This window comes from Brassica oleracea, chromosome C3, assembly GCF_000695525.1.
Source record: "Brassica oleracea var. oleracea cultivar TO1000 chromosome C3, BOL, whole genome shotgun sequence".
Classification (NCBI taxonomy): domain Eukaryota; kingdom Viridiplantae; phylum Streptophyta; class Magnoliopsida; order Brassicales; family Brassicaceae; genus Brassica; species Brassica oleracea.
In genome coordinates this window covers 57,812,586-57,875,648 of record NC_027750.1, presented here as the reverse complement: position 1 = coordinate 57,875,648, position 63,063 = coordinate 57,812,586, and the positions used below count along the sequence as shown (strand labels likewise).

General features: G+C 38.1%; 9 protein-coding genes across 15 annotated transcripts; 7 read left to right on the top strand and 2 right to left on the bottom strand.

The window, feature by feature from the left end:
• Positions 1-1,959: 1,959 nt before the first annotated feature.
• Positions 1,960-5,591, top strand: LOC106335954 (calcium permeable stress-gated cation channel 1-like). 3 transcript variants are annotated; one of them, XM_013774649.1, is made up of 9 exons: positions 1,960-2,026; positions 2,471-2,826; positions 2,926-3,084; positions 3,156-3,291; positions 3,377-3,478; positions 3,560-3,679; positions 3,753-4,174; positions 4,235-4,805; positions 4,887-5,591. In XM_013774649.1, the coding sequence occupies exons 2-9, from the start codon at positions 2,513-2,515 to the stop codon at positions 5,391-5,393; spliced, it is 2,331 nt and encodes a 776-aa protein (XP_013630103.1). In that variant the 5' UTR covers positions 1,960-2,026; positions 2,471-2,512; the 3' UTR covers positions 5,394-5,591. The 3 variants fall into 3 exon arrangements, with proteins under 3 accessions (XP_013630103.1, XP_013630105.1, XP_013630104.1); XM_013774651.1 differs by lacking the exon at positions 1,960-2,026 and adding an exon at positions 2,051-2,294; XM_013774650.1 differs by lacking the exon at positions 1,960-2,026 and adding an exon at positions 2,051-2,299.
• Positions 5,592-13,997: 8,406 nt separating this feature from the next.
• On the bottom strand, positions 13,998-14,902 carry LOC106331051. Its single transcript, XM_013769406.1, has 2 exons — positions 14,331-14,902; positions 13,998-14,277 (listed from the first exon to the last, which is right to left on the bottom strand). The coding sequence occupies exons 1-2, from the start codon at positions 14,900-14,902 to the stop codon at positions 13,998-14,000; spliced, it is 852 nt and encodes a 283-aa protein (XP_013624860.1).
• A 4,791-nt stretch (positions 14,903-19,693) lies between these two features.
• LOC106336132 (beta-glucosidase 3-like) lies at positions 19,694-20,827 on the top strand. Its single transcript, XM_013774868.1, has 4 exons — positions 19,694-20,196; positions 20,282-20,353; positions 20,455-20,542; positions 20,634-20,827. The coding sequence occupies exons 1-4, from the start codon at positions 20,136-20,138 to the stop codon at positions 20,638-20,640; spliced, it is 228 nt and encodes a 75-aa protein (XP_013630322.1). The 5' UTR covers positions 19,694-20,135; the 3' UTR covers positions 20,641-20,827.
• Positions 20,828-21,687: 860 nt separating this feature from the next.
• LOC106331050 lies at positions 21,688-22,960 on the top strand. The gene is made up of 4 exons (XM_013769405.1): positions 21,688-21,711; positions 22,018-22,357; positions 22,439-22,522; positions 22,737-22,960. Exons 1-4 carry the CDS (start codon positions 21,688-21,690, stop codon positions 22,958-22,960), a joined length of 672 nt encoding a protein of 223 aa, XP_013624859.1.
• A 10,340-nt stretch (positions 22,961-33,300) lies between these two features.
• On the top strand, positions 33,301-34,463 carry LOC106336131 (beta-glucosidase 3-like). Of its 5 annotated transcripts, XM_013774867.1 has the most exons (6): positions 33,301-33,458; positions 33,544-33,585; positions 33,715-33,740; positions 33,868-33,955; positions 34,059-34,140; positions 34,214-34,463. In XM_013774867.1, the coding sequence occupies exons 2-6, from the start codon at positions 33,567-33,569 to the stop codon at positions 34,452-34,454; spliced, it is 456 nt and encodes a 151-aa protein (XP_013630321.1). In that variant the 5' UTR covers positions 33,301-33,458; positions 33,544-33,566; the 3' UTR covers positions 34,455-34,463. The 5 variants fall into 5 exon arrangements, with proteins under 5 accessions (XP_013630321.1, XP_013630320.1, XP_013630318.1 ...); XM_013774866.1 differs by having other exon boundaries at positions 33,544-33,740; XM_013774864.1 differs by having other exon boundaries at positions 33,301-33,585.
• Positions 34,464-35,567: 1,104 nt separating this feature from the next.
• On the top strand, positions 35,568-37,512 carry LOC106333129 (probable pectate lyase 16). Its single transcript, XM_013771607.1, has 4 exons — positions 35,568-36,313; positions 36,403-36,506; positions 36,607-36,745; positions 37,143-37,512. The coding sequence occupies exons 1-4, from the start codon at positions 35,594-35,596 to the stop codon at positions 37,362-37,364; spliced, it is 1,185 nt and encodes a 394-aa protein (XP_013627061.1). The 5' UTR covers positions 35,568-35,593; the 3' UTR covers positions 37,365-37,512.
• Positions 37,513-43,578: 6,066 nt separating this feature from the next.
• Positions 43,579-44,837, bottom strand: LOC106333907 (probable F-box protein At4g22060). Its single transcript, XM_013772293.1, has one exon. The coding sequence runs from the start codon at positions 44,761-44,763 to the stop codon at positions 43,579-43,581; it is 1,185 nt and encodes a 394-aa protein (XP_013627747.1). The 5' UTR covers positions 44,764-44,837.
• Positions 44,838-50,913: 6,076 nt separating this feature from the next.
• Positions 50,914-52,720, top strand: LOC106333596 (procardosin-B-like). The gene is made up of 6 exons (XM_013772025.1): positions 50,914-51,119; positions 51,195-51,440; positions 51,537-52,030; positions 52,106-52,225; positions 52,303-52,376; positions 52,467-52,720. Exons 1-6 carry the CDS (start codon positions 51,056-51,058, stop codon positions 52,558-52,560), a joined length of 1,092 nt encoding a protein of 363 aa, XP_013627479.1. The 5' UTR covers positions 50,914-51,055; the 3' UTR covers positions 52,561-52,720.
• Positions 52,721-56,073: 3,353 nt separating this feature from the next.
• LOC106331049 (probable disease resistance protein RPP1) lies at positions 56,074-57,367 on the top strand. The gene is made up of 2 exons (XM_013769403.1): positions 56,074-57,007; positions 57,225-57,367. The coding sequence occupies exons 1-2, from the start codon at positions 56,074-56,076 to the stop codon at positions 57,365-57,367; spliced, it is 1,077 nt and encodes a 358-aa protein (XP_013624857.1).
• Positions 57,368-63,063: the final 5,696 nt, after the last annotated feature.

The following is a 63,063-nucleotide window of genomic DNA, read 5'->3' as shown; positions in this document are numbered from 1 at the left end:
CAAAACAAATCAATTTTATCATATCTTAATTTATATCACTTAAAACTGTTTATAATTACTTGATTTTTATTTTTCACGCATCAAAATATTTTTTTACAATATTTATAAATTATTTTAAAATAAACCGGTACCAGACGGCTTACACTTCAGTCGTCCAGACGACTTCCAACATCTCAGACGACTCAGACGATTTACTAGGGCTATATTCGTAAAAATGGCTTCTGTTTTTTTGTTTGGTCACAAGGGACTGAGCTGTAATTTCACTAGGCTTTTAGGTTAGTTTTGCGTTTGATTCAAGTTTGGGTATAGGTTTGGGGTTAAAATCAAGTTGTGGATTAGTTTTGGCAAAAACTCCAATATTTAAGTTTATTTTGGTCATTTTTATTTTTAAGGTCTATATTTGTGACAAAAACTTTTTTAGGTCTATTCTAGGGAATTTCTCTTTTAATTATGAATTAAAAATATTTATTTATGTATCTATTATAATAAAAACGTTATTAATTATAACCACAATTCAATAATAAATCAATCAATATAATGCAAAGGATTATAAAATTTAATAGCTTTTTACCCAATTTTTTTTTATAGTTTTACATTAGAAGTCGAAATCACCATCAATTTTAGAGTATTTAATGATTAATGAGCAAAGTACACTACCCGTAAAATAGCATTATTGAAAGAGTGAGCTACACAATGCATGGCACAAACTGTAGAAGAAGCAAACCATAGAATGAATATCAATGGATTCTTTAATATAGACAAAGAGAACCACTTTCCACAATTAGCAGCCCGACTCAGAAATAAACAAATACGAAGAAAAAGTTTTCGGTTTGCTGTCAACATCACAACTGATTTAAAGCTTAATCACAAAGGAAGAAGATTCAGAATTACTAAACTGATTCTTTTCAAATGTAAATCTATACAAAGAAAAAATCGTCAGGTTAAAAAAGTTAGAGAGAGAAAGTTAGAGAGAAACTTTGGGGATCCGGCGGTCGGTCGGCGCGTGAGCGTCCGTGCCGCCGCCGGAGTCCTTTCTTCCTTCAGATTAAATCATCAGTCGTTGTATCTTCCTCTCTTCTCCGGTTTCCGTCTGTCGGAGCTCTAGTCAGCCATCAACCGCCGTGGTTATGGTTCTGGAGTCACGACGCGTTTGCGGGAAGGATGGGGCGGTTAAGTTGTGCGTTTTCGGTTTCCGGGAGATGGAGGCTCTCACAGATCCGTCGCCGCCGGTCTTTGCATCCGTGGCGGGGAAGCTTCCTTAGTTCCGCCGTCGTCGGCTCTAGTCCCCGGGGGGTGAAGACTATCACAGCTTCGCGTCGCCGGATCTCGTCCCCTAGTCCTTTAGGGTTTGGTCCTTTTAGTTTAATTTTATCTCATCGCTTTAATTTTAGGTGAAGCTCTCCGGTGGAAACGGTTATGTTGCATGCGATATTTTCTTTGGGTGGTTGCGGTGAACGGTGGTGGAGGAGATCTCGCCATGGCGATCGATTCTCTCCAGTTTTAGAGACCCAAAGATGTTTGCGGTGAGGTTTGGTGGAGCTGCGGAGCTCCTTTTTGGTCGAGAGATCTGAAGGCTGGATCTCTGGCGAGGATGAGATGTGGTGGAGATGAGACGCCCGGGTGACACGTGCCCCTCGTCGTCGAGGATGGCAACACGTGTCCTCGCATCGAAAAAGCTGGGCATTCGAGGCGGCTGCTCTCTATCCGGTTTTGAGATTAGGGTTTCTCAAATTGGGCCGGAGGGTTATGAGGCCAATTGGTTATCGAGTTTGGATTTTTATTCTAGGTTTTTATTGTAATTTTCCTGGGCTTGGTCCGTATCTTTTAATATTAAAAACATATTGACAGAAAAAAAAAAAACCAACGTAAAGTAGCCTTTCACAGCGGCACTAAAGAATTAAAAAGAAAAAATAATATAATAAATAAATATAAATTGATAAACTTTTAGCAAAGCCAGTGAGCGTCACCAAGCAAAACTCTGCCGTATTCTCTCCCTCCCATCTTCGTCTTCTTCTTCCTCGCAACTGTATGATCTCTTTCATCACCCACTCCCTTAATAACTGCTTCTCTTATCAGTTCCCTCACCAACATTATCTCAAAGCATCATCATCATCACAAAATTTAATAAAAAAATATTCTGAAAAAAGTAACTTTTTTTTTTATATTTTGGTTAGATTTTTGAGGCTTAGGTTGTGTGTTTGCTTGTAACAAAGCCGCTGAAGAGGTTAAAGAGCAAGAAAGTTCTTTGCTTTTTAGATGAATCTAGAACTGATGGCTTGTTACATTCCTCATCTGTAGGGTTTCTCTCTGTTTCCTTCTTCCGTGTGAAAGTTGTAAACTTTTTCTCCTTTTTGTGGAAATTCAAGTCTCTGGGTCTCATCAAAAAGCAAGCTTTGACAATCTTCTTGTAGCTTCTTGAGGTTGTTTCATATCATTAAAGCTTTTGCTGCTTCTTTGTAAATTTTTACAGGTTGACTTCTTTTGGTTGAAGAAGCAAGGATATAATAAATAGATGGCTACACTTCTGGACATTGGTGTATCAGCTGGGATAAACATCCTGAGTGCCTTCATTTTCTTCGTAATCTTTGCAATTTTGAGGCTCCAGCCCTTCAACGACAGAGTTTACTTCTCCAAATGGTACCTCAAGGGTTTAAGAAGCAGTCCTACCCGTGGTGGCGCCTTTGTGCAGCGCTTTGTCAACCTTGACTTCAGGGCTTACTTGAAGTTCTTGAACTGGATGCCTCAGGCTCTCAAGATGCCTGAGCCTGAGCTTATCGATCATGCCGGTTTGGATTCTGTTGTGTATCTCCGGATTTACTGGCTGGGGTAATGTTTCCAACTGGAAATCAAGAAGCATAAGAGTTACTATTATGTTATATGATTCTTTCAACACAAAAATCTCTTATGTGTTCTTTATATGTGCAGGCTTAAGATCTTTGCTCCGATAGCAGTGCTTGCCTGGGCAGTTCTTGTGCCGGTGAACTGGACAAACGACACATTGGAGTTGGCTAACCAGCTGAGGAATGTAACTTCAAGCGATATCGATAAACTATCTGTCTCAAATATCCCAGAGTATTCAATGAGGTGCGTTAGACCTTACCACCATCTTGGGTCTTTTGTAAAGTTTTGAGGTACAACGTTTTGACTTTTTCCAGGTTTTGGACGCATATAGTGATGGCGTATGCCTTTACAATCTGGACTTGTTATGTGCTGATGAAAGAATATGAGACAATTGCTAACATGAGGCTCCAGTTTCTTGCAACAGAAGCTCGCCGACCTGACCAGTTCACTGTAAATACTCTTTTTCGTTTATTTTCCTTGGTTTAATCTTTACAATTCGTGTACAGCGATCTAATATCTTTGGGATTTGTAATAGGTTCTTGTCAGGAATGTACCTCCGGACGCAGATGAAACTGTTAGTGAACTGGTGGAGCATTTTTTTTTGGTCAATCACCCTGATCATTACTTAACACATCAGGTTAGTTCCTTTAGAAGTGTTTGAAATACAGTTATTAGATGCTTCCTCGTTTCTTACTTTTGTCTGCAAAACAATATGTAGGTTGTATGCAATGCAAACAAGCTCGCTGATTTGGTGGAAAAGAAGAAGAAGCTGCAGAACTGGCTTGATTATTACCAGCTCAAATACTCTAGAAACAACACTGGGAGAATCATGGTGAAGGTACTTGATATCAAATCTCAGTCTTGATATAGTTTTATTTTGTTCTGTTATCTTAATTATCTTGATCAACCAGCTTGGCTTCCTTGGGCTATGGGGACAAAGAGTGGATGCAATCGAACACTACACTGCTGAAATAGACAAAACATCAAAAGAGATTGCTAAAGAAAGAGAAGAAGTGGTGAATGATCCCAAGTCCATAATGCCAGCAGCTTTTGTCTCCTTCAAAACTCGTTGGGCTGCTGCCGTCTGCGCTCAAACCCAACAGACCCGGAACCCCACCCAATGGCTAACCGAATGGGCTCCAGAGCCTCGCGATGTCTACTGGCCCAATCTCGCTATTCCATACGTCGCTCTCACCGTGAGAAGGCTGTTGATGCACGTCGCTTTCTTCTTCCTTACCTTCTTCTTCATCATACCAATAGCTTTCGTTCAGTCTCTTGCTACCATCGAAGGGATTGTGAAAGTTGCACCCTTCTTGAAAGTCATCGTCGAGGAGTAAGTCTCTTCACATTCTCTGTTCTTGAATCTTGACTGATACATTACTATTGGATGCAGTGAGTTCATGAAGTCAGTGATACAAGGTTTCCTACCTGGTATAGCACTGAAGCTGTTCCTCATCTTTCTACCGTCCATCCTCATGATCATGGCCAAGTTCGAAGGCTTCACATCGATCTCATCCTTAGAGAGACGCTCGGCGTTTCGCTACTACATCTTCAACTTCGTGAACGTCTTTCTCGCCAGCGTCATCACCGGAGCTGCCTTCGAACAGCTCAGCGCTTTCCTCAACCAGTCCCCAAACCAAATCCCCAAGACCATAGGTGTTGCCATACCGATGAAAGCGACGTTCTTCATCACTTACATAATGGTCGACGGCTGGGCAGGAGTAGCCGGAGAGATTCTGATGCTGAAGCCTCTGATCATGTTCCATCTCAAGAACACGTTCTTGGTCAAGACTGAGAAGGACAGAGAGGAGGCGATGGATCCAGGAAGCATTGGTTTTAATACCGGTGAGCCGAGGATACAGCTTTACTTCCTTCTTGGCCTTGTCTACGCTCCTGTCACACCGATGCTTCTTCCTTTCATCTTGATCTTCTTTGCCCTTGCTTACATTGTGTATCGTCATCAAGTAAAGTTTCTTCTCTTGCTACTTACATACTTACCTTTCTTCAGTTTTTGGTTTTTGAAGGTGGTTCTTGTTTCTTGTCAGATCATAAACGTATACAATCAAGAATACGAGAGCGCTGCAGCGTTTTGGCCAGACGTTCACGGACGTGTCATAGCGGCGTTGATGATATCTCAGGTGCTTCTCATGGGTCTATTGGGGACTAAGCACGCCGCGTTAGCTGCACCGTTTCTCATCGCTTTGCCTGTGCTTACCATTGGGTTCCACCGCTTCTGCAAAGGCCGTTACGAGCCGGCGTTCGTCAGGTACCCTTTGCAGGAAGCTAAGATGAAAGATACGCTGGAGAGCGCGAGGGAGCCGAACCTGAACCTGAAAGGGTACTTGCAGAGTGCTTACGTTCATCCGGTTTTCAAAGGAGGTGAAGATGATGATGATGATGATGACGACTATGGTGATGATAAGCTGGGGAAGTTTGAGGACGAAGCTATAATTGTTCCCACCAAGCGTCAGTCCCGGAGGAACACTCCTGCTCCTAGCAAGATCAGTGGAGAGTCTTCACCGTCTTTGCCCTTTAGTGGTAAAGAAGTCTAGAGAGGCGTTTTTCGAAAAGAGATGGTTTTACAAGTATATATATACATATGGTACTTTCTATATGTACATAGAGAGAGAGATAAGAGGATACGTGAGCTCAGTGTTTGCCTATGCTTGGTTCATAAAAGACCTTAAGGGTTCTTTTGTGTTGCGTGCAACTTCAAATCTTTGTAGTCTTTGGACAAACCCATTTTTTTTTACCATCAGATGAATGTGTCTGTGAAAGCAGTTTATGATCGTTACTAACGAAACTGGCAGAGCTGTTGGGCTATTTTCTTGACAAAAGAGTGATAAATAAGACAAAAACAGAACAATAACGTACATATTGACAACTAAACTATTAACAAAGATAATGTGTTCAGTGCTCATGTGATGAAATTTTAAATAAAACAACTATCATAAAGTTGAAATCCAAAACAACCTTAAAAGGGAATAAGGGAATGTCACAAGAGTTGAAATTTAAAACAAAAAATAAAATATATATATATATATTGAAAACATTTAGAGCATGTTTATTGTATGTCTCTTAAGTTGGGTCTCTGCGTAATATAAGATACAGCCTCTTAGCTTTTAACTAAAAAAATTAAGAGACGTCTCTTAAATAAGAGATATAAGAGACGTCTCTTAGCTTTTTTAATTAAAAGCTAAGATACCGTATCTTATATTACGTTAAAAAACTCAACCTAAGAGATCCGCAATAAACATGCTTTTAGAACCTACAATAGTTACTCAAATTCTCCGCATAGTCGACAGAGGTGCGACAGAAACTAGGATGCTTAAAATATAATACTTTAGTTTTAGTTTGAATTAATTGTCTTAAAAATCTTATTTTTATCTACTAACGGATTTAATTTAAAGTAATATATATCTTGGTCTGCAAGTTCATAACTTTTTGAGAATAATATAATGAAGAATCTGTGTTGGAAATCTCACATTATTAAATTTCTGATCATGTACTCCACATAATCGAAATATAACATATTTAAATATAATTAATGTTGTTAGTTAGGTCTGGACATAAAATCCGGAACTCGAAATCCGAACCGAATCCAAACCGAAAAATTCGACCCGTTATCCGATCCGAAACATAAAAATATCCGAACGGATCTTGTAAAGTGGTACAAAAAATATCTGAACCGAAATGTTATTAACCGAACCCGAACGGATAACCCGAAAAATCCAAAATTAATAGTCAATATAAATATTTTGAAATATATATAAGTATTCCAATTATTAAATTCAATATTTGTGGTAATATTATATATAATAATAAATATTAAAATTCTAATAAATGCTTTTAGTACACAATTAGTTATAAATAAGTATTTTATAATTTGTTTAACATTTTATTGTTATTTTATCAATTTTATATGTGATAGATTAATTTTTATTTAATTTAAATGTTTTTCTTTATGTTTTACTTCAAAAATTTTGTTTTTTACTTTGGTTATATCCGAATCGAACTGATATAACCCGAATCCGTACGATATATGATTACTATATGGGTTTTATGATGCAATACAATTTTGAACCGAACCCGAAGTGTTATTATCTGAACCCGACCCGTACTAATAAAATTTTAGTATGGGACCTAGAAGTGTAAATCCGAAAATCCAAAAACCTAAAAAACCTGATCCGAATGCCAACGGGTACCCGAACGCCCAGGCCCATTGTTAGTCATAAATATATGAATGACTAGTTTAACCAGATGACACATACATAACCAAGACACCAAGTAGTGCTTAAATGTTTTATTTTTCGAGATACTCATTAATTATCTCTCTTATCAAATCCATCACAAAAGGTAAGAATGTTATAAAATCCTTATTTTTAGCCAACATACTGTTATACCCCAGGGTCTCTGTGTGAAATTATCTTCCCGACTATATATATTTCCTACCAAATAAATCTGTTGAATATTTAGTTTTGTTAAAGAACCATGAAATCTATTTTTTTTTTTTTTATTTATAATCCAGGGTTCTCCACTTACGTGGGTCATTTCCTGGGCCCGGTTAAGCAGCGGTCCACTTCACCCGAGAGGGCTTAAACCTGGGCTAGGGACAAGGCCCAACACCCAGTACCGCATTTGATGACAGGATGGGCAGTTCCCCTCCGCCTGGCGTCGAACCCGGGAGCATGACAATTGGCCCCCAAAATCTTTACCAAACGAGCTACCACTTCCCGTCAAATCTACTTTGTTTTTGGTTTCTTGTGTTTTCATGTTCCTCTTTCTAAGTCACATCCAAGGTAATAAGCCAGTTTTTTGCTTTCATCAAATTATTTGTCTAATAAAAAAATCAGTATTCAGTGTTAACATGTTTAAAAACTATGTATGTTTTTTAGGCCATTAGTTTTAGAGTAATGAAGTATTAATTAATTAATTTAAAATAATAGTTTCACTATTTACAATACATATTTTCACGTGTATATGACAGAAGTGGAGGGGGTGAGGCCGATGGCCCAGTTCCCAAGGAAACAGATATTCGGCGGTGGAGGTTGCGGGAGCGATGGAAACAAAACGTGCATAAAAAGTTTTGCTAAACAAGGAGGTGATAAGCCTATTAGTTGCGAGTGTGACGATATTGTCGACGAACATTTGTGTAGATGTATTTTTAATTGCTAATGTTTTTTTAAATCACTACAACTAATTAATATTTGAAATAAATTATATCAAATGTTCTAAACATTTCTGATGTGGATCCGAATGAGAAAGATGATAAGATTATGATGTCCTAAATCTTGAATTATTCTATAGTAAATTGTACTATGTGAGTTTTAGAGATTCTCATCGCATCTTTCAAAACTCTCTGTTTATGGAATTTTTACAAGGGCAAAACCACTTTTCTTGGTTCCAAAGGCATCAAGCAATTGCAAGAACAGGTTATCTTCTGTAATGAATAAAATGGTAATCTCATCTTTTACCGGAGACCATCACGTTTTTCTGTTCTACTGAATTTAGACTACACGGCGGTTTTAGAGTTACTTAAGGTTGAAACACTTGTCACGTGCTTTTTCTCTTCTTAGTCCACGCTGGCTTACAGACGACAAGTGTTTTAGTTCTTGTCACACAAAAACAGAGTCATGAGCGAACAGAGAGATAGAGAAAGAGAGAAGTAATGAAATGAAAGGGGTTTTGTCACTGATTAGCATTTTTCTGGTTCTCGTTTTGTCTGGGAGATGCAGTGATGCATACAGCAGGAATGATTTCCCCAAGGGTTTCTCTTTCGGCTCCGCCACTTCTGCTTATCAGGTTCCGGTTTCGATCCCCAGCTTCTTCCATTTCTTCTCCAATATTTTATTATTCTCTGAAAATGAAATGTTTGTTGGTTTCTGAAAGTGGGAAGGAGCTGCTGGTGAAGATGGCAAAAAGCCTAGCGTCTGGGATACTTTCCTTCACTCTCGTAAGCTTTGTCATTTTAATTTTTTTTTTTTTTGGTGTTTGGATCCTCAAGAAAATAATTCTAATTGGCAGGTAACTTAGATAATGGAGACATAGCATGTGATGGGTATCACAAGTACAAGGTTCTTTCTCTTTTTTTTTTTGAACACAATATCATTATCATAAAAGGAAGAGTTAGTTGGGAGTTATAAAAACTCCATCAACCACCAAGTTTTCGTCTGCTTTTAATGCAGTTTTTGCTAACAAATCGGCAAAGCCATTTCTCTCTAGGAATCCAAACAAAAGCTACAAATTTGAAAATAGAAACAAAAGAAAGGATGTTTTCTAGGACTCCGTAGAGTTCCGGGATGATAGTTCCAGAGTTGATAGCGTTTATCAGTTGTAAGGAGTCTGCTTCAAAGCAGACAGTCTTCAGGTTCTCTCGAGCTCCAGTTTTCACCGCTTCCAGCAAGGCTAATCCTTCAGCCACTAGTGCCGATGCCACATGGGTTGAGAGGCCTTTAAATTCACGGACGGCTGACCCTGAATGGACAACCCATCCCAATCCTGCTGCAGGTCCTTGGGGGTTCCATGCTCCATCGGATCTAATCATTATAGTCCCGGGGGTAGCTGGAGCTGAGGCCTCACCCGACGCGACAGAGGGGGGTCCTTTGTCTTAGCTAAACTCCATTCTCTTGCCAGAGAAATTGCCACAGAGAGAGAGTCCTTAGGCGTTATCAAAACTCCTTCGAAAACGAACTTATTCCACGCCTTCCAAATGTTCCAAAGAATCCGGAGGGTGAGGGAACCTGAGGTAACGCCAGCTGGGGGAAGGCACAGCCTATTTGTTATCGAGGTCCAGTTTGCTACTAAATATACCATTCTGCTGCTATCCATTTCACATAGGAAGGGGGCTAGTCTCCACACCTTTTGTGCATAATGGCAGTGGAAAAACAGATGAGTAATAGATTCAGAGCCTCCAAATATTTTGCAGAGTGGATTCACCTGAACATGTCGATCATTGAGCCGTTCACCCACCGGGATGGCTCCCTTTATCAACTTCCACGAGAAGAGTTTTATTTTTGGGGCGACATCGAGATCCCAAATATGCTTCTTCCAGCTAAAATCAGCTCCAACATGCGGCACAAGCCCATCTCCCATAGGCTCGATTGCTGTATAGTAACCCGACTTGGTTGAAAACTCCCCGGATTTTGTTCCTAGCCAAATAAGTTTATCCGGAGACCCGGTTTGATTTGGCTTTAAGCACTGAATCTTCTCTTCATACGCAGGGAGCTTAACCAAGGATCCTGCCAGACGTTAATAGACTGTCCATTCCCGACAAGCCAACCTAAGTTTTTGAGTAAGAGGTCTCTGCCTAAAAGTATACTCTGCCAACCGTGCGACATACCCGAAGCTTCAGAGGCAATCAGAATATTATTACCGGGGCTGTACTTTCCAAACAGTACACGTCCAAGCAGGCTGTTAGGTTTGGCCATGGAGTCCCAAGATACCCAGGCCATCTTGCGTGCGCTGTTGTTGTTATTCCACCAGTACCTCGTTACCGCCGATTGAATTCTTTTGCAGCGCGAGACCGGCATTTCAAAGCATGTCATAGAATATGATGGAACAGCTGTTAGGATACTTTGCATCATGACCAGTTTCCCGGCTGAAGAGAGGAAATTATTGGTCCAGCTTCGAGCTTTTTGCTTTATCCGATCAACTACTGAGGAGAAGAGGTCTCGCTTCCTTCTACCGAAGTGCTCTGGCAAGCCCAAGTATTTGCCGGTACCCCCTTCCTTATAAATTAGGAGATCGTCTTTTATCAAGACTTTCAACTCCGGTGGTGTTTTCCGAGAAAAAGTAATGGCCGATTTCTCCTTGTTAATCACCTGTCCGGAGGCTGCTTCGTACTTGCTTAGGATGGTGATAAGAGCGGCACATCTTCCATGGCTTGCTTCGAGGAAGAACATGGTATCATCTGCAAAGAGTAAGTGGTTTATCCGAGGGCTCGCCCTAGCCACTTGCAGCCCCTTAAGGGAGCCATCCTCTTGCGCTCTATTACATAGTCCCGAGAGGACCTCGCTACACATGATAAAGATGTAGGGAGAAAGAGGGTCTCCTTGACGGATTCCTCTACTCGGTACTACCTTCCCTCTAGGTAATGAGGAAGGAGTATGTAACAGAAGAGATACACTGCACGATACAGTTTACAAAACTCCGGTGGAATCCCAACCGAAGCATCACCAGTGAGATGAACTCCCATTCGAGGCGGTCGTATGCTTTGCTCATGTCCGTCTTGACTGCCATAGCACATCTTTGCTCCGCCTTCGAGGTCTTTAGATAGTGAAGGACCTCGTTGGTGATTAGAACATTGTCTCCAATTGCCCAGCCAGGAAACGAACGCCGATTGGTTCTCAGAAATGAGTTTATCCAACATCGTCTGAATTCGGCGGGTGAGAATCTTGGAGTAAATCTTATAATAGACATTACACAAGGCAATGGGGCGGTAGTCCGAGACTCTTTGCGGGTTTGTGATCTTAGGGATGAGGCGGATGTGCGTGTCGTTTATGTTCTCCGGCAGCTCCGCACCCGCAAAGAACTCCTGCACCTCTTTTACAATATTTGGCCCCACCCTGTCCGAGTGAGTGTGGAAAAAGCCTGCAGAAAAACCGTCTGGACCTGGAGCCTTTTCAGCGTTAATGGAGAAAGCTGCTTCCCTAATCTCCGCCGCCGTAGGGATAGCAATAATCTTGGCGTTATCGGCCTCAGACACTACCGGCCGCAGAGCATGTCTCACTGTCTCCTCTCCATCTCCCGGTATTGACAAAAACAGCTTTTGAAAATAGGAGCCAATCACCTCAACTATTTCTTCTTCCTTGTGGACCATTTGTCCATCCTCCTTTTCGATCACAGAAAAGGCATTCACTCTCTTTCTAGATTTTGTGATAGCATGGAAGAACCCGGTATTACGGTCCCCAAGCTTAAGCCATAAGAGCCTGCTGCGCTGCTTCCAGAACTCTTCCTCTGCGAGGTAAGCAGCATTTAATTTCGCAGAGATGCCCTGAATGAGAGTGGTGTCATTGTTTGGGCTAGCCAGGGCCGTATCAAGTTCGCGTTTGCTTTGGTTGATCAATACCTAACTATTCCTCTGTTGCGCCCTGTTCCACGCTGATATAGCACTTTTCGTGGATGATAGTTTAGCACTAACCGACGCATTCCCCTGCCATGACTGAGCAATCACTCTTCGTGCCTCATCGTTTTTACACAGCCGGCGATCATATCGAAAGAGTCCTCTCCGTCGTTTGGCTCCAGAATCAAAGAAAGATAGGAGGGGTTTATGATCAGAGGTAAGATCAGCCTCAAGGTATTGGCATCTAGCCGTCGGGAAGCATTCGGCCGATAAAGTGTTCGAGACTGCTCGGTCAAGCCGGCAACGGACCAAATGGTCTCCCCGCTTGCCCCTCAAAGAGAGAGGATCCCCAGAACGCTGTAAGTCAAACAAGTCAGCTTCAGAAAAGAAGGTACGAAGATCCGTAAAAGAGCCTTCAGGTTGGGCAGGTCCTCCTTCCTTTTAGTCATTGCTTAGGAGGTCGTTGAAATCTCCCGTGACGAACCACGGTTCCTCTCTGATAAGCGTCTTGGTCACTAGCTGATCCCATAATAATAGTCTCTGGCCCCTATCAATACTTTCATAGACAAAGGATGCATAAAACTTTTTGCCCTCACATTCCACCAAAGTGTCGATTACATTTGCATTGGATTCAATAACATGAAGGTTAAGACCCTGTTTCCAAAAGTGTCCAAGCCCACCAGCCCCATGACCCATTGGGGAGACCAGATGGTGGTTGTCAAAGCGCAAATGCTCCCGCTTCTTGAGCACTACCTCGTCGGGATTTTTTGATTCAAAAATGAAGATGATATCCGGGTCAAACTTCTTTGATATCTCTCCTAGGCGGCGAACTGTCCGGGGATTCCCCAACCCCTGACAGTTCCAGCTTGCTATAGCTAAGGAGCTGGAGCGGACGGGATTCGAAAATCCGTCCTCTTCCTAGACGATCTCGGAACCATCTTGCTAAGTGGGATATTGTCCGAGGACTGTGAGTTTCCCGCTGAGCCTGCAGGTCTAGATGCTTCTCCTCGTGATAACCCTGTGCTCTGTTTTAAGGCCCCTCTGGTTTCTTCATTATTAATCTTTCGACGACCGACAGGGGGTTTCGCACTCTGAGTCTTTCTTTTCTTTGCGTTAGACCCCTTAATTAGCGGGGGAGGGATCATTCTTGCTAGCGGAATGTTATCCGATGAAGATGGTGTGCTTGCATGAGTAGCTCGCGTCTTGCCAGCTTTTGTTACTTTTGTCGGTCTCTCTCCTTCTACTAGAGGTCTTCTACGGGCCACTGGAGGCTTTGCTGCGACTTTCCTCTTGCGAGAGCATGACCCTGGGGCGGGGCTTGGGCTTGGGTTAGTCATTTTGCGACTCGGAGGTCTCCCAGGTTCCCTCTTCTGAGTCATTTGAGCCTCTCGTTCAGAGGTTGTAGTTCTCGCAAGTTCATTCGTGGGAGCAGGGCCCACTCTAGCTGTCACAAGAATACACAGTGCTGGATCCACCTCATTGATGGGAACTGGCGAATTTTGAGGTATAGGTTCTATATTCAAAGGTCTCAGTCTCTCTGCAACTGGAATTCGCTCATGTGCCTCAGCCTCTGGATCTGCAGGGGTTAATTTCACCGCTTCAGTAGCTTCGCGGGCAAGAGAGGCTTTAACCATTTTTACCGCTGATTCTTCAATTTGGCCTTGTGCCTCAGCTTGTCTCAATCTTTCTTTGCGGGCTGCGCTTTCCGCTGGATCACTACAGTTCGCATATTGGTTCATATAGCCACGGATTTCACCCATTGCATCCTGTACTGCCTCGAAAGGAACAGCAGTGTCAGACAACAGAAGGGGAGCCCCCCTCTCTGCGGGTTGGGGTCTTTTTCCAGATGTAGAAATGTTCTCTTGTGGGGGAGTTTTAAAAGCGGTTGAGGAGAGTCTTCCCTCTTCTCTCTCTCTGTGATCTAATTGGAGATTTGCTTGTGGTAAGCGTGCATTGTGGAAATCCCCACGAAAATATCCTGAGTTTCTCCGGGGATTAGAATCACTAAGGTGATTGCACAAATCTTGTTGTTGGTCCTCCCTAGTGAGAACCTCTTTAGGGTGCCAAACTCTTCTATGTCTCTCTCTTCTTTCTATCACCAGGCGATCATGACGCCTGCTTCTAGTAGGGAGCCTCCATAGAGAAATATAAGGGATGAAGTACGGTTTGAGTTCCTATTTTGGGAAGATCGCTGGTATGGCTCACGTCGCTGATGGTGATGAAGAGTAGTGTTGGCTTTAAGGAGAGCCATCTCATGAGCTCTTCTCGGTGGCTCGGGAGGATCCTTACTTCTTGCTTTGCTGCCCTGTGCCACTAGTAGGGCTTTCCTTTGCGCCTTGGCCTCTAGACAGTCTCCAAGTTCATGATCTAACTTCCTGCACTGAGAACAGTGTTTTTCCAGCCTTTCATAGACAAAGGTAACAGGGACCTCATCTCCATTTGGATACTCAAGCACTGAGTTTTTATGAGAGGGAGTCTTCCATTTACATGAACTCTCATTCTGATGGAAGTAGAGGTGATCTCAGCAGTTTCATACGTTCCAATGTCTTCTCCAAGACTACGTATGGTTGGTTCGGTCCAAAGGTGTATCGGAATCCCGAAGATTTTTATCCAAAAAGGGATCATCGAGGGGAAGTAAGGTGAGATCGTGGACTCCCACCTCTGAAGGATAATCATCCAGCGAGCGAAATGGTACGGCTGCTTTTCCAACACCGTGAGAAGATCCGACTCAAGCTCAAATTGGAACTTGAACATACCCAGCCCAAGGTCGGATCCCACCGAGGGAATGTCCGCCTTCCAGTGGTCGGTGAAGAAAGAAATAAGAGATCCCACCTTTTGGACAGATGGTTTGGTGACTCTTCCAATAAGGGTGAGAGAGTGCTTTTCTTTCAGCCCTGATAAATCTGGTTCCGAAACTCGAACCCTCGCCTTCTGTGGCGCAGGGAGATGCTCCAAATCTACTGCTTTCCCCTTCTCAGAGGAAGAAAGCCTACGGTGCATCGGAGTGTGAATCAAGCTCTGGGTGTGAATTGTACGGTGAGGTGGCTCCAAACTAGTTTGCGGTCGCCTAAGAGAGAAGTTGTCTATTGATTATGATTGTGCGGTAGAAGGAGCAAAAGAAACGGTGAAGCTTCCGGTAAAGTTACTGATCTACAATCCAGTAACCACTAGTTAACAGAAGAGGGCCTCAGTAGAGAGAGTTATTGCTTTCAAATGAACATCCGCTATCAGGAAGGTCAGAGGAGCTTGGGTGAGGCCATTAAGGAGCTTCAGCCTATTATTCCGGCGGTGTTGAGCGGTGGAAAACGGTCCCTCCGACCCGGGGCGGGGGAAGAACCCGGTGGGTTTTTCCGCAGTGTATGGGATTGTCCAGCAGATACTTCCCACTCAAGGAATAATTTGAAAATCGTCAAAGCTTACAGTTGCAGCAGTTTCCGAAACCGGAAATACCCACTGGATAAAGGGGTGAAGCGGGCCCTAGTCAGAAAGGCAAAGACCTTTCTCGCACACAGTGCCTGAGAGCATTCTAGAATCTAATTGGCATTTTTTAGGTTCTTTCTCTTTATGTTGATATTATACATACCAAAATTAATCAAACTCTTAGATAACCAATTTTTTTGCTAGTCTTAGTTTGGTTTTGTTATCACATCATAAGATTTTACTTTTGCCTTTTTTTTGTCACAAACTTCCATTCATTAATTAAACTAGTTCGGTGGAGGCATTAAATCATCCTCACCCACCTCTTGTTCATACAGACACAAAGCATTTTTTGCTTGTTTATATGCTTCAACATTTCTCACACGAGAAATCCACACAAAAGCTACGACATCAGTCTTTTGCCATTAATAAAATATCCTCCACAATCCCATAAATCTCCAGAGGAGGGTCTCTGTTGTTGATAGCCTTAATTAGCTGGGCGGAGTCAGATTCAATTCTTACTTCTTTGATTCCTGACCTTCTACACGCACTCACCGCTTCTCTGAGCGCCATTTCTTTTGCGATTAGGGCCGATGCCACAAAACAGACACCTCTCTGCCCTTTTGAACTCTGTTCTCCCTCCAGCACCCACCAGCCCAGTCCCGCAGTCTTCTTAGTCTTCGACCAGGAAGCATCCGATCTAGCCACTGAAACAACCTGAACAGTAGGGGCCAAGCTTCCTATCAAAGGTTTCTTTTCTTCTTTCTTCTGTGCTTTACTCCATTCTCGCGCTGCTACAATTGCCTGCGTTACCGTTTCCGCTGGATTCCGAACCCATTTCTCAAAGACCAGCTTGTTGCGGGCTTTCCATAAGGACCACATGATCCAAGGTAATGGGAGTATAACTAATCCCAGTTGGGGGAAGACATTTCTGTGAATGCATTACGTTTCAATCTGCTCTTAAATCTGTCAATCTACTTACTTCAAAGCTGTTGTCCATAGACGAGAGACTCCACACCTCTCGCGCAAATATGCAATGAAACAAAAGGTGATTGATAGATTCAGAGCCTCCACACCTCTTACACTTTGGGTCCACGTTTATATGCCGTTCAAGTAATCTTTCTCCCACCGGTAGTATTCCTTTCAAGCTTTTCCAGGTGAACATCTTTACTTTCAGAGCTAAGTTGAGGCTCCATACAGTCTTCTTCCAATCAAACTCAGCGGTAGCTTCTTCCTCAAGTATTTCTTTCTGCGCTTCAGCCCTGGCTACATGATACCCTGATTTAACAGAGTATACCCTGGTTTTAGTTCCTAGCCATCTGATCTGGTTTCTATCCCATTCTCCAGTGTCGTTCCTTATCAGGTCCTTCACGCAGAGGGAGGCCGTTTCGCGTGTAGCAGGTCCCATGGGTCTACTGGATGTCTCCAGATTCAGCCATGGCTTATCCCAAAGTTTTATATCCGTTCTATCTCCCACAGTCCACCCCAAGTTTTTAAGCAGAAGGTCCCTTCCCTCTAAAATGCTTTGCCAGCCATGAGAGGACGAGCTCGGGGGCTTACAATTTAGGAGGTCCCCATTCGGGCAATATTTGCTTAGTAACGTTTTGCCAAATAGTCATTCTGGGTTCTCCAATAATCTCCAACTAATCTTGGCCAGAAACGCTACGTTAAAAGCTTGAATGTCCCTTACCCCAAGTCCTCCATCGCTTTTTGGCAGTGTCAGTTTCTCCCAAGATATCCATGCCATTTTCCTCTTACCGTCGTTGTCATCCCACCAAAAACGCGTGAGCGCAGATTGGATGCGTTTACACAGCGAGATTGGCAGCTTGAAACACGACATGGAGTAAGATGGGATTGGTGTCAATACACTCTGCAGCATCACAAGTTTCCGGCTGGTAACAGATACCTGTTGGACCAGCTATGAGCTTTTTTCTTGATTCTTTCCACTATTGACGCAAACAAGTCCCTTTTCCTTCTTCCAAAGATCTCTGGGAGTCCGAGGTATTTTCCAGCCCCACCTTCTTTCAGTATTTGAAGTTCGTTATGGACTACCCGTTTCAGTTCTGCTGGCGCCTTTCTTGAGAATGTGATGGACGATTTCTCTCTACTTATTGACTGTCCCGATGCTTTCTCGTATCTGTTCAGTATCTCCTTAAGGGCAGCCGACGATCTCTTATCGGCTTTGAGGAAAAACATCGTATCGTTGGCGAACAAAAGGTGGTTTATCCGGGGACACCCCCGTGCCACTTGAATCCCTTGAATACTCCCATCCCCTTGTGCTTTGTTACAAAGACCCGAGAGCACTTCACTACATAGAATGAATATGTAGGGTGAGAAGGGGTCGCCTTGGCGGATCCCTCGGCTCGGTGAGACCTTTCCTCTAGGCGAACCGTTAATGAGGAAGGAATATGTAACAGTTGAGATGCACTGCATGATCAAACCAATCCAAAGATGGTGAAATCCGAGTCTCTCAAGCACGGAGGAGATGAAGTTCCATTCAAGTCTATCGTAAGCTTTGCTCATGTCCATCTTCACCGCCATCGATACTCCCTGTTCTGCTTTTGACGTCTTTAGAGTATGGAGAACTTCATGGGTAATGAGCACATTATCCCCTATTGCTCGTCCAGGGACCAACGCCAATTGATTTTCCGAGATGATCTTGCCCAGTAGCGGTTGCAGTCTGCGTTGTAGTATCTTGGAGTAGACTTTGTAGTAGACATTGCATAAAGTAATTGGTCTATAGTCCGATACTCTCTGAGGGCTTTTGATCTTTGGTATAAGACAAACTTGTGTGGCATTGATTCCACAGGGGAGGATCCCTGTCCTAAAGACGCTTTCTACTTCCTCCAAAAGGTCCGGGCCTATCTCGTTCCAGTGGGTATGGTAGAAGCTTGAGGAGAATCCATCCAGACCAGGCGATTTCTCTGCATTCACCGCAAACATTGCCTCCTTTACTTCTAAGGCCGAGGGGATAGCAATTAGCAGCTCGTTATCCTCCGGGGTGATGATCGGAGTCAGCGCGGATCTAACAGTCTCATCACTGTCTCCTTGCGCCGAGGTGAACAGTGTAGGAGAATAACCCACCACCGTCTTCGCGATTTCTGCGTTCTTATAGACCACTTTGCCACCTTCATCTTCCAGCACTGTGAAAGCATTCGCTCTCTTTCTATTTTTGGTGGCGGCGTGAAAAAAACCTAAGTTTCTATCGCCTAACTTGAGCCATAACAACTGGCTTCTCTGTTTCCAAAATGCTTCCTCCGCCAGGTACGCTTCATTTAGCTTTGAGTTTATTTCCTGAATTAGTGCTGTATCATTCACCGGGCTGGTGAGAGCTTCTTCGAGTTCTCTCTGCTTTTGTTTAATTAGCTCCCTGCTGTTATGGTGTTTGAGTCTATTCCATTCTGCTAAGGCTTGCCTCGCTGAGTTTAACCTCTCCGAGATTTGCTTCGTCTGAGAGCTTGACCAGGATTCCCTGATAACATGTTTTGCTTCCTCATTCGAGTTGAGCCGACAATCATATCTGAACATCCGTCTGCACTTCATGATGGATGGGTCTATGAAGGTCATAAGTGGCTTATGGTCGGAGCCCTCGTATTCCAAATAATGGCATCGTGCCGTCGGGTAGTTTTCCGCCCAAGAGCTATTTGCCACCGCCCGGTCTAGCCTGCATCAGACAAGATGTGTGCCTCTTTGTCCCTGTCATGACAATGGATCGCCTGAGTGGTGGAGGTCGAAGAGGTCTCCTTCCGAGAAAAAAATTCTAAGATCAGAGAAGGAGCCCTCTGATCTATCCGGCCCTCCAACCTTTTCATCGCTCTTAAGTAGATCGTTCAAGTTACCAGTTAAGAACCATGGGGCATCCCTGGCTTCTGCTGCATCTAGCAGCTGGTTCTACAATATATTATGTTGAACTCTGTCCGTAGATCCATACACAAAACTAGTGTAGTTTTTTTCCTTCATGCTCAATCATTGTTTCAAGTACATTTGCATCTGAGTAAATCACAGTGAGTTTCACTTCTTGTTTCCATAAGAGGGCAAAACCTCCAGCCCCATGCCCTGTCGGTGCCACCAGATTATGTTCTTCATATCCCAGTTGAGCCACTTTTTGGAGCACGAAATCGTTGGCGCTTTTAGTCTCGATAAGGAAGAAAATATCTGGTCGGTATTTCTTTGAGACGTCGAACTGTCCGGGGATTCCCCAAACCCTGACAGTTCCAGCTCGCTATTGCTAAGGAACTGGAGCAGACGGGATTCGAAAATCCGTCCTCTTCCTAGCCGACCTCGGGATCATCTTACTGAATGGGATATTATCCGATGACTGTGAGTTTCCCCCAGAGCCTGCAGGCATAGATGCTTCCCCTCGTGTTAACTCCTTGGTCTGTTTTGTGCCCATTCGGGCCTCTTCATTATTGAGCTTCCTGCGAAAAACGGGAGGTTTCGTACTCTGTATCTTCGTTCTTTTAGCACTTGACCCCCTAACCAGAGGGCTCATCTGTTTTGTCTTTCTACCTGGGGGGGGGGGGCCCCCAGGTTTTTTTTTCACTAACATAGGGACCTCTCCTGCCTTAGACGGTTCTGCGTCCATGACTGGACCTAGTCTTTGAGACGCTGGGATCCTCGCTTGACTTGTAGGGGAATTTGAGTGATCGCCTAGGCGAAGAGCTATAGGAACCCTTTCCTGGGGGCTTACCCTTGTCTCTGCTCTCCTTATTTCAGAGTTCACGAGTTGTTGTTGCTCCATTTGTCCCCGTCTGTTAGAATCTGAGATTCTGTCAGTGTGAGCAGGTCTCTTTTTGGGTCTCAAGATGGGCAGCTGATGGTGGAAACTGGCTTAGACGCCTTCAGATTCTCAATCTCTTGGTCTAGGCTTATACCGAGTAAGTCTTCATAACCATGCATTGTGTTTATGCCCTTTTTTCACTTGAAGGATGAATGAAGTTGATGAGCTCTTATCTCATTTAGATGGAAGAGGCCCTGTTAACCCAAAGGGTCTTCAGTTCTACAAGAACTTCATCAAAGAACTTGTAGCCTATGGTGAGAAAGATAGAGAGAGACCTGTCTTCAAATCCAATAACCATTTTTTTTGGCTTGGAGTTGAGTTTGGTTTTAGTTCCTACTAACTAAGCTTGCTACAGGAATTGAACCACATGTTACATTGTTCCACTACGATCATCCTCAGTATCTTGAGGATGAATATGGAGGATGGATCAACAGCAGAATCATGTACGTAGGCTAACAAAAAACTGGCCTTTGCTTAGTTTCTTTACATATTTTTAGTGGATAACAAGAAGTTGATGTTGTCTCGTCAATGCAGCGAATAACTTTACTGCTTATGCAGATGTTTGCTTTAGAGAGTTTGGGAATCACGTCAAATTCTGGACCACTATAAACGAGGCTAATATATTCACTACTGGAGGCTACAATGATGTTGTTACACCGCCTGGTCGTTGTTCCTCATCACCGGGAAGAAACTGCTCATCAGGGAACTCTTCCACTGAACCATATATCGTAGGTGTTGCTGATACGTATGCGATTCCTTGCTCTCTCTCTCTGATTTCACGATATCTCTCTCTCTCTCTCTCACTCTCGTGTTTGATTCACTCGTTTGTTTGCGATAAAGAAAACAAGATGAACACACAAGATTATAGAGTTCCCTGAATCACCCTGGGTACTTCTCTCTTCAGGATTCTCCTCCTGGAATTCACTATGAGCTTATTGGATCTGATCGTTTCTGTTACAAGAGATAAGTCCCTCTCAACAACCTGAGATTGACCTAATATTAGCTCGCGTCACTCAGCTGTTCAGCTCGCAAGCGTTCCGCTTAATGGGCTTCATCCATTATTACACCGGCCCATTATGCATAAGTCTATATCGATCCGTATTTCGTCCCAGCCCAAAGGACTGCTCCCGCCTTTGCTCTTCTTGAGACTCAAGCAACGAACCACATTATCCCACAAACTCCACCTTGGTTCATGCTTACTCTCAACACTGTGTATCAACTCCTGATATACATGTAGTGAATTCTGAATCCTGGCATTCACAAGTTCTCTTTCTTGAACTTGTTTAATCCCACAGCTTTCTTGATTACAAGCCCCTGCTGCACTCGGGTAACTTGATCAACTCTATCACCTTGATCACTCCTGCATCGTCTCATGTTCAATCCCCCGAGACGATACTTCAGCTCGATGTTCTCAAGCTTTCAAGACCTTTAGGGTCTTGATATGTTCTCTGAACTTTTCTCATGGAAGCTATTTCGTCAACACATCTGCAACATTCTTAGACGTGTGAACCTTCAACACTCTGACTTGGCCATCAGCCACTACTTCGCGTATGAAATTATACTTCAACTTCATATGTTTAGTTCGTTCATGGAACATGTGATTCTTCGACAGGTAAATTGGACTCTGTGAGTCACAATGTATTTCCGCAGCTTCCTAATCAAACCCCAAATCTTCACAGATGCCTTTCATCCAAACTGCTTCTCTGCTTGCCTCAGAAAGTGAAATGTATTCTGCTTCTGTAGTCGACAATGCCACTACCCTCTGAAGACAGGACCTCCAGCTAACTGTGTTACCGCCTACAGTGAAGACAAACCCTGAAATTGACCTGCTCTTTGTGAGAGACAAGGTTTCACTTCTTAGATTTAGGTTAGGTCAAGAGTGGTTTTCAAGGTAACTTCTCTCTCTTTATTTTGGAAGAAAGAAGTCGCCGAAGAAAGAAGCAAGGAAGCTGAAGTCAAGCTGGCTGTCAGGGAAGGGAAGAAAGAAGTCGCCGAAGCTTACGGCAAGATCCTGGTCTGTGTTAAGGAGAAGTTTGCTAGGAAGAAAGATGAGGTCGACGCTTTGGTGTACGCTCAGGAGCTCCAAGCTAATGCCGACCTCTTGAAGGATATGCTGAACAACAAGATCCAAAGCGTTGAAGAGGAGTACAACCAATTGGTGGCCTTATTACCAGAAGCGACAACTGCGTATGAGAAGGCTCAAGTCTCTGACTTCTCGGTCAGCAAGCTTCCTCTTCCCCAGATCTCGGAGAGTTCAGGTACTTTCGAGATTAACATGTTTAATCCATCCTTTTCTGGGGAGTATGGCTCTAATTTGGGTTTGATGGCTCCTGACTTAGCTCCAGTCGAGGCAGCGAGCGGTGCGGCTTCTTGTTTGGACTTTATAGACAAGTGGCTCCGAGGTCTGGATGGTGCCCCCGGAGGTACTCGTAGAGTTAGGCTCTAGGGAGTCTGAACTTCGGTGAGTACCTTCACTTTTGTCGTTGTTTTCCGGGTTCTGGGTTGCTTTCCTGGAGGTGCGCTTTCTAAAGCTGCGTGTTCTAGTTTTCGGGAACCAGAATGTCGTGAAAACTTGGGTAGCTACCGTCGGGAGGCTGTTATCCTCTATTTTTTCCTTTGGTTTGCTATCCATCTCAGCCTTGGTAGCTATGTCGATACTTGGCTTCTCGATTCCTTCCACGGGTATAATTCGTTTTACGAGAGGGTCGGATGTGGAAGCTAATGCGGCGAGCGCGTCTGCTGAGGAGTTCTCCCCTCGTGGGATCCTCGTTAGCTCGAACTTGTCAAACTGCTTTGTGAGGTTTAGGACGACCTCGAGGTATGCCCCCATTCTTTCGTCCCTTGTTTCGTATTCCCCGTGAAACTGGCTAGCTACCAGCTGCGAGTCGCTGTAGGCGTTTAGCTCCCGAATTCCGAGGCTCAGGGCGAGCTTTAATCCAGCGATTAGTGCTTCGTACTCGGCCTGTTGTTGGAAGCGTTAAATCCAAGTCTATAGGATTGTTCGATGGTTTCTCCGGCTGAGGAGGTTAGTCTTAAACCGACACCGGAGCCTTGCCTTGACGAGGCTCCGTCCACGTATAGGCTCCATTTCGGAACCTCTGTTTCCTGGTCTAGATGTTCGGATGCTAGCTCAATAACGAAATCGGCGAGGACCTGAGCTTTTGCTGCTGCTCGGGGTCTGTACTCGATGTCGTACTCGCTGAGCTCTATAGCCCATTTGGCTAATCGTGCGGATTGGCTAGGGCTATGCAGAATCGTCCGTAATGGTTGTGAGGTCATTACGATGATCGAGTGCGATTGGAAATAAGGTCGCAGCTTCCTGGCAGCTGTCACGATTGCTAGGGCTAGTTTTTCCATGGTGGGATATCTCGTCTCGGCGTCTATTAAGCTTTTGCTAGTATAATAGACAGGTCTCTGTTCGTTTTGTTCCTCTCGTACTAGCACTCCGCTGACTGCAGCTGCCGACACGGCGAGGTACAGGTACAGTGGTTCTCCTACTACAGGTTTGGATAGTATCGGAGGTTCCGAGAGGTAAGCCTTCAGCTGTTTGAAGGCTTCTTCGCACTTTTCATCCCATAAGAACTTCTTATTATTTTTCAGAAGTTTATAGAATGGAAGGCATTTATCGGTGGACCTGGAGATGAATCGATTTAGTGCTGCGATCCGTCCGGTCAATCTTTGTACCTCTCTGGTCGTTTTAGGTGATGGCATTTCCAGGAATGTCGCTATTTGTTTCGGGTTGGCTTCGATGCCTCTTTCGGTTACGAGGTAACCTAGGAATTCGCCGGAAGGTACTCCGAAGGTACACTTAGCTGGGTTTAGCTTCATGTCGTATTTGTTGAGGATTTCGAAACATTCTCTTAGATGGGAGATGTGGTCCTCCCCCTTTGAGGATTTGACTAACATGTCGTCGATGTAGACTTCCATGGTTTTTCCGAGTTGTCCAGCGAACATTTTATTTACTAACCTTTGATAGGTAGCTCCTGCGTTTTTCAAACCAAACGGCATGACCTTGTAACAATAGGTTCCTCGTTCAGTTATGAATGCGGTTTTCTCTTGATCCTCAGGATCCATCATAATCTGGTTATATCCTGAAAAGGCATCCATAAAGGACAAGAGCTGGTGTCCAGCCGTTGCTTCGACCAAACGATCGATATGAGGTAACGGGAAGCTGTCCTTAGGACAGGCTTTGTTTAAATCGGTGAAGTCTACACAGATTCTCCATTTCCCATTCTTCTTTTTTACTACCACTGGGTTAGCTAGCCAATCGGGGTATTGTACCTCTCGGATGGACCCGGCCTTTGTTAGTCGATCGACCTCGTCGTTGACAGCTTGGGCTTTTTCTAGACCTAGCTTACGACGTTTCTGTTTGATCGGTTTAAAAGTAGGGTCTACATTGAGCTTATGAGTGGTGACATTTGCATCTATGCCTTTCATGTCGCTGGTGGTCCATGCAAAGGTTTTGATATTCTGTTTTAGGAATTCGACGAGCTCCTTTTTGGTTTCGAGAGGTAGCTCGGATCCGATGCTCACATGTTTCTCAGGATTTGAGTCGTCGATGCTAACTTTTTCGGTGAGGTTCTTAGGGGGACCTCGGATATTTCGTTGCATTTCGCGACTCTCCTGGATCTGTAATTGCTATTGGGGGGATTCTTTTATGATCTCGAATCCTCCCAGGTAACAGATCCTTGAAATCTTTTGGCTACCGTGTATGGTAGCTATTCCGTTGGTTGTTGGAAATTTCACGCATTGGTGATAAGTTGAAGCTACTGCTTTCATCTTATGAATCCAAGGCCTTCCGAGGATTGCGTGGAAAGGGGATGGTTTGTCGACAACTATGAAGTTGGTCATTTTCATGACTCCGCCAGCTATAATTGGGAGCTTAATTGTTCCCAATGAGGTGGCTGTTTCACCTGAGAAACCTACGAGGTTGGATTTCTGGTCGACAATTTCGTAGTCGTCTATTTCCATTCCCTTTAGTGCGTTGTAGAAAATAAGATCGACGGAGCTTCCGGTGTCGATCATGAGCTTAGGTACCTCGTACCCTGCTATATTTAATGTTATGACAAGGGCATCGTCATGAGGTCTATCGAGGTCTAATGTCTCACTCTCCCAGAAAGAGATCTTAGTGTTAGACTCAGGCTTGGTCGGTTTGTACTGAGTGTTTGACACAGCTTTCCGTACGTGACTTTTAATAGAGTTAACGGAGTCTTGACACACATCCCTCCAAGGATGTAATCGATCCTTGAGCCAGGGCTCGATTGGGGAGGTGGTTTACTCAAGAGGGCCTCGATTTGTAGGCTTTTTCCTTGTGGAAACTTTCCAAGGATCATATCGACTCTCTTTTTGGGAGCTGGGGGTGGTGAGTCTGTTTCTTTTTCAGGTGACCTCTCGCGTTTTGGAGAGCTATCTCTGGGACCTCTCTTCTGATAAGGTTGTGGCTTTTTGAGGTCCACATCTTTTATTTCTCCGGCTGCGAATTTAGCAGCCAGTTGTCGTTGGAGGTCCCAACATTCTTCGGTTGAATGTCCCTTTCGATCGTGGTAAGAGCAATGTTTGCTCTCGTCATAACCTTTGGACCAGGGGGCTTTAGCTGTCGCGGCGACAGGTTTTTCTTCCTTGTCTTCCTCGACTACGTAAGAATGTTCTCCCTGGGTCTGATTATTTCGGGAGCTACCTCTTTTGTGAGGTCCCTTTCCATCGGAGGCTTCGCCTTTCGGGTGACTCTGGGGTTTTCTGTGGAGCTTATCTAATGCTGCCATTTCCTCCTCCAAGGTAATGTATCTAGAGGCCTTATGGAGGGCGTCATCGATAGTTGGAGGGGGATTTAGCGTTAGCTCCGAGAAGAAACCTGATTTATACCAGAGACCTCTCCTAAGAGCCTCAATGGCTACCTGATCGTTGGGATTCGAGAGTTTAGTTCTTACTGCTCTGAACTTTTCGATGTAGACTCGCAGTGAGTCTTCCAGTCCTTGTCTGATCTTCCAGAGGTCAGCCTCAGACGCTTGTTTCAGGATGTGAGTTGAATATTGCTTCATAAAGGCGTTAGCCAATTGATCGAAACTGTCTATAGAGTTCGGCTCGAGGCTGGAGAACCATTCGAGAGCTGTTCCGATCAGGTTTTCGGCAAATGTTCTGCAATATCCTGCATCACACTCTTCCTTTGTGAAGTGAGCTTTAACGATAGCTAATCGGAAGGCTCTTAAATAGGCCTTTGGGTCTGCGTTCCCATCGTATTCAGGAATCTTAATTTTTCGAGTATCTCTTATGTAAGAGTTGGCAATTCTATCGGTGAACGGAGTTCCACGAGTCTCCTCAATTAAGCTCTCGATTTCGGGAGCTGAGCTCGTTACCTTGTGAACTTGAGCTCCCAATTTCTGGAGAGCTGCGTGGGTTCGCTCCATGTACCTGCGAATTGCGTCAGGTCCCTCGAAGGGAAGGACATTTGGGTCATTATCAGATACTCGGCGAGCAGGTTCCTGGTGAGACCGAGCTCGGTCGTCTTCCCAGCTAGCTGGCGAAATAGGTCGCTCATTGGTCCTTAGGCTCCGAGCGAGGTTAGTACGGAGAGCTGCAGGATCAGCATCCGTTCTTTGGTATTCGTCTGTGCTTGGGGTTGAAACCCTAGCTTGGGCTGTTCCGATCAGGTTTTCGGCAAATGTTCTGCAATATTCTGCATCACACTCTTCCTTTGTGAAGTGAGCTTTAACGATAGCTAATCGGAAGGCTCTTAAATAGGCCTTTGGGTCTGCGTTCCCATCGTATTCAGGAATCTTAATTTTTCGAGTATCTCTTATGTAAGAGTTGGCAATTCTATCGGTGAACGGAGTTCCACGAGTCTCCTCAATTAAGCTCTCGATTTCGGGAGCTGAGCTCGTTACCTTGTGAACTTGAGCTCCCAATTTCTGGAGAGCTGCGTGGGTTCGCTCCATGTACCTGCGAATTGCGTCAGGTCCCTCGAAGGGAAGGACATTTGGGTCATTATCAGATACTCGGCGAGCAGGTTCCTGGTGAGACCGAGCTCGGTCGTCTTCCCAGCTAGCTGGCGAAATAGGTCGCTCATTGGTCCTTAGGCTCCGAGCGAGGTTAGTGCGGAGAGCTGCAGGATCAGCATCCGTTCTTTTGTATTCGTCTGTGCTTGGGGTTGAAACCCTAGCTTGAAATACTGAAGCTGATGTTCTGGCCCCGGACGGTATGTTGGTTCCTGCTCCAGACCCGGAAGGAGGTGGCGGTGGAGGCAAACGGGTGCTCCCACCGGTGTTTCGATCAGGCATGGAGCTAGTTGTAGCTACATTGCTCCCCATGGTGCTGGTGATAGGAGGGGTAAACGCAGGAGCTGTCCTAGCGCGAGGCGTTTGGAAAGCAGGTTCCTGCCCTTCTGCACCTGGGCTATCAGGGGAGAAGTTCAGGCGCTCTCTAGGGAAGGAAGGGTCAGCTAACCGTTCATGGAAAGTGACTCCTCTTCCCTGGTGGACGGACGGTTGGGTCGTTGCGGATTGAGATCTGGTTATCTCTTCGAACTGTTGCTGCCGTTCGGCTAACTGTTGCACCGTTCGCTCGGTCTCTTGAGCTTTGTCCACTAACTGGAGCATCATCCGACGGATCTCAGAAAGCTGATCTTCCGTTTGGTTCGGAGCGGATTGATGCGATGGGTTATTGAGGGCTGAGGACCCAGAGTTGGTCCCTCCGGAGGCTCTCGGGTTATTTGCCCCCGGAGCAGTGCGGTTCGGTGAGCTATTGCTCTGGTTCGATTGATCGGGGTTAGATGGATTCGTTCCGTCTAATGGATTCATCCTTTAAGCTTTAGAGAAAGGGATTCGATTATTTGTCCCCACAGACGGCGCCAATTGTGAGAGACAAGGTTTTACTTCTTAGATTTAGGTTAGGTCAAGAGAGATGAATGAGAATCGTGGGCTGAATCCCGTAAATAAACTTGAAGAATGAATATGATTTTATTGATGAGTTGAAAGATGATGAATACAAAGGAATGTATCTTGTGATGATCAAAGAATACGTAATGCTTTTAATCTAGTACAAAAGTTGATATATGGAAAAGAGATGGCTTGTCTTTTATCTTCTCCGTCTTTATATAGTCTAGGTTTCGTTGGCAACCCTTCAACTGTTCTCCTAGATATTTGGCTTCAATTACGGAGCTCGCTTTAGGCTCCTCTTGACCGAGTCTCTTAAGGTGTTAGCTCACTTTCTGTCGTGACCTCTGCTATGATGTCTCCCAGGTCCAGTCGTCAGCTCGGCTTTCAGCTCCCTTTGTTATGATGGGCTTATCGCAACCCACATGCTAGCTCACGCTTATCGGTACCTCACCTGAGGGTCATATTCGGGTCCAACACTCTTGTCCTGATCTGCTGCATAATCTTAGTCACAAAATCTTCGAACCAAGAAATCTGAACCCTTTGTAAACGTAAGACCGTACCCTGCTGCTCCTCTGATATACCTCATAATCCATTTTACTGCTGACCAGTGTTCCTTTATAGGCCTACCCATATACCTGCTGACCAATCCAACTGCATACGCCAAATCTTGTCTCGACCCTACCATCGCATACATGATGCTACCAACAGCACTCGCATACGGAACATCCTCCATTTCTGAGTGTTGCTCCTCTGTTTCCTTCTTTGTTAAGGCCTTGAGTCTAAACTGTGATCCAATAGGAGTTTGAACTTCCCTAGACTCCTCCATGTTGAAGGTCTTCAGAATCTTTACAAGATATCGTTCCTGTGATAGAACTAGACTTCCTGCCTCACGGTCCCTGAAGATATCCATTCCCAATATACGTCTGGCAGATCCCAAATCCTTCATATCAAACTCAGCTTTTAACGAATCCTTCAACCTGTTGATTTCAGCTCTGCTCTTGGATGCTATGAGCATATCATCTACGTACAAAAGCAGAAATACTCTTATCTCCAAGACATTTCCTTTCGTGTAGACGCACGGGTCGTACTGGCTCCTCACATACTTCTCCCTGATCATGAATTCATCAAATCGATGATTCCACTCCCGTGGAGATTGCTTCAATCCATATATGGATTTTTTCAATAAGCAAACTTTATCCTCATGGCCCTTCTTAAAAAACCCCTCGGGTTGATCCATGTAGATTCTCTCCTGAAGCACCCCATGCAAAAATGCAGTCTTCACATCCATTTGATCTAACTCCATATCAAAGTTAACCAAAGCTGAGAGAAGGATCCTTATTGAAACGTGCTTCACTACTGGCGTGAAGACTTCATTATAGTCTATGCCTTCTATTTGAGCAAAACCCTTTGCTACAAGGCGTGACTTATATCTTGGTTCCTCCACTCCAGGGATGCCTGGTTTCAATTTATACAACCACTTGCACCCTATAACTTCCTGATTCTTCGGTCGCTCCGTCAAGTCCCACGTGTGATTTTCTTTCTGATTCTTCGGTCGCTCTGTCAAGTCCCACGTGTGATTTTCCTCTAGAGATATCATCTCTTCTCCCTTTGAACCATTCCAAATATCCCAATCCTTGCTCTGTCTTGCTTCTGCAAAGGATCTTGGTTCTTCTTGTTCAATGTCTTCTGCACTTGCCAGTGCATAAGCCACCAAGTCTGCATCCTCATATTTCGAAGGTGGCTTTATTTGTCTCCTAACCCGATCTCTGGCAAGAATGTAATCTTTTAGATCACCTTGTTGGCTGCAATCATCCTCTGCCTCTTCATCTGAGCTGCTAGATGATTCACACTTAACTTCCGCTGTTTCCAACTTTGCTCCACCTTGAACGGAACTCTCCGGTGAAGCCTCAACTTGATCCTCTTTAAAGGTGACCTTCTTTTTTTTGCCTTTAATGACTTCTGCACCTTGAGTTCTTGAACTTTCAATTCTTCGAAGTCCTTGTGCTTGTAAAGGTGATCTTCATGGAATATCACATCCTTATTAGTTATCACTTTTTCGTCATTCAGCAGCCATACTCTGAAACCTTTTGTACCCTCCGCATACCCCAAGAAGATTTCCTTGGTAGCTCTCGGACTGATCTTGTCTGCCACTGTGTGTACATAGGCCACACACCCAAACCTTTTCAAATGATCATATTTAGGATCTGACCCTGTCCAAATCGCCTCTGGAACTTCAAACCCAATTGCTGATGCCGGTGATCTGTTGATGACGTACACCGCTGTTGAAGCTACCTCTGCCCAGAACTCTGCATCCAATCCTGTCTCAACCAACATGCTTCTTAGTTTATCCATCATAGTTCGGTTCATACGCTCTGACACCCCGTTCTGTTGTGGGGTGTAAGGGCATGTCATATGCCTCTTGATGCCTGATTCTTTGCACACCTTATCAAACGAGTGATTGCAGAACTCTAACCCGTTGTCGGTACGCAAGCACTTGAGTCTCTTCCCTGTTTGATTTTCCACTAACACCTTCCACTCTACAAACTTCTGGAACGCCTCATCTTTTTTACTCAGGAAGAATATCCAGACCTTTCGAAAGAAGTCATCTATAAAGGTCAGGAAATACTTGCTTCCTGATAGGCTGGGAGTCACGTTTGGTGAGCCCCAGAGATCCGAATGGACGTAGTCTAGGATCCCCTTTGTGGTGCGCATTGCCTTTGGGAAACTCTGCTTGTGAGATTTCCCCATTGCACAGGCTTCGCAGAACCCAAGCGTGTTGATGTCTTCTCTCTTCAGATAGCCTTTTCTGACTAATGCATCCATTGAGGACTGACTCATATGTGCCAATCGGGAGTGCCACTAACTTGTTCTATCTGTCACGTTACATGACGCCTCTACTTTCACTTCTCTGACTGACCCTTGTAGAAGGTACAGTCCCTGATCGTATTTTCCTGTCAGTACCCTCTGATTTCCTTTGTAGAATACCACCTCAAATGCCTCTCCACTGTACCTGCAGCCTGCCTGCTCCAACTGCCCATAGGAGATCAGGTTCCTTCGCATTTCTGGCATGTACCTGACCTGACTCAGAGTCACTATCGATCCATCTGGATTGTCAATAGTGATTGTTCCCATGCCTTTGACCATGCAGTAAGTATTGTTACCCATCATCACCTTATTTCCTTCCAGCTCCATGAAGTCTGATAGCACCTCCCTCCTCGGAGTAATATGAAAAGTGCAGCCAGAGTCCATCACCCAGTCGTTTCTAGTTGACTGAAGACTAGCTGTTAAGGCAACTGTGTCTGGTAGCCTCATTGCCACGTTTGCAGATGTGGAAGCCTTGCTGCTATCTTGCTGTTTTCTTTGTGGACGTAGTCTAGCCTCATTGTCACGCTTCCAGCGATTCTCGTCGCCACAAATCCAACAAGCTCTTATACTCGTCTTCGGCTTTGACTTTGATCTAAACCTATCGTAGTCTCTGCTCCTTCCCCGGTTGGTACGATTTTGATAACTCTTCTTATCTGGCCTTCCCCTTGATTCAACATACAGGCCCTCTGTACCCTGTCTAGACTTGCTCAACGAGCCCTACTGTCTCAGCTCAGCTTCTTTGGCATAGGCTGATGACACCACTTCATTTACTGTCAGTGTTTCTTTGCCTGTCCCGTACTTCAAGGTATGAACCAGAGGTTCATACGATGATGGGAGGCTCGTCAATAGTTGTATGGCTTGATCCTCGTCGCTTACCACAATCTTCAAACTAGCAAGATCAGCTATCAGCTTCAAGAACGTGTCTAAGTTCTCTTCTATAGACTTCCATTCCTCCATCTTGAAGCTAGCAAAGCTCTGCTTCAAGTAAATCCTGTTAGGTAAGGATTTAGTCTGGTAGTCTTGTTCCAGAGCCTTCCACATTCCCAGTGCTGTAGGCTCGTGCATTATCTTCCTCAAGATAGTGTCACATAGGCATGTGCTCAGCAGATTCTTTACTCTCACGTCTTTCTCTGCTGTCTTCGGATCAACCTTAGCCTCCTTTACCTCTGTACCGTCTTCGCTCTTAGTATCAATTGTAGTTGAAGGTTCTTCAATCAACACAGAAGCAAGACCTTGTATCTCCAACTGCCCCAGCAACTTATACTTCCATAAACTAAAGTCACTTTTGCCGTCGAACTTTTCCATCACGAATCTCCCAGGTGTTGGGTCCATGTCGCTCGTATCTTACTCTGTTTGAGACCTGCAGATAACAAACAGATACACGAGGAATCAATAGTTATCTAATTCAACCACAGATCAACAATCTTTAAGAATCGATTTCTTGTTCACAGTTATACTTATTATTCAAATGCGTAGTAACAGAATGAATGTTCAGAGTTCCTCCCCTTAACGACTTGAGACTTGTCAAGATCTATCGCTTTAACTCTTGAATCGATCTGATCTTTCTCGGTACCGTCGCGATTGTTGTTCTCGAACGATCTTTCCAAGATCTAGATGATCTTTCCAAGATCTAGATGATCTTCCTTCGGTGAATGCCTCGTACACTTCCCGAGCCTTGAAACGCCTTAGTATCCACTGTCGCTACGTTAACCGGAGCTCTGATACCACTTGTTGCCAATACGTATGCGATTCCTTGCTCTCTCTCTCTCTGATTTCACGATATCGATCTCTCTCTCTCTCTCTCACTCTCGTGTTTGATTCACTTGTTTGTTTACGATAAAGAAAACAAGATGAACACACAAGATTATAGAGTTCCCCGAATCACCCTGGGTACTTCTCTCTTCAGGATTCTCCTCCTGGAATTCACTATGATCTTATCGGATCTGATCGTTTCTGTTACAAGAGATAAATCCCTCTCAACAACCTGAGATTGACCTAATATTAGCTCGCGTCACTTAGCTGTTCAGCTCGCGAGCGTTCCACTTAATGGGCTTCATCCATTATTACACCGGCCCATTATGCATAAGTCTTTATCGATCCGTATTTCGGCCCAGCCCAAAGGACTGCTCCCGCCTTTGCTCTTCTTGAGACTCAAGCAACGAACCACATTATCCCACAGTAGGTCATAACTTGCTTCTTGCACACGCCTCGGCTTCAAGACTGTATATGCAAAAGTATAAGGTATATATCATCTATATATATGCTTTACATAACCCTCTCTTGAATGTATAAGTTGATAACAAAGGAGCAAACGTTTTATGTATAACGTGTAGGAGATGCAAGGAGGTTGCGTAGGGTTTAGCATATTTACAATAGGGTTTACTCCTTCTACAAGCTACAAGGATGATGAGATTGCAGTTCAAAGAGCCAAAGATTTCTTCTTCGGCTGGTGAGTCCAGCACAAATGGTTCCAAAATATTTTTCAAAGTGTGTCCAAGGTTTTGAGAAAGAAAACTTTTAATCCATGATGCTTGGGCCTCTTATATTTGGAGACTATCCTGATGAAATGAAAAGAACCGTTGGATCAAGACTACCAGTTTTCTCTTTGGAAGAATCAGAACAAGTTAAAGGCTCATCTGACTTCATAGGAATAATTCACTACCTTGCGGCTTCTGTCACACGCATTAACTTCAAACCTTCTCTTTCAGGACATCCCGATTTCTACTCAGACATGGGCGCATCTATGACTTGTTGGAATCAAAAACTAATATCTTTTAAATCACAAACAAACACTTTGTTCTTAAATCTCAAATATTTATGTTTTTTTTTTGTGTGTGCGCTAATCATCTCTTCTTGGTTGTACTGCTGGGGAGGAACAGACCTTGGGAATTTTTGGGCTTTCGAGGTAAGAGTTTTGAGGCAACAACATTAAGTTGCAAAAATGCCTAATACATTCCTTATACGATTAAATCTCCAAAGACATAAGTACTCCCTATGCATCTTATTTAGTTGTTTTGTTTTGTTTGGACAAGTATGTTGTTGCTCCATGGGCTATGGAAGTTGTCTTGGAGTATTTAAAGCAGAGCTATGGGAATCCTCCTGTCTACATTCTTGAGAATGGTCTCTTAATTCTCTGATCTCTCTCTCTCTTCCTCCCTTGCTTATTTTTGTCTAGTCTGCTTGATTCTCTTCCCAACTCAAATTAATAGGTAGACCGCTGAAGCAAGACTGCAGCTGCAACAGGAGGATACACCGAGGATTGACTATTTATATGTTTACATTGGTGCTGTGCTTAAATCCATTAGGTAAGTAGAGTTTCTTATTGCAATATCCTCTCTGGTCGGTGCAATGATGAAAATGACATTATTACAAGTGTAGGAATGGATCAGACACGAGAGGCTACTTTGTATGGTCATTTATGGATTTATACGAGTTACTGAGAGGATACGAGTTTAGTTTTGGACTATACACTGTCAATTTCAGCGACCCTTATCGCAAGAGGTCTCCTAAACTCTCTGCTTATTTGTACACATCTTTTCTCAAGGGAAACACCATTTTTCTTGGTTCCCAAGCTACCATGCAATTGCAGAGTAACTTTTTTTCTTCAATTTCGTCGTAGTAGTAAATTTGTATTTACATCTTTTGATGAATCTTGTTCGGTTATGAGAGTTGTGCCGAATACATTTTTCCTCTTTAAGTATTCTATATTTACATATATAGTACTTCTTCTGTCTTTTATTACTGGACGTTTTATACATACAAATGCGCATATATTAAAAATAAATTAATTTTATACTTTAAAAAAAAATCATTAACTATTCTTTTAGTAATATTTTAATCAATAAAATAAAGAATTATAAAACTTGTAAACTTAATAAATTTTGCATTGAAATCTAAAAATACCATCTAATTTGGAACCAAAAGGTCTCTAAAACGTCATTTATTAAAAACATAGAGAGTAACAATCATGAACAGTACTATAAATTCAAGATTCAAAACTAGAATTAACCACTCATTTAGTTGTCATTGTAAAATAATTTTTTTTTTCAAAATAAGTGTTCTTTTAAAATTTCAGTGAAAAATTTATTAAATTTATATGTTATTTGATTGTTTATATTCTCTGATCAATATTTTATTAGTTGAAATGTGCTTAGGTGTATAGATAATAATATTTTTATTTAAAAAATATATAAAATTAAATATTTATTTAATAAGTATGAACTAATCTAAAATGATATTTAAAATGAAACGAATGAGTATTAAGATAGCACAAACTTTGTGTAGTTATCATCTATTCCACTAAAAACATATTTGGAAAGAGCTGTAGTAATTAATTAAGTGAAAATTATTTTAATTTAATTAAAATAAAATGTATATATATATATATATATTATAGAATTTGATATATTGATTCATTATTGATTGGTACACGTACATGGAAAACACCTGACCAATATATTAATCAATGTATCATAACTAATCAAGCAAATAAAATTATAAATTAGATTTTTCCATCCAAGCAAGTCGGCTAGAGAAATGTTCGTGGGGAAGCACACGCAGGTGTGATCTTGTGCAACAATACCAAAGTCTTACCAATACAGCTTTGATCTTTAGGCCAATTTTAGGACAAGATCGTGTTTCCCACACCTTCTCATCTTTCCGACAGAATCTCACATTTAACACTCTCTTAAGTACTTGTCAATCTTTTCTGATCCTTTCTTAATCTCCCTTCTCAATCCCTAAACCACGTACCATACCATGACTCTTTTCTCCAATATTTGTGTCTTCGTGGCACTATCCCTATGTCAGTCCTTGGTTCTAGCCATTAACAACGGCTATTACGGGTATAACCCATCGGTCGCCAGCTACCTGCCGGAGAAACCTCAGAACATCATGAATCCAATGGACTCGTGTTGGCGGCATAAATCTGACTGGTCCGCTAACCGCAAAGATTTAGCCGATTGCGCAGTTGGGTTTGGTTCATCTGCCTTAGGCGGCAAGAAAGGTAATATATATGTTGTCACAAACCCCAACGACAATGCAGCGAACCCTAAACCGGGTTCTCTGCGATACGGTGTGATCCAAGACAAGCCGCTGTGGATCACTTTCGCTAAAGATATGGCCATAACCTTAGAGAATGAGCTCATGGTGAATAGCTATAAGACCATAGATGGGAGAGGGGCAAAAGTGGAAATTGCGTACGGACCGTGCATTACTATACAACAAGTGACGAACGTAATTGTGCATGGGATCAGCATCCACGACTGCAAACCGGCGAAGTATGGAATGGTGAGGAGTAGCACAACGCATGTCGGTCATCGAAAAGGATCGGACGGTGATGCGATCGCTATTTCCGGTTCGTCTCATATTTGGATCGACCATTGTTTTCTAGCGAGTTGTACGGATGGCCTGATCGATGTGATACATGCTTCAACGGGAATCACGATCTCCAACAACTATTTTACTCAGCATGTTAAAGTCAGTTCATTTCAAATTTCTATATAGATAATTGAATGTCTCCAGCAACTAATCCCTTTTTGATGATATTGGTCGTTATTTATTTACAGGTGATGTTGCTCGGACACAACGATAACTTCGTGCAAGATGTGAACATGAAAGTGACCGTGGCATTCAATCATTTTGGACCAGGACTTGTGGAGAGAATGCCAAGGCAAATAGTTTTTTTTTTAATTACTAATTACTTCATATATATAATTAATTTTAATGCAGACTTAGATATATAACCATGTAAGAAAAACTCTGGCCTGTAGGGTAAGACGAGGTTACGCTCATGTGGCAAACAATAGATACGATAAATGGATAATGTATGCAATTGGTGGTAGCGCCGATCCAACCATTTTCAGTGAAGGAAACTATTTCATTGCTTCTGATAAATCTAACAGTAAAGAGGTACTTTATTGTATCCTCCTAGTGATATACGCATGCACATATAAATTAGGAGCGAAATCTGATCTCATTACTATTTGACCAGGAAATATTTTACCCCTGTTTTTATATAAAAGAGCGAAGGTAGCTTATGACTGAAAATTTTAGAAGATATAGACAATCTAGTAAAAACTTAATAAAATATTTTTTATTAAATTTTAAGATTAATGTTTATGTGAATTATTTTTAAAAATTTGAAAGCCATAGACCAATGTTCCAGTTGCCAATGTCTAGGACCAATGTTCCAGTTGCCAATGTCTAGGACCAGTTCTGATCGACATGTACACGACTGACTAAATATACATATGATTAATCAGTGGATGAAAATAAAACGGTAAGCATTAATACATTTAATAAACAGGTGACAAAGAGAGAAGTGAAAGGAGGGTGGAACAATTGGAGATGGAGAACTTCAAAGGACGTTTTCAAGAACGGAGCTTACTTCGTACCTTCCGGTTACGGCAGCGTTGATTTGCCATACAGTTCCGCTCAGCGATTCACAGTGGCTCCAGGGAACATGGTTCCTTCTCTAACCGCAGACGCTGGCCCTCTAAACTGCAACCGCAATCTCCCTTGTTATTAGTATAGAAGAGGTGAATGCGAAAACCAAAAGAAATGTTACATGTGTATACATACTCTTTTCACGAGATGTATCTAATTTCTGGTAGATCACGTTACTTTTCTTTATTTACTTAGTTTAAATCGATTAACTATATGTTTTGATAGTGCTTCATTAGATGTGTGGTTAATGGTTATGAATGATGAAATACGTCAAGATCTGTTTAATCCACCGATATGTAAAATTCTTTGAAACTTTAAAAACAGCAATCTATAAGCAATTTATATTATAATGAGAGAGTTACTCTCTCCTATAATGATGAAATACGTCAAGATCTGTTTAATCCACCGATATGTCAACAAAGGTGGATCTCACTTTAAAAAAGTGTGAAAAACATGTTAATTCTATGGTTCGAACCGGGTTATTGAGATACAAACACCAAGATTTATATCATTAAACTAAAAGATAATTTGTACATTGATGACCGAAACTAATATATATTTATGAAGGTCAGAAGCCCTTACTTCTTTGGTTTCCTCTGAGGGCCGGACCTGCAAGTGTATTGTGGGTTTCATTTTTAAATGGGATTTATCACATTATATGAAGAAAAAGATCAAGTTTGAAACAATTATAATTTTCTCATATTGTAAACCGTCGCCGTTTAACATGAGCACTACAAGAAATCTGGATATTAGTAGCATAACATGACAGCGTTTTTTCCGATTGTGCTATGATTGACATACTCTTACTTTTAGATAGCGTTTGTGAAAAATGCAAACACTATGTTTAGTTGGTCCGATTTTAATTATGTAAACATTTTTTCGAAACATAATATATACTAGGCTTTGATCCGTGCGCCCGCACGGGTATATTTTTTTATATTTTTCAAAAATATGTTTTATTTGTTTTTCTTGTCAATAATATAAGGGCTAGGTAAATTACTCGAATCTGAAAAACCGAACCGATCTCGATCCGAAAAAGTAGTACCAAACCCAAACCGAAATTGATTAAATATCCAAATTATTCAAAATTTTGGTTTTTGGAGAACCCAAACCGAATTCGATCTGAAGCTAAGTATTCCGGGTAACCGAATGTATCTGAAGATTTACATACTTATATATATTAATTTTTTTTAGATTTAATATATATAAAAACATCTAGAATATATATGATACTTTTAAGCTGGCTTAAATACTTGAAAATATATACAAATAATCAATAGTAAATATTTAAAATAGTAAAAGTATACTTAAAACACCAAAAATACTTAAAATAATTATTGATTCTCTATCCAAATATTTGAACTAAAATAATTTATATGTTAAGTTTAGCTATTCTGACATATGTTATTCAAATTTATATTTAATATATTATTTTGTTTATAGTTTGTGAGAAATTTAAAGTTTTTAAATATATAATGAATTTTAAAATTTTAAAAGTTATTTAAATGGGTTATCCGAACTCGAACGGAACCCACAAAAATCTGAATCGAACCCGAACTGAAATTTAGAAATATTAGAATGAGGCTGAAATCTTTGACCCCGAAAACCCAAAACCCAAACAAACCTGAACCGAACCCGATTAGATACCAGATAGATAGTTTCTCATAGTATAATGGACTTCCAAATTTTCTTAAAAATATAAGCCCATTTCTTTTTTTTCTCTCTTAATATACTGCTATCCATGTTTCTAAACAAAAATATTTTTTAAAACTACAATCTATGTTTCCAAACAAACCTATTTTTTAAAACTGCAATCTATGTTTCCAAACAAACTTTTTTTAAAAAAACTACAATCTATGTTTCCAAACAAACTTTTTTAAAAAATTGATATACATGTTTCCAAACAAACCTAATTTGTACTTGAGTTTTAATAAGATAGATAACACTTTTAGTTTTGAACCGCTATGCAAAACTAAAGGGGGGAAAATCATTCCATTTTATCTGCCTCCAAAAATCTGAAACCCTAAACCCTATACCCTAAAAAAAAATTTTTAAACGCAATCCCTAAACTCAAAACAAAACTTTAAACTCTAATATTTTAACATCCAATCTTAAGTTTAACTCCAAATTTCTTAAATATAAACTCAAAATTAACAGTTTTAAAATTTAATCTCAAATCTTAAATCAATACCCCAAACCTTTATAAACCTTCAACCTTCAAACCATGTACTCAAACCTTTATTCTAAATTTCAAGCTTAAAAACTAATCTTCAATTAATCATATACCCTAAACTCTAACTAAAAATCTAATCTATTTTATTACTTAACTTCAAATCTAAAGTTTAAAATCTTAAATCTGATCCCAAAACATTGTGTTTGTACTTTACACAAATGTATTTAAATTTATTTACATATGTACTTTACATAAATACCTTTTTATAACATTTCTTATAAAAATGAAATCTAACCACTTTGTTAAAGTTATAAATCAATATATCTCATACCCTAATTCTCCAACTTCATATCTTAATCATAGTCCAAACCCTTATAAAATTGAATCATAACTTAAAAAGTTATAAAAATTTCAATCTATTTATTTTTTGAAACATTAGCCCCAAACCATAACTACATTAATTATGTATAATTTTTTTTGGTCGAAATTATATATAAATTATCTTATATATATATATATATATATATTTTTTTTGTCAACAACAAACAGACTCATATAGACTCTGCGAACCAATCTGGTAGCTCTGCATCCATATGAACGACGAAAGACAATTGTTTTCTGGCACATCGTGCTAGACTATCCGCCTTTTGATTTTTTGTCTAGGGTACTTGAATGATCTCTGAGTTAGTAAAACGTGTCTTCAGTAGCTTTATGTCCAGCAGGTAACTCTCAAACGCCGGCCATTTCTCTGGTTTCGAAACCATCTTTACCAATTAAGAACAATCCGTAGCAAAAGTAACATGAAACTGATGTAAATTCTTCATACATTCCATTGCTCATATCAGCGCTTCTATCTCTGCATGAACTGGTGAAATACATGCCCTAATATTCCTTTCACCCATCAATCCCAGAAAACCCTCAAGTATTCTATATCATCCTTGACCTGAATAAGGTTCTTTATCTTTTTAGGAACCATCGATGAATAAAATTTATTATAATAAGGGACCCCTGAAATTTTAGATTATATGGGGACTTAAGAGCAGGCTTATCCAAATAAAACTCATATGAGTATCTAAAATAAAAACAATAACTATTATTTTAAGATAATTTAATTTTATAATTAGTTTAAACACATTTAAAAAGATTTAAGCCACTAAAAAGACACTTGTGTCATTTGACGTTCTTAAGGATATCTAAGAGGGTGTTATTGGGAGGGTGATTCATGAAGAGTTTATGGATTTGAAAAGTTTATAGATTTTTGAAGAATTGGAAAGTTTTCATGGATTTTAACAAACAAGTGCATCCATATTTATAGAATCCATACAACTTTCATAGATTGTCTTTTTTTGAGCAACTTTCATAGATTGTTATGGATTCGTAATTACATTAATTTTTTTTATTGTTTATGTAAAATAATTATATAAGAATATTCTTCTAGAAATTTTTTCATATAATATGTGAATGATGTGTTGAAAATTTATTGAACGTTAACAATGAGGTATATAAATATATATAATATATCAATTTCTATGGTATTAAATCTTTGAAAGACATGTTATATGTATATGAAAAATCTGGGTTTTGTTATTTTATAATTTTTATGGCATTAACTTTTAGAAATACATATTACATATATATGAAAATATGGATTTTGTTATTTTATATCAATTTCTATGATATTAACTTTTTGAAAGATATGTCAGATGTGCTATAATGCCACCGTTCGGTCTCTTTTCTTATTATATATTTATATTTTTTTATTGGTATAATAGATCTATGTTTTTTATTTGACAATTGTTTTTTAATTTTTATCATTCAAACTTTGAAAATACCATCTATAACTCTAGTATTTTGAAAGTAGTGATTGATGAGTTAAAATGTAAAGAATCAATGTTTCAATAACGCAAGAGTTTAATAGAATTGCAAAATCTAAAAATACTCAACTTTTTGAATAACAAAAGATTCTACAATGAATTACAAAATCATTATAAGAATAACTAAGGATTTATTGAGAATTATAAAATTATCACACTAATAATAAAAGATTTGATTAAGACTTTAAGAATCACTAAACCAATTACAATAGAATCTTTAAATTTTTCAAGTCTTTAAAAATTGCTCTCCCACTAACCCCCCTTAAGATTATCTCAAATGAGAACTTTCTACCATTTTTTTCTCTTGCCATTTTCTTACTTTGTAGTATATTTTTATTGTGAGATAGATACTATTGATTGAGTTGCTCTAAGGCCATTGCCTTTTTCATTATACTATTGGCACATCTTTGTCTGGAAACATGGGGATAATGAGTGCCAAGTTTTCTACAGAAAAACGTAGAATCAACTCCTGACAAGCAGAGGTAAGGTTGATTTGAGCAGAGTGATCTGTATAGGTAGGGAGTGCCTCGTTTCTCTTTTATTTTTTGGTTGGCAGTCAAGAATATACTAGCCATAAAGGAAAGAATGCGCAAATATGGAATGACACAAGGCTGTGAACTGTGTGGAGATGCTCTAAAAATATGAAAAGAATACTATTAGAACATCTCAAGAATATGAAAAGACAATACTATTTTTCACACAGTATAATCATTATATCAATAACAATGAGATCATCTATTCTTTTCATGTTCATATTCTTATACTGTGTGAAAAATATTAGTCAATACTACTAGAGCATCTCCAATAGAAAATTCTCTCAATAAAATTTTCAGATGTATTTTGAGAACTGCATAGAACAAACCTGGATTGGCACAAGACATTTGCTCTGTTAGACCACCCACAATGGAGTGTTTAAATTCACTTTCAACAGTTTATATCTTTGTAGCGAGGATGCTGTAAAAATGTGTTTGTCTACGTGGTATCAACAGGCGTTGGAAAATTTCAACAGCTGAAAAAACAATTTGTGGCCCACACTACCATATGTCGCTCTGTGGTTGGCCAAAAACATTTACTTGATTTTTTTTTTGTTTTTCTTTAAATCTGGATAAGATTTAGATGCTTTACTTTCATTGGTTGGGCATATTTCACTTGATATTTATCATCACCCAATTAGTCAAACACATTTCTTATATTCATAATTTTTTAAAAAATATAAAAAGTATATCAAAATTCAAATTTTTTATCTATAAATATAGACTACTCTCATTTTATTTGAATCCAGAAAAAACGCCATTTTTCATTATAATAAACTATTTTAGTGTTTTAAACTTTTTTTTGGTTAAATGGATCCTAATAATAATCCTTTTAACACCCAAAACTCTTCTAATTTTCCGTTCAATTTCCAAATCCCAACAATTATCAATTTCAAAACCAAACTTCCAACCAAACCCAAAATAACCAAAATATGGTTTTCACCAAATTTCTTCATCCCATATCTGTTCTGAATTATCCTCCAAATTATGGATCGATTATGCAATATTTTTCTCAAACACCTCCTCTTTCTTCTACTCCAACGAGTGATGAAAATGTTTCGAGAGCAACTGAATTTCTCGAATTTTTACACAAATAGCTCTTGGTAGGATGGGTGGTGTCAGTGAATCCATTCCAGATGTAAATGTAGATGATTCAGTTTTAGTTTTTTTTTAATAATATTAAGTTTCATATTTCTGAATAAAATTAGGTAAATATCTAACTTAAAAATGAATATGCTCTTAACTTTAATTTTTTATTAATATTGATTTAGTATTATTTAAAAATAAGCGTAGTATAATAATTTACAATAAATAATATTAAAATTTATTTTATTTTAGTTTTAAATTAATTATTAATATGTAATTCTTATATTTTAAAAAACAAAAATATGAATTAAAAGTTGAGGGGTAGGGTGTTGATTATTTTAAAACAAAACCATTGTAAAAATATAGAATGAAATGGGTGTTGAACAAATGAGGTGGAAGAGAAAGAAGATGATGAGGAATGTTAAAAGGGAAAAATAAGGGTTTTGAAACCATTGTATATGGTCCTACAACGAACAAAGCACTTGCGAGTTTCATGATGTGATCTAAATTTCATATTATTCCAAATTCAAACACAAAGATCATATGATATATTTTACTTTCACACTTGCAAAATAAAAGAGACACAAGTCATTTAAAAGCACTGAAAAGATACAACATAGTTCAGATAAATCAATTTGGTACAAACCATCGAGCATCAGATGATTGAACGTTAGAAAAAAAACTTGGAGGTGGTCTTTCAATCTTGTGTGTGTCGAGACTATAGTTCAAGATATCTTTTTCACTCCAAACACGGTGAAATACATAGTCATGATGAATACCACTGAAATATATAGAATTTCTTTTTATTCCTTGGACAGCGTTTGCAAGCACGGTGGTACGTTGATCCAGAAGTATTGCCTCGTCCCCCAAAGAAGTAATCTTCTCCCACTCGCTTTGCGATGAATCCATCTTGTAGATGCGGAAGGACCAAACATCACCATCACTCTTTACTATGCTCTTTACTCTCAGGAATTCTCCTTTTACCGTGACTACAAGATGTGTATCCTTGATATCCCACACATCACCAAGCTCTGGGTAAACACGACGTGACATTCCCTTTGTGCAAAGTGGATCATGATTAACTTGCGTTTCAACGATTTTTCGTGGACTATCTCCAGAAAAATCAAAGACTTTGACATCACGTTTATAATCATACAAGTAAAGCTTATGCTCTTTGTATACCACGTCACCTGTGATCTTAAGGTCCGCTTGTTTCCAAAACTTATCTCCATTTTCAGCATAAGCCGTAACTCGGCCTTCAAGATAACAAGTAACAAAATAATCTTTGGTTTTCTGGTCAATCCAGAAGAAAGGCAAGTCAATGCGCAAGTCTTCTTGATTATATTTGTAACCAATACCTTCCTTAGATGTTACTAGGAACATATCATCCGTGGTTCGTTCGATCTTTAACATGCCAACTTGTAACTCCACTGACGGCAGATCGATCCTCTCACGGGTGAATAAATTCATAATATAGAGCTTATATCGAGGATCCCGCATAAAGAACCAACTTCCACAAATAGCCAAACAATGGCTATTTGCAAAGTTGACGCCAAGATCTTGAATTCGATATGTTTTATTGTTTTCCTCTGGATTAAACAAGAGACAATAATCTTTACCTTTTTCTGGAAATAGAATCATCCAGGGGATCTGATTGTTTGGTGCTGACTCTATGGATGCTGATCGCCAAAATGGACAAACAGATTTAGCTCGTTGAAAATCTGAAAACCCTAGACGTTCAAACACCATGTGTAGGAGATCTGAAGGAAGCTTGGACCACCTTGGAACATCGCAGGGTGGAGAAAGAGAATCCATCCAACAGAGAGTTGTCGGCAGCAGCGAACGTACACTTAGTCAGAAAAATTGATCAAAGAAAGTTGATCAAAAGGAAACCGTCCCTCATTTTCACCAAATTATTACTGAAGACATTAGAAACAAGAGAACACAAAATGGATGCATGTCCATAACATGAGAACACCCATTTAAATAACCCAAAGCGTATAGCATAGTCCAATAGAAAAGACATGTATCTGACAGTAGTCAAATCTTTCTTTATCTAATTAATAGCATATATGGAAAACATAGATAGGATGCATATCCATAATATATATATATATATATATATATATATATATTTATATTTATATATTTATATATTTATATATTCTTTTGCGTAGTATATGTATTAATAAAATAAACAAATTTACATAAACACCAAAATCATAACTTTTTCTTTTTGAAAATACCAAAATCATAACTTGATAGATGGAAATTGCAGGTTGATCTCCGCTTTATTTTTCTATCGGTTGAAATATGGTTAGATGTATTGGTAATTGTATTTTTATTTTGGAAATATAGAAAATCATATGTTTTATTAATCTGTGTGCATAAACCTAGAACGACAATTAAAATGAAACGGATGGAGTATTACATTACTATTACTCTCGCTGTTTTACAAATATTGTTATCCAACATTTTCAATGTAAAATTAAATATTAAATCATTTTTAACGCAGATGAAATTTTAATATGTAAACTACATGAATTTCAATAATCAATAGTATTATTAGATTTATTGCTTTGTAAGAATATTTAATAACTTCTAGAGAATTTTATTTTATTTCAAAACATCTTCTAGATATATTTTAATTATTTTAGTTTAAATAAATAGATACTTATATGAACATAATGGACTACAGATTGTGTCTAAACATAGACCATATAATCCAACTCACGATTCCAAATATTAAGATGATTGACAGGTGTGAGATTCTTGTCCGTTTTAGACTACTGGTATATGCACTGCACTTATTATGTTGTTATGAAATAGATTAAGATATGCGTCATATATGCGAATAAGTAAAATATTTTAGAAATAAAACTGATAGTTGCAAAATTATGATATACATATTTAGATTTAATTAAAATGAACCTATTTAAAAAAGAGGTACTGTATAATTTTGAAATATTTCTCTGTGTCAACATTCAATCGCTATATTTAAATTATTATCCCTAATCGCTACTTAATATGCACATATATATATATATATATATATATATCAAGCATAAAATTCTAAAATAAATCCTTTGACGTATATATAGGCTACAGAGAGCACCACAGAAGGAATTAAGGAAGTAAACGGCAGGAACTGCAAACCATGGTGCCGAAACACACCTGCTAAGATAGTTCATGGACCTGGGCCGTCTTCTGGCGCTGCGGAACTTGATGTGCAAGTGTTTGCTCAGAAGATGGTTCAAAGTCAGCTCTCTTTGATAGAACCTAATCTTTTCTATAGGTATATCACATACAAAATCATAAATGTTATTCTTTTCCCTTAAATCAATACATTTTAAAACTATATTTATATAATTTTATATACATATATTATATTTGAAATTTTGTATGATGAGAGTTAGCGATTCATATTATTTGAGAGGAGTGAAAAAATGTGATACAATAAAATGTTACGGTCCACGAAACTTCGTTTACTCTAATTGGATCAATATTTGGTTGTAGTTGCTCATACCAAACATTTTCGTTACTGTGTTTAAAAAATAAAAATAAATTTTGGAATCTTTTATCTTACAAATTTCTTGAAAGTGTGTTTTGCTTTGTTTTAGAGTTCATTACTCCCCTATTAAAGGATTACTCCCCTATACATGCATCATAAGCTTTTTAACTAAGTCAAGAGAGCAGTGGTTTGTAGTGTAGGTTTTGTTTTTAGTTTTCTATGAGAAAGATAACAATTTTAGTATTATGTATCGCCATAGGACTATCCTATGTTAACTCCATAAGTATATAGTGAATGGGAAATTCTGAGCTCTACTTTTTATTTATGTTGTACTCAAGCTTTACGAACTTTTCCTTATTTGCTTTTATAATAATTATGCAACATAAAAAATTCTATGGTATTACGAGAAGGCAACGGAGTTGTTTTGTAACCTACCATTCAACTTAATTTTTCTATTTGCTTTATCAAATCTACACGTACTTGAATCAAATCATATTTACTCGCAAACAACAACGATAAAAAGCTTAAGCAAAAAAAAAAAAACAACGATAAAAAGCACGTTATTTTTAATATGTAATATGATTTGATAGAAACCAGGTTTATGAATTAAGATAATAAAAACGCAGATAAACAGTCATCGGTAAACAAATGTTAGGTTTATTATTGAATCTTCGCTTTAACATTAACCGGGCGAGATATTTGGTTGTTGTTGTCATGCCAACAATTTTAGTACTTGTGTTTGAAAGATAAAGCTAAGTTTGAAATTTGTGGGATTTTTCTAAAATAAAAATCCCTTTTCTGTTTGTCTTCAACTCCATTAATACCCTATTCACTATGGAGTAACCATAAGCTTTTTTTTGCTAAGTTTAGATGCAAATTGAAACCAACCTGTTTATATTCTAGATTGATATTTATTAATTTTCACAAGTAGAGATTTCTTACAATTATATGAGATCGGTTTTTATATTTATGTAAAATTCAAGCTGTTATAAGAAATTCATTTATATAAAGAAATGATTTAAAAATAAATAAATTCAAGCTGTTATGAGAAATTCAGTTACAGATATTACGTAACTATATATTATTAAAAATATGAAATATGAATTCATATCAGACACACATACACATATAAGATTATATATATAATGCATTCCCATAATAGATCGGGAGTGGAAGGTCACAGATTAACTCTAGGAAATATGTTACCGATGGCAACACATTCATTGATTTATCAATATATGTTGGCTTATATACGTTTTTATTAAAACAATACATAATATTATCGGATGGATTCTAAAATCTGAACCTACAATTTACAGTACTCATCATATTATGTAAATGTGACATCTATCAACAATTATTTGTTTCCAAACCTGGGGATCAAAGCTTGAGACAAATATGACTAATTTATTGATCGAATATTTTAAACAATGTTCGGATCTTAAATAGAAATTTCTTAAATCTATTTAAGAAGAAACTATATGTAGATTAGTCAAAAAAAAGAAACTATATGTAGAAAAAATATATATTAATTTTAAAGAATGAAAATTAGGATAAAATTATAGTATAAAATAATATTATTTAATTTAACATCATAAGTATAAAAGTTATAATTGGGTTAGATACAGATATTTTAACCTTAAGATCTCGGGACAGATTAAATCAAGACCGATTATATAGGATTGAATCTCTTGAATACTTGTTTCATGTCTAAGAGAAATTTCTAAAATAGGTTCGATGCTTTAGTTTAGCATGTAATATATAATTGGGTTGGATAAAAATATTTTAACCGTCTAAGCAGATATGATTACTGAAGACCTCCATAACAAAGATAATAAAAAAGTAGAAGTTGTCGTCTGTTATTCTTTGTTACGATACTAACAATAAATAGGATACAAACAATGTTAAGGTCTATTATTGTTGATACTTCGCTTAAACATTAAAAGGATAAAAACAATTTGGTTGTAGTTGTCATGCCAACAATTTAAGTACTTATGCTTGAAAGATAAAACAAAGTTTGAAATTTGTGGGGTTTTTTTTTTTTCATTTTTTCCTTCTTCGGTTTTTCCTAAACACCATTATTACCCTATTAACTATAGAGAAACCATAAAAGCAGCTAAGTTTAGATGCAAGTTGATACGAACCTGATAATGTAAGTTTCTATTCTAGCTTGGTATTTAATATTTTCACATTAGAGACTTCTTACAGTTATATGAGCTCGGTTTTATATTTATATTAAATTCAAGCTGTTAAAAGAAATTCATTTTTATTTTATAAGAAATATACATGCCCCCTAAAACAGATATTATGTAATTATATTATTAAAATATCAAATATTGAATCATGACAGCACACAAACATATAATATTATATGTATATAATACATACCTTAGTCAAAAATATTTCGTATTATTGTTGTACGTCATCTATCATTCTTTGATGATTTAATCAAATTTGTTTGAGAGAATAAACGATACAAAAAAATGGATCGAACTTTGTTAGTAGTTGGCATATCAATAAATATATAGCACAATGGGAAATAAGCATGTAAGCAATAAGGAAATTCTTACAGCTATACTGCTTATTAATGTTGCATCAAACTGTTTCAATTTTTTCCTACTTGTCTTTAAATAAACACTAGATTTTAACCCACAGACATTTTTAATTTTATAAATGTATTTAATGTTATTATAAATGTTTTAAATATATAACTTCAATTTTAGTATTATATATTGTGTAACTCTATAATATTATTGTTTATATTTCATATTCGGGATTATTAACATATAGTGATTTGTGTAATACATTTGAGTTTGGAAGATTACATGAATTTGAATTTTTATTTTAATAACATTAATATATTATTTTATAAAAATATTTAAATTTTTGGTAATATTTTCTAAATTTTTCTCAGTAAATTTTGGTATAGTAAAAAAATTTATCATTAAAATTGATTTGTCATTGATATTTTAAATGACTTATTAAAATTTCATAGTTTTCTAATAGCATATCTTTTAAATAGTATATGAACTAAAGATTATTATATACTATTATATTTTTTATATAAACATTTTTACACAATACATTGTTGAGAGTTTCAAAATAAATAAATAAATAATATATAGTTGTAGATATTAAAAGTTTAACCTATGTTAATAGAATTATTTTTGTATAAATATTATATAATTTATGAATTCTAACCATTTTAATGGTGAGTGATAATTTGTTTAAATGAAACAATTTAAAAAAAAAAAATTTAAGTTTATATAATTTTCTCATATTTAATTCATATAGCACTTCTATTTTTATATAATACATAATATAATTATAGAATTTATTAAAAATAGTATAGAATTTTTATTTTCTGGTTTTATAATAAAATTTTAGTTAATATTTATTTATAATATTATTATATTATCATGTACGAAATTAATTAATGTGTTATTTATAAAAATATTAAAAAATTTAAGTAAAATTTTTATAGATTCTTTCTCAACAGATTTTATTATAACTAAAAAAAATCAAATTTATAGTTGATTTATTATTAATGTAAATAATCAAATATGTCATATTAGCTAATCTTTATTTGGTCCTACTAGGACTTGTTAATAGTAGATAAAATAGGATCCAAAATTAATAGATTAGATGGCACTTATAAATATTCTCTATATTAATAAAACTCAATAATAGGTTGGTAATTTTCATTCAATTCACTTCTTCTATTTTTTTCACTACTTCTATTTGCTTTAATTTTATTTTTTGTAACAGGAGTTGCTTTAATATATTTGTATCTTCATACAACTCACTGAACAGAGTATTTAACCAACCTCCCCCTCCCCCTCCCCTCTTACAGAAATAAAATAAAAGAAGAAAAAACTATGATTCAGCGATAATTGGTAGGTTTGTTACACTTAAACAAATGACATAGATACATATGGAACGTGTTTAACTTGAAAATTTGATATTGTGTTTACGCGACGACCGAAAAAATGATCATGTCTGCTCGCGAACAGAAAGAAAACAGAGTATTAATTCGTTATAATGTTATATTGTAATGTAATCAAACGTTATTTTACCAGAAAATAAAATAAAATAAAATTATGACGTACGATATTTATAACATCTTATGTATGCAGCATTTATACTATATATTACCCAAAGCAAGGAAAAATATTTTATTGAATAAATAGGAAATGAAACTTATGACCATTGCTAACATATACGATATGTATATCTTATATTACACGTATTAATCAATAGGAAATGAAACTTATTACACGTACTAATCAATCACGTGCACACAAAAAGAAAATCGTGTATATATATATATATAAACAAGTTCATATTATATGAAAATATATGGAGTTAGTGCAGTCATAAATATAGCATGGTTGACGGTGTATATTTGAAGGAAAAAAATATGGAAGAAAGAGGATGAAATATTAAATATTAGTCCGACGCCGAGCCCTCTCTCATCTCCGAACCGTCCTCCCTCATCTCTCACCAGCTCTATTACTATAAATACAACGGATAGCCAGTGTCTTAAGTTTCACAGACAGAGAGTGATAATCAAATTAGAATTAATAAGAAAAAAAAATGAGAGAAGGAATGGGTAGCTTGAAGTTTCTTCTCCTTTCCCTTGTGTTCCATTCGCTAGCAGGTATTTAAATTTGTACTTAAACTAATTATATATCTATATGCTTAGCAATATATTAATTTCTTTCTTTTCTTTTAGTTCACGCAATTGTGAGGATCAATTTAACGATGGATACTACATCAACGAATAGTGTGATGTTACATAACTCGTACGATAATGCATACTACGGAGAGATTCAAATCGGTAGCCCTGGGCAAAAGTTCAAGGTCTTTCTTGATACTGGAAGTGCTGACCTCTGGATTCCGTCACAGATTTGGCCTAGGGGTCAATTCCCTCACCCTAAATACGACTCAAGTGCGTCGAGTACGTATAAAAGAGGCAACGGTATGTAACTGGTATTTTCTTACAGAAAACATTGGTGTGAATTTTTTGTTGTGTCTGGATCTCAAAATCTGAAAATATTTCATATGTGTGCAACAGGAAAAAGGGTAGATATCGGTTACTTGACAGGATCTCTCAAGGGTTTTGTAAGCAGTGACACAGTGGAGATTGGTGGGATTGCTCTCACCGGACAATCCTTCGTAGAGGCTACTACAGCTCCGCATGATGATCAGATTTTTAAGGCCCGTTTCGATGGTATATTGGGACTCCGCCTAATCTCTCCCACAGAAGGGATCACTAGTCCCGTTTGGAACACGATGATAAAGCAAGGGAAGGTTAAAACCAAAGTATTTTCAATTTGGCTTGGAAGGTACTCCGACTCTGGAAAGAAAGGTGGCGACGATGGGGAGATAACGTTTGGAGGTATCAACACAAGGCACTTCACCGGGACACATACTTATGTTCCAGTTGAAGGGAACAAAAACCTATTAAGTATGTACAACATTTTGGTGGGTAAAAAAGATACCAAAATCTGCTCAACAGGATGCAAAGCTATCGTTGACTCGGGAACTTCAAACATCCTTGGTCCACCGGTAAGAAGAAGTCTTTAATTACCAATTTTTTTAGATTATCTCTCATTTGCTAATTAACTTTATTTTAATGTTAAGGAGTTGATCGCAAAAATCAATCAGGGCATCTTTGCAGCTAGAGGCTGTCTGGGCCTCTCGAAGCTACCTGCGATTACCTTCACAATCGCTGGAAAGCTTTTCCCTCTCAAACCAAGTGATGTAAGTCCAGCTAACAATTTTCATTCTTCTATTAATTAATTTCCTTGTTTTGTAACTTATTTTCTCGTTTATTATAGTATATACGTCGAGAAATAATTGGAAAAAAAGAGGTGTGCACGACTACGTTCGTTGATGGTGGAAACAATTACTGGTAAGTTGTGTTTTTATTAAAAAATCATTCTTTACCCTTTTTTATTTCAAATAATACAAATCTTTTTCGCTGCTTGTGGTTTGACTGTAGGATATTGGGTCAGCCATTCATGCGAGCCTTTCACACTGTTTTTGACTACCAGAATCCGTCAAGTGTGAAAGTCGGGTTCGCCAAGTCCATTTAGTTACTCAGTTTATCTGACTGGTGTTCTTGATAGCGACAACGTTTTTAAATAACAAAAATATTAATAGTGACAGGAATCTCTCTATAGTTTTTTTTGTTCATGAATCAATAGATGAATGAATTGTATAAGCTATCAGAGAGTAAATATATTTTTTATTAAAAGATCCGACCTGGGCAAGTGATTGCTTTTTTTAAGTTCTTTTCTTTTCTTGCATGCTTATTGTTATTATGCTACGTGGCAATTACGATCAAAGTTTAATCCGGCTAAAATTAAATATTTCTGTAAACCCTGAATATCGTATTTATTATTTTGAATATATTTCCTGATCTCCATCACACAAGTAATTAGTGAAATTCTAGAAAAAAAACTTACTCATAATATATACACATTAACACAATACAAAGTAAATTTATATTTGAGTGAAGCTAAACGTTTGATATTTCTGAAGACCCTCATCTAGTGGTTATTACCTTTAGTTGTTATTTTCATATAAATATATATTAACTAGTTAATATATATATTATGTGTAGTTTTGTATACTATCAACGAAATTCTTAAAAAATTTAAAAAAAAAAAACGAAATTCTTAAAATGGGATTTACCATAGTTTTCCACATCTTAGTGAGTTCATCATGGGCAAAAACCTAGTTCATCCAAATATAGGTTTATTTTTCAGTGGGTTCATCATGTGTATCAAAATCATAAATATGTTTTACATTATCATGGGTTAACTTGCGTAGTTGCGTGTACTAATTAATTTGCACTTTTGTAATTCAATCGATATGTTTGTACCGTGCAAGTCAAACAAGGATGGACTAATCTAGCGTTTTACTCTCAAAACAAATCAATAAATGTACTGTCTATGTGTCTTAAGTCTAACTACAAGAGCTCGATCCCACACTATATATAGACAAGCTACTCTTAAATTTTATCTTCTCTCTGCCATGTTCTCGCTTATTGTCGTGTTGCTCCTTTCTTTCGAGAGAGACAAGAATTTGGCAGAGTTTCTATGCATCTAAAACTTAACCCGTGTTAGCTTCGATTGCTATTACTCCAGTCAGGGCCGGCTCATTAGGGGACAAGCAGTGCGACCGTCCCGGACCCAAGCCCATGTTCCCCGTATAATACTAATTAAGAGGTCTAATTTTTTTTATAAATCTATATTTTTATATATATAAAAATTATAAATATAATAAATAAAATTTAAAAGGGCCCAAAATTATTTGATATGTATATAGTTTTATTTTCATTACAAAATATACAAAATATTACTGATTAGATTTTAAAAAAATTTTAAACATTATCTGTATATAAATTTTAGAGGGTAAAAAAAAATTTTCTTGCTCTAAGACCTCTAACAGTGTTGAGCCGGCCCGGACTCCAGTAGCCAAAGAAGGACAAGTCTATGCAAACTAGACCGTGCTAAGTTTTCCAGGTGTCTAAGGCCAAACTTTGAAAACAAACTATTTACCACAACCCTTATAGAAAACTATTAAAAATTATGAATCTTTTAATTCAAATAATTGTATTAATTTATAAATTTGATTTGTTGTATACAGCATATAGTTTTATCTAGTAGTGTAATGAAAAAGGCTAATTTTTGGTTTGTTAAAACTCTTTATATAGGTAAATTGAATATAAAATATTTAATATTAAAATTTTAGATGTTCAGAATTTTGTTGAAGATTAAGGTGAGTAGATTTAAACTTTAAAATCAAAGGAAAAAAAAAATTAATACATAAAATGTTATAAAAAGCATAACCAATAAGCTCACATAAATTTATAGATAGTTAATTAATATGAGAAACATCCTCAAATTTTATTTCAAAATAACACACAAGGCCGAAAATCACAAAATGACATTTATAAATACAATTATATTCATATCTAACTATATGATTAATTAATTATAATAAAATATATTTAAAAAATAAATATTAAATCATAAACAAATAAATATATATAAATATATATATATATATATATCTTATTAAATTTTAGTATTTAGGGATGAAATTGCACTTACTTATTGTTCAGGTCTAAAAAGACATGACCGAAATTGTACGTGTTGAAATCGGCACTTTTTCTTTAACCGACTAAGAATGGTTTAACAGTTGACTAACGATAAGTTAGTCAAGATAAGATTTCATGTTACGGAGTCAAGTTTGGGTCGAAATTTTTAAAAAAATCTCAGTTCAAGAATGATTTCGCACTTATGTTTTGTCTAGGCTAAAAAGGCTCGACGCAAATTGTTGGGGTCTAAAAATGCCTTTTTCCCCGCCAAGTACTGCGTGATGATACACTAGTAAGTTTTCACTTTGCTCGTTCACTGCATTTCTCCCCAGAAAATATGATAACAAATCATCTTTGCTTATATATGTTTGGGTTTTTTTAATTTTTCAGGGTAGTCGAAGTGTTATAGGCATAAATTTTCAGCTGGGAAACGAGTTGAAGATAAGTGATGGAGCCTTTGAAAGAATGTCCAATGTCCAATTCTTAAGATTTCAAAGTGATTTTCTTCACCCCAGTCCATACGTACTAGAAAGTCTGAACTGGCTACCTCGAGAAGTTAGATTACTGCATTGGATAAAATTTCCGATGACATGTCTGCCTTCTAATTTTAATCCGGAGTTCCTGGTGGAAATAAATATGAGATATAGCAACCTTGAGAAACTGTGGGAAGGAAATAAAGTAAGTACAAATATTTATATCTCGAAGACTTTGTAGTTTGTATACTTCCGTTTTATTCCAATCTATTACTTGGCTTCTAGTACAATATATTTTAGTAAGAAAGGAAAAAAATGATAATATCGGCATGACTGCTAGTGAATTTGTTGCATGAAATATGTATCGACGTCTTTTTAAGGATGAGTTTGTTTTTTTTTGTACAGACGATTGGAAATCTCAAGTGGATGGATTTGTTTGAATCCAGAAATCTAAAGGAGCTTCCTGATCTTTCAACTGCCATTAATCTCCGAAAATTGAATATTTGTAAACAAGGACGGATCCAGAAAATAATTTAATGTGTGGCACACTATATATATATTTATTAAAATTTTAATTATATATTAATAAACTGAATTACTCTAAAAATATAATTTTTGTAAAGAATAATTTTTTAAAAAATCACTTTAAAAAACTTGAGTCAATTAATAAGATAAACAGATTTTTATGTAAAATTCTGTTTATTGGTTATTTGAATATATATTAAAAATAAAATTGATAAACTAAAACTTGAATAAAAATATACCTTTTTGAAGGAAGAAAAATAAATATTTTCTATTAGATAGAAAAAAAAAACAAAGAAGAAAAGGAAACTTAATTTATAAAAATGTGACTATTTGCATGTGACACTTTTCAGCCGTCTAACCATCAGAGCTGACACCATCTATTTGTATCCTCCTTTGTAATAGAGATTTAATATGTGGCACGGTGCCACACCCCTTCGAAGGGTGGATCCGCCCCTGTTTGTAAATGCTCGAGCCTTGAGAAGCTTCCCTTTTCTATTGGAAATATGACTAATCTCCACGATTTAGATCTCACCGATTGCTCAAGCCTTATGGAGCTCCCTTTTTCTATTGGAAATATGACTAATCTCGAGAAGTTGAATTTATATGGATGCTCAAGCCTTGTGGAGCTCCCTTTTTCTATTGGAAATATGACTAATCTCAAGAAGTTGAATTTATATGGATGCTCAAGCCTTGTGGAGCTCCCCTCTTCTATTGGCAATATGATTAATCTCAGAAATCTGGATCTCGAAGGATGCTTAAGCCTTGTGGAGCTCCCCTCTTCTATTGGCAACATGACTAATCTCACCAATCTGGATCTCGAAGGATGCTTAAGCCTTGTGGAGCTCCCCTCTTCTATTGGCAACATGACTAATCTCACCAATCTGGATCTCGAAGGATGCTTAAGCCTTGTGGAGCTCCCCTCTTCTATGGGAAATATGACTGATGTCAGGAGTTTGTATCTCACCGGAAGCGCAAGCTTTGTGGAGCTCACTTCTTCTGTTGGGAATCTTCATAATTTGCAATACTTGTGTTTGAATGGTTGTTCAAAGTTAAAGGCCCTTCCTAACAACATCAACATTAAATCTCTTGATGAGCTTGATCTCAGTGACTGCTCGTTATTGAAAAGCTTTCCTGAGATTTCCACAAACATTAGAGTTTTAACGCTCAATGGTACTGCAGTTGAAGAAGTTCATCCATCAATCAGGTCATGGTCTCGTCTTGAAAGGTTACGTATGTCATACAGTGAAGACCTCGGGAAATCCCAGCATGCGTTTGACCTCATCAAGGAGCTTCACTTGAGCGACACACGAATACAAGAAGTTGCTCCATGGGTCAAGGAAATGTCTCGTCTACATAAACTTGTAACGAAGGGACGCACAAAGCTGGTTTCGCTCCCACAGCTTCCAGATTCATTACAAATCATAGATGCAGAAAACTGTGAGTCTGTGGAGAGACTAGATTGTGTGGGGGAAAAATATGGACACACGACACGAGCGCAGTGGAATGTGATCGATCGTGTTCCCCTGACCTTGTGTGAACCTGTGAAGAAAATACTTCGACGATAGCATGGTATAGTATAAGCAATAACTAAATGAGACAAGCACTTTTTACGTGTTGCCTATATGGAACCTTAACCACTTGCCTTAATGGCTAGTTGATTGGGCTACAAGAAACCTCTTACACCTGTCTTACCTCAGCACAAATATATGTTGCAAGGTTTTCAAGGAAGGGAGACAAACCGTTGGTCATCAACAAGAATGCTCTTTCCTACAAGTTCCAAATTCACCAGGGATTTGAACTATTGGTGTCTTTGAAATCGTAGTGCTCAAGTGTTTAGGCAAGAAAATCCAGTGAAAACTCCATCTTAGACAAGATGCTTGTGGATAATATCTAAACTAGCAAATCATCATCATGAAATCCATTGATTATGTCCACATATTACAAAGTATACCATTTCTTCCCATCGTTCGACTCTTAAAAAAAAGAAGAATACTTTTAAGTTATGACTCAAAGGATCTTGACTGAAACTGACCACTCGAGGTAGTACCTCGGCCTGGGCGTTCGGTTTCGGTCCCGGTGATTCGAATTTTCGATGTTATGCTCAGAAGTACCATTCAGATTTTACTAATTATCGGATCGGGTTCAGTTCGGTGCCTTCCGGGTTCGGTTCGGATCGGATGTAACCAATGTCTAAAATCGTCCAAAAAGATATTTTTTAAACATCAAAGTATTCAAAATAAAAATTAAAACAAATTAAAAACAATATTTTGAATACTCTAAAATATCTAATTCATCTTAAAATATATAAAAACATTAACATATTTAACTAATTTTAGATATCTTCGGATCCTAGTTTGGATCGGTTCGGGTTATAACCAAACACCAAAGTACTAAGCTCATAAGTCCCATTTGGATATTTTTTTATAACAGTTCCGATTCGGTTTCGGTTTTTCCGGTTCGGGTTTAATTAGGTACTTTGGGTTGAAGTAAAAACGCTCCGGCCTAGTAGTACCAAGTCAGAAAAAAAACTCTACAAAGATTTGAAATGTTTTTTTTTTGCTTAACAAGATTTGGAATTTTTTTTAACTAAACAAGATTTGGAATGTTGATAGCTGGAACGTGAAAAAAAAAACTGTGGAACTTTTTTTTTTTGGATAGACTCTATCGGCTGATCTGGTCGGCTTCGGGAGTAACGCACTTAATGCTACAGAATGGACTAGCCCGAAAGTGTACCACACTGCCTGACCCGAGTTTAGAATACATTCCGACTAATGCCAGGGGATGGACCAATCATCTGTTATGGTCCACCGTGTAAACCACTTGGACCGAAACTTAAGCCCAGACTGGCCATAATTTAGTTCCCAACCGTGGAACTTCGACTGTATTTATATTTTGCTTCTGAATTTAACAGATTTGTCTGAGCAAAAGAAGAGAGAGTGGACGAAGAAAATTTTGGTTTACTTATTAGAGACAATCCAAATTCAGTAGATTTGAGCATAGCGTTCTCAATCTTTACTAGCTAGTCATAAATCCTCAGCTTGAGATCACGATGCATGCATCACACCCATGAAATGGCATTTCTGCACAAACGGGCTTGTACGATCAATCATACGGAATCAACTGGGCTTTTATTTACCAAACGATGCCCAAATGCTTCGAAAGAATGAGCATTACGTTTTACATTATCCGATCAATAATCGTTAGAAAATCATTTAGAGAATCATTTACAAAATGCTAATGCTCTTCAAATGTTCTTTGGCAAATGTTCTTTGGCAAATGCTCTTTGGCAAATGCTCTCATATGAAGCTTTTAGAAGAGTATTTGCATTTATAATTTATAAAATTAAGGAAAATATATAATTAATTCATTTATTTTATTTAATAATATCATAAAATTATTTTTATATCTAGAAAATAAAATTTTGATTTCTAAAATTAATTTACAATAAAATATTTTTTAAATAGTATTTCACATTTAAAATATAATTTAAGTATATAATTTAATTTATTTTAAATGCAAAAAATATTTTCAAAAAAGATATTTTAATTATAAAATTTATTTTAAAATAATATTTTTTGATATAAACATAATTTTTTTAATTATTAAATAAAATAATTAATTATATATGTTTTTAATTTTATATGCTTATATATATATATATGTTAGAAATATATTCATTAAAAATATATATATTATATATTATATGCTAATTTTTATAATAAAAAAAATATTTTTTGATTTCTAAAATTATTTTACAATAAAATATTTTTTTAAATAGTATTTCACATTTAAAATATAATTTAATTTATTTTAAATGCGAAAAAATATTTTAAAAAATTGATATTTTAATTATAAAATTTATTTCAAAATATTTTTTTTTTGATATAAACATAATTTTAAATTATTAAATAAATTAAATAATTTATATATCTTTTAATGATATGTTAATATATATATATATATATATATTAGAAATGTATTCATTAAAAATAAATATATTTTATATTATATACTAATTTTTATAATAATTTTAAATATCATATTCATATTGCTCTACCAATCATTCTATTAAACAATTTAGCAAAAATATACAGGTTCTACAGCATACTGATTCTATATCATACTGCTACTGCTAATGCTAATGCTCTACCAATCAAACTCTTAAGACGAGAAATATTGTAGTTATAAAGCTTCTAGAGAAAAAAGATTTAATGATCTCTTTTTGTTGTGGTATTTCAAGTGTGAACTTATCAATTCTGATGTACATTGAGTTTGATCACTTCTTCCTTGAAATTGCTTCTGCTCTTCCTTGCATTTTCCTTTTTAGAATAATATATAGCCAAACGGATTGTTCCGAGAAAGAAGGGCAAGTGATGTAGTGAAAGCTTTATATGATAAAACTATAAATCCGTTGATTTTGAGAATACCCAGAAAAATAGGATAATCACAATGATTTTATTTAGTCTAAGAATGCCTAAGATCAATGTCTTCTTAAATTCGTTAAAATTACCAATGATCTACCGAAAACAAGGAACAAAAGAGAAATCTATTAACTTTTATTAATCAAATCATAAATTGAATACAAAGTTAAAATTAAAAAACTACATATAAAAAAATCGTAAAAACCTAAAACAATAAAGAAAATATTTCAAATACTTATCTGCATCAGTAAGGCTTTACATATTAAACTTCTAACTTTAGTCACATTTGTGCACACAAAAAAAAAGTCACATTATTTTTCGTCGGTGACATATTTTTCCAAAAGTCTTGTGAGTGGAGGATCAACGTTACGCGCAATTACACATACAACTTTTCCACTCATGTACTCTTTTTTCTTTCACAAATGGACTTACTTATTTGGAAATTGCCCTCAATAATGAACAAAAAACTATAATTCACAATGTAACTAAAATTACAGCTTCTCTCCTCTTTTCTCTTCCTATCTCTCTCTACCTTTTTTTTACAAAACCAATTTTCCTTTTTTCTTGGTTATTTCACAAATAAACCCATTATTGGAAAAATAATATAATATTTTATTCAATAAAAACTTTCTAATTCCAACTTGACTGCTCTAAGATATTGTTGAGAAAATTATCCAATAATAATTTCTTTGAGAGGTTGAGATGGAATGTGGACGGTTAGTGTTTAAGATAACCTTCTTATTTTTTGGAAAGAGATTTTCACTAAGGCTTGTATTTGGAGATTTCTTAAAGACTCTTAGAACTCTTTACGAAATGTTTTCTCTCTATTCTTTTTCTTGATGTGTGATGATTACAAATGGTGCTAAGCACTCCTATTTATACTAGTAAGTGGAGACTACAAGTTAGTTCTACACACTTCATCTTCTACACACTTTATCTTCTACACACTTCTTTTTTCTACACACTTCTTCATCTTTCTCCATTTTTTTTTAGATATTTCTTCTTCTTGGGCTTCTTGGTTATGGATCATAATTTTGGGTTTTGGGCTAATGGAGGAAAAAACCAACAATTCTCCCCCTTTCCGACTTAGCCCGAAACCGTTGTCATGCCGGTGCCTTTGCAGCAATCTTCAAACTTCTTAATCGGTAATACCTTGGTCATAAAGTCTGACCAGTTTTCGTCGGTGTGTACCTTTGTGAGATGTATGAGCTTCTCTTCCAGAACTTCTCGGATCCAGTGATGTCGGATATCGATGTGCTTTGAGCGAGAGTGAAACGTTGGATTTTTTGCTAATTGAATAGCACTTTGGTTGTCACATAGCATGTTGTACTTTTCTTGCTTTACTCCCAACTCAAGCAAGAAGTTCTTCATCCATAGCATCTCCTTGCACGCTTCTGTTGCTGCGATGTACTCCGCTTCAGTAGTGGATAAGGCAACACGCTTTTGTAGCTTCGATTGCCAAGAAACAGCCCCCCCTGCAAAGGTAGTCACGAATCCTGATGTCGATTTCCTTGAATCTTTATCACCAGCCCAATCTGCATCGGTGTAACCGTTCAACTCCAATTTTCCATTTCCAAAACATAGACACTTCTTCGTTGTGCCTCGTAGATAGCGTAGGATCCACTTAACTGCTTTCCAATGTTCTTTTCCTGGATTGGCGAGAAAGCGACTCACAACTCCTACGGCATAGGCAATGTCGGGTCTGGTGCACACCATAGCATACATGAGACTGCCCACTGCTGATGCATATGGGGTAGTCTTCATTTCCTCTTTCTCCTTCTCACTTGTTGGACTTTGCTTCGAACTTAGCTTGAAATGTCCACCAAGTGGAGTGCTCACCGGCTTTGCTTTGTGCATGTTGAATTTCTCCAACACCCTTTCAACATATCGTTCTTGGGATAACCATAAAAGCTTCTTTGGCCTATCCCGAGTGATCTTCATTCCAAAAATCTGTCTCGCTTGCCCCAGATCTTTCATCGCAAAACTCCTTCCCAAATCTTTCTTCAATGCGGCTATCTTGTTGCGACTTGGCCCACAATTAACATATCGTCAACATAGAGCAATAATATGAGAAAGTCGCCGCTTTCGTACCTCTTTATGAAAACGCAATGATCATTCTTGGTTTTCTTGAAGTTATGATCCACCATGAAGGAGTTAAACTTCTTGTACCATTGTCTTTGGGCTTGTTTGAGGCCATAAAGACTCTTCTTTAATCGACACACCAATTCTTCTTTTCCTGGTACCTTGAATCCTTCAGGTTACTCCATATAGATCTCCTCCTCGAGTTCACCATGTAGAAAAGCCGTCTTGACATCGAGTGGTTCAATCTCCAAGTCTAGAAACGCTGCTAGACCAGGAACCACTCGGATAGAGGACATCATCACCACTGGAGAGAATATTTCTTCAAAATCTGTGCCTTTCTTCTGGTTGAATCCTTTCACAACCAATCGAGCTTTGTATCTACATCTCTGCTCCGGATAATTTTCCTGTTAACCAGATCCCAAAGCCGATAGCCGAAATCATCTCTTGGTGACCCAAGATAGATGCACTCTTTAGTCTTGGAGTCTAGCTTGGCTCGTTCATCCTTAGGTATATGAACAAATGCTCTGCAACCGAACACCTTCAAATGGTTGTAAGAGACCTTCTTACCCGACCAAACTTCCTCCGGGACATCGCCTTCCAAAGGAACTGATGGTGTAAGATTTATGAATGTGGACGGTGGGAAAATTATCGGATAATAATTTCTTCAAAGATAACGGTAACCTTGCTCTGATACCAGCTGTTGGGAAAATTATCGGATAATAATTTCTTTGAGAGGTAGAGATGGAATGTGGACGGTTAGTGTTTAAGATAACCTTCTTATTTTTGGAAAAGGGATTTTCAGTAAAGCTTGTGTTTGGAGATTTCTTAAAGACTCTTAGAACTCTTTATGAAATGTTTTCTCTCTATTTTTTTTCTTGATGTGGGATGATTACAAATGGTGCTAAGCACCCCTATTTATACTAGTAAGTGGAGACTACAAGTTAGTTCTACACACTTCATCTTCTACACACTTCATCTTCTACACACTTC

Excerpts from the sequence above, each read along its gene's own strand:
- LOC106335954 (XM_013774649.1), top strand. The coding sequence starts at position 2,513 with ATGGCTACACTTCTGGACATTGGTGTATCAGCTGGGATAAACATCCTG. Across the intron at positions 3,680-3,752 it reads CTGGGAGAATCATGGTGAAG|CTTGGCTTCCTTGGGCTATG; the intron begins GTACTTGATATC and ends TTGATCAACCAG. Across the intron at positions 4,175-4,234 it reads TTGAAAGTCATCGTCGAGGA|TGAGTTCATGAAGTCAGTGA; the intron begins GTAAGTCTCTTC and ends TATTGGATGCAG.
- LOC106331051 (XM_013769406.1), bottom strand. The coding sequence starts at position 14,902 with ATGCACCGTAGGCTTTCTTCCTCTGAGAAGGGGAAAGCAGTAGATTTG. Across the intron at positions 14,278-14,330 it reads AGTATCCAAATGGAGATGAG|GAAGTTAGATCATGAACTTG; the intron begins GTCCCTGTTACC and ends TTCTCAGTGCAG.
- LOC106336132 (XM_013774868.1), top strand. The coding sequence starts at position 20,136 with ATGGTGGAAACTGGCTTAGACGCCTTCAGATTCTCAATCTCTTGGTCT. Across the intron at positions 20,197-20,281 it reads TTGGTCTAGGCTTATACCGA|ATGGAAGAGGCCCTGTTAAC; the intron begins GTAAGTCTTCAT and ends TATCTCATTTAG. Across the intron at positions 20,354-20,454 it reads CAAAGAACTTGTAGCCTATG|GAATTGAACCACATGTTACA; the intron begins GTGAGAAAGATA and ends AGCTTGCTACAG.
- LOC106331050 (XM_013769405.1), top strand. The coding sequence starts at position 21,688 with ATGGAACATGTGATTCTTCGACAG. Across the intron at positions 22,358-22,438 it reads CCAGATCTCGGAGAGTTCAG|CTCCAGTCGAGGCAGCGAGC; the intron begins GTACTTTCGAGA and ends CTCCTGACTTAG. Across the intron at positions 22,523-22,736 it reads TCTGGATGGTGCCCCCGGAG|CCTTGGTAGCTATGTCGATA; the intron begins GTACTCGTAGAG and ends TATCCATCTCAG.
- LOC106336131 (XM_013774863.1), top strand. The coding sequence starts at position 33,360 with ATGATGCTTGGGCCTCTTATATTTGGAGACTATCCTGATGAAATGAAA. Across the intron at positions 33,741-33,867 it reads GGAATTTTTGGGCTTTCGAG|TATGTTGTTGCTCCATGGGC; the intron begins GTAAGAGTTTTG and ends TGTTTGGACAAG. Across the intron at positions 33,956-34,058 it reads TGTCTACATTCTTGAGAATG|CAAGACTGCAGCTGCAACAG; the intron begins GTCTCTTAATTC and ends AGACCGCTGAAG.
- LOC106333129 (XM_013771607.1), top strand. The coding sequence starts at position 35,594 with ATGACTCTTTTCTCCAATATTTGTGTCTTCGTGGCACTATCCCTATGT. Across the intron at positions 36,314-36,402 it reads ATTTTACTCAGCATGTTAAA|GTGATGTTGCTCGGACACAA; the intron begins GTCAGTTCATTT and ends ATTTATTTACAG. Across the intron at positions 36,507-36,606 it reads CTTGTGGAGAGAATGCCAAG|GGTAAGACGAGGTTACGCTC; the intron begins GCAAATAGTTTT and ends TCTGGCCTGTAG.
- LOC106333907 (XM_013772293.1), bottom strand. The coding sequence starts at position 44,763 with ATGGATTCTCTTTCTCCACCCTGCGATGTTCCAAGGTGGTCCAAGCTT.
- LOC106333596 (XM_013772025.1), top strand. The coding sequence starts at position 51,056 with ATGAGAGAAGGAATGGGTAGCTTGAAGTTTCTTCTCCTTTCCCTTGTG. Across the intron at positions 52,031-52,105 it reads CAAACATCCTTGGTCCACCG|GAGTTGATCGCAAAAATCAA; the intron begins GTAAGAAGAAGT and ends TTTAATGTTAAG. Across the intron at positions 52,377-52,466 it reads GATGGTGGAAACAATTACTG|GATATTGGGTCAGCCATTCA; the intron begins GTAAGTTGTGTT and ends GTTTGACTGTAG.
- LOC106331049 (XM_013769403.1), top strand. The coding sequence starts at position 56,074 with ATGACTAATCTCCACGATTTAGATCTCACCGATTGCTCAAGCCTTATG. Across the intron at positions 57,008-57,224 it reads AATCATAGATGCAGAAAACT|TTGATTGGGCTACAAGAAAC; the intron begins GTGAGTCTGTGG and ends CTTAATGGCTAG.